This window comes from Theropithecus gelada, chromosome 8, assembly GCF_003255815.1.
Source record: "Theropithecus gelada isolate Dixy chromosome 8, Tgel_1.0, whole genome shotgun sequence".
Taxonomy (NCBI): Eukaryota; Metazoa; Chordata; class Mammalia; order Primates; family Cercopithecidae; genus Theropithecus; species Theropithecus gelada.
In genome coordinates, this window is record NC_037676.1 from 83,741,111 (window position 1) to 83,813,199 (window position 72,089).

The 72,089-nt window shown below is 39.3% G+C and overlaps 1 protein-coding gene across 1 annotated transcript; it reads right to left on the bottom strand.

Moving 5' to 3' along the window:
- Positions 1 to 13,668: 13,668 nt before the first annotated feature.
- Positions 13,669 to 22,980, bottom strand: FABP12 (fatty acid binding protein 12). The gene is made up of 5 exons (XM_025394910.1): positions 22,970 to 22,980; positions 20,416 to 20,563; positions 18,607 to 18,779; positions 15,705 to 15,806; positions 13,669 to 13,811 (listed from the first exon to the last, which is right to left on the bottom strand). The coding sequence occupies exons 2-5, from the start codon at positions 20,486 to 20,488 to the stop codon at positions 13,737 to 13,739; spliced, it is 423 nt and encodes a 140-aa protein (XP_025250695.1). The 5' UTR covers positions 20,489 to 20,563; positions 22,970 to 22,980; the 3' UTR covers positions 13,669 to 13,736.
- Between the last annotated feature and the right edge of the window lie 49,109 nt (positions 22,981 to 72,089).

The following is a 72,089-nucleotide window of genomic DNA, read 5'->3' on the forward strand; positions in this document are numbered from 1 at the left end:
TGACATATTTGTTATGATAACTTTAATTGTTTTATATTTGCATTCACCTGTGCTTAGATTGTTATTTTTTCATGAACAGTGTGAAAGAATGCACATTATCTATGGTAAAACAGAGTATCTGCAGCAATGGAATGGGCATAGCACACTTTTAGCTCCACAGAGCTCAGTCAGGTATTTGCATTTATGAATAGCCTGAAATCTTTAGAGTTTTGTAGGAGGGTAAAGAGGAGAGATACTGCCCTGATGGTGCAGTTACGTCAATAGCCTGTAGACCATAAGGCTACTTGCCCATAAGACCTTACAAAACTTAAACTCATCCAGTGTTAGGTGACAAATGGGCCTTAGGTAGTCCTTTTCCTAGTAGCATTTGGTTTCAAATGGAAACTCTTGAAGATAGAAACATTTTGAAGAGCCAAAGGGAAAATATGTCATTGGAGTTCTCCTGATAGGAGATCTCAGAGGAGAAGGGGAATGAAGAAAAGGTTTCATGATATCTCTCAAATTATTCCTCCTGGATTTGTACTAGTTTCTCCTATATGTGAGGCTAATACTTAATACATGGACCTTATTGTCTCTAGAGTCAATCTTTTTGAGAATAACTCATCATAATTTTACTCCCCCACTTCTTCAAAGACATTTTCTTCATTCATGTATTTCACCTTCATGTCTAATAATTAAAGTCAGTATATACAAGATTTCATAGAATTTATGAAAATCTGAAAATGCATCTATCTAAACACAAACAAATCGATAATAAAAAGAGGACAGTCACTACTATATGTATGTTAGAATAGCTAAAATGAAAAAGACTGACCCAAATGTTGGCAAGGATGTGAAGAAACTGAAACTTTCATACACTGCTGGTGAGAATGTTAAATGGTATAACATTTGGAATATTGTTTGAAAATTTGGAATATTTGGAAAATTTGGAATATTGTTTGAAAATTTCTTTGCAATTAAGCATGCACTTACCATATGATCTAGGCATTCCATCCCTAGGTATTTATCCAAGAGAAATAAGCGTCCAGGGAAAGGTCTATGTATGAGTGGTTATAACTGCTTTATCTGCAATAGCCAGAAACATAAAATAACCCTAAAATATACCAATAAGTGAATAGATAAACAAATTATGGTATATCTATACAAAGAAATACTACACAGAAATAAATGAAGATTGATACACATAATTATGATGAGTTAAAAAACCCAGGAAAAAAAGAGAAAACAGTGTATGATTCCATTTACATGAAACTCTAGAAAATAAAAACTAATCTATAGTGAAAGGGAGGAGATCATCAGTGATTACCTTCAGATGGGGTGGGGCAAAGACAGGGGGAATGGAATGGAGAGCGACACCAAGGGGCAGGAGGGCAGGAGGGCAGGAGGAAACTTTTGGGAGTAATGGATATGCTCATTATCTTAATCGTGGTGATAGTTTCACAGGTGTATGCATAGATCACAATATCAAAGTGTATAATTTAAATATGTGTAGTTTGTTCTATGTCAAGTATATCTCAATAAAGTTATTTAACAAAGAAACTGGTCAATTTAAAATTCAACTGAGAAAAATATGGGACAATAGACATCTAGATAAAAGAAGAGACACAGAAATGAAACCTTGAACATTAAATGTATGAAAGCCTTTAGATAAATCTTTCTATAATAAATGATAGAGATAGTAGGTAGAAATAAAGCAGTAGATGTAGTATCTTTCAGGAAGTGTTCAAAGGCAAGTCTACTTGTACAACTAGGTAGAGATAAACAAGGGGAGGAAAAGGCAAGAAAACCAATGCCTCTGACAATCTAGTAAGCCTCTGCCCACAAAGAACATAAATCTAAAAAATTGGAAAATCAGAGAGATGGGAAGATTTAAAAATTATGTAATAAAAGAAAATTGATCAGATATCAAAGCTATATTAGGAAAAAAGAATCAGTTTTCAAGGTGGCCCTTAAACTGTGCTACACAGCACCACCTTGAGGAAAACAATAGAAAATACTATTTCTTGTTTAACAGAGCCTGTTTGATTCACTGATTTATTCATTCAATATTTATTAAAACTTAGCATTTCTAGGTATAACAGTTCTGGATGCTTGGGACAACAAGAAAGCATAAATGAAAGCAACAACCAAAAATCCCTGCCCTCTTAGAGCTTACTTGTCACGAAAAGCAGCTTTGTTTTTAAATAGTTTATGGTTGTCTGTAAATTCATTTTACAAACTATTTTAAAAAATGCAGTAAGAATTTAAAGGAAGACTTTTGTATCACAAACAAAAAAGACTATTGTGATTTTTCTTTTTAAATGAGTTTTCATAGAAAGGGTTTGCATAAATCAGAGTTTATTTGTAACACTCCGTAGTCAACTCCAAGGTTTCTCAAAAAACAAAAACAAACAAAAACAATGTAGTGGATGCCACCATGTGCTCCTTTATCCCCTGTCCAAGATGAGGCACACATAAGCCCAGCTGCCAGGAGTGCAGTCTTCATAAGGCTGACAGTTGTGCCCACATCCTGGAATGATTATACCCTCATATCACACAGCCACTGGGTCGTGGTTGCCCCTCCCTCTGGGAATGTATTTAAAAAGAGCAAGGGAGCTCTTTTTAGCCAAAGGATTTCTCAGTCTTCATTTCTGTCTGTGCTTCAGCCTGGATAGATACTATTGCTGTCTTTTCAAGTTCACTAATCTTTTCTTCTCTAGTTTCTAATCTGTTCTTAATCCTATCCAGCAAATGTTCATTTCAGTTATAGTATATTTTTATTTCTAGGACTTTTATCTTTCATTTGTCTTTTCATTATGTTCAAATTCATTAAATCCCTCAGCATTTGAGCATATTTATATGTTTTAGTCTGTGTCTGCTAATTTCATCATCTCTGTCATTTCTGGGTCTATTTCTCTTAAGAGATTTTTATTTCTGATTATAGATCTCATTTTCCTGCTTCTTGTCCTGTATAATAATTTTTGACTGGATGCCTGGATATTGTGACTGTAATATTATTGAGTGCCTGAATTTTGTTGTCTTCCTTTAAATAGCATTGGTCTTTGTGCTGACAGGAATCTAAGTTATTTGCAGATAAGCTTATCTTTCCAATGCTTGTTTTAAGCTTTGTTAAGGTGAGTCTAGTGTAGCTTTTACTCAAAGATAGTTCAGTGCTAGTACCAAGACAGTACATTTCTGGGGTCTTTTCTGAATGCCCCAGTTGAGTACTGACCATCTCCATTCTAGCCACAGATTCAACAACTCTCTGCCCTGTATAAGCTCCAGGAATCGCTTAGTTGACAGCCCTCTGGTCATTCTTTCCGTGACTTCATTGAAGTTTTACTCTATGCATGCACAACTAAGGATTTCACCAAGAATAAAGAAGACTCTCCATACTTATTTCTAGAGGTCTTTATTCCACAGATTTTCTCTTCTTCTCCAGAATCTCTTCTTTCAATATCTCTCCTCACCTCAGTGAGGCCACTGTGCTCTTCTTGTGACCCTGCTCCCTGCATGGTCATTGGGAATATGCCCCAAGGCAGAAAGCCGGGAGGATGGTGGAGGTTCACCTCCAATGTTACACTTTCCTAAGGCATCATGATATTCCTGCATTTCCTGTTCTCCAATATCTGAAAATAGCTTCTTCATATATCTTGTTCAGTATTCTAGCCACTTAGGGGATGAGGGTAAGTCGAATCCTTGTGACTGTGTCATGGTTACAATCCAGTCCCAACATTCCTCTTTATCTCATCTCTGCATGCAGTGTAGCATTAATACAAGCTCATTTCAGTAATGCACATCTTCCATTTTAAAACATTGTTCTTTAAGAAAATGTCTTTGAGGTTCTAATGTGGGGAGGTCATAAAGAACAGAGCTTTTTCCCCTGGTCAGTCCTAAAGTAGTGGGAAAGGAAGCAGGTGCTAGAACCTCTAGAGAATTGAAAATGGGTATGGCTATAACCCTCAATGCCACAATATGCCAACTCTCTACATTGCTATATTTGTATAGGATTTGGAAATCTTAGGTCAGTAACTGTCTAGGAGAGAAAACAACAACAAAAACAAAACAAAGAGCAGTATCACAAGGGAAGAAAGTAGCTAGAATTTAGACTCAAAATGATGCAGGCTTGAACTGTTCTAAGTTAGGCAAATGTTTCCAAGTAGTGGCCTTCTAGGACTTTATTATTTTGAAACACATTTTAGACTCCCCTCAAGAGAACAGACAAAGGTTGCCAAGTGTTAGATGTAGTACCTTGCATGTAAGAACTTCTGTGTTCCACATTTTACAAACTTGTGCTTGGTGTTCAAAGGTCACCAAACCACCACTACCAAAAATCAAGCAAAAAAGGAGGCGTAATACTTCATTGTAGGCATTGAAATAATATTTATAGAATTCTTGAGGCCAGCTTATATTTTATCCCCTCCCTAGCCTTCAATATCTGTAAGAGGTAAATGATTAAGAAGTTACCCAAATAGAGTAAATCGTCCAATCATGGAGGAGATTGCTACAAGAGCTTAGCTTTGGAATGCATTTTTATAAGAAGAGTTGCTTTCTAGTTACAAACTCATTCAAATGAAATTTTTAAAGCTAATAGAAATAATCCTGGCTTTAGCCATAATCCTAGAAATAATGCCAAAATATTTCCTTTTTTTTGTTTTTTTCCAAAGCCCTTTGTCCAACTAGTGTTCCTTAGTGACAGGGAGCAAAGCCTTTACAGTGAGACAGACTGCAATCCTGGAAGTACTAGAAGCATCATTATTTAACTTCTCTGAGACATAAATTTCTTAATTATGAAATAACCATGGTTTTTATCTACCAAATTGCGTTTTACTGAAAATTTTAAAAATATCATAGGTGACCTAGTATGCTGTTTGACACATTGTAGGCATTTTATACCAGTCAGAAAAGTAAAAATCACACATCAGAAATTTTAAAACAAGGAAGTGTTGAAGCTGGTATTGGAGAACTAAAAAAATAACACAGAGGTAACACGGAGTAATAGCAGGACTCAACTACTACCCACATGGCAGCAGGAGCAAAAGAAAGGGATGGAGTTTTAGAAGGTAAAAGTTTGGAGGAGGGGTCCCATAAAGCTGGGACTCAGACTTCGGAGGAAAGAGCAGGTGGCTGAGCTGGTGCGGATACTCCTAAAGGTACACCAAGAGCTGATTTCATTCATTTCTCTTCTCTTGGGAATCAATGTTCTTTTTGGGTGATATCCTTTGTCTTGAAAACAATTTTCATATAATTTGTCCATTTTTTTTGTTGTTGTTTCAGGTGGAAGGATAAATCTGGCCCCTTTCACTCCAGGTTGGCTAGAAAGGGAAGTCTCATGTTTTCTAAGCAACCAGGTTAGCCACTTTTTAAGGATGAGTTCAATAGGTTCTGTCTCGTGTTGTTTAGTTTTTCAGTGCACTTATAAAATCAGGCAATTGCTTTGGCATTGTTTAGATATAATGCCCCTTAATGACATGCAGCTTTCTAGGATCTAAGACCAAAAACTTTTAAATCACTCTCAACTCTCTCCTGCTTTCAAATCCAATCCATCAATACGTTCTGTAGCTCTAACTTAGAAAGTCTTACTACTTCTCATTTTCCCCACTCTCATCCCCACTGCAAGGCACCATCAGCACATGCCTAGAATATTGTTAAGAATTCCTAATTGACTTCCTTCTGAGTCTTTGAACCCAACAACCGTGATTCCTTTAAACTGTACATCAAATTGTATCACTCCTCCTTCCAGTAGCTCCCATTTCTCTCAGAGTAAAAGCCAAAGTTCTTGCAGTGGCCTATGAGGCACATCATAATCTGTCTGTACCATTATCTCTCTGCATTCATCTCATGCTACTCTCTCCCTTGCTCTGTCTACTCCTGCCACACTTACTGTCTTGCTTGTCTTCAATCATAGCATGCTGCTACCTTAGGGCATTTATACAGTCTCTTCCCTCTGCCTAGAATGCCCTTCCGTAAGTTATACGCCTAACTCATTTCCTATCTGCCTTCATAGTTTTATTCAAGTGTCATATTTTCTGCTTCCATCAGCATGACCTCAACAATCTTTCTTTAGGCTGCCAGCAGCAGTAGGTTATAGTTGCTGCAATTAATTTCAGTTCACAATTTTTTATTGTCTCTGAGCCAACCTCATGGCACTACCTCAGAGAAACCAGCACAGACCATCTGGAACCTTCTCCCTCTTCTCATACATCTCAGACCCAACCCCATGGGTTCCCTTCAGTACCATAGGAGCAGTGTCAGGTCTGAATTTCAGCTCTCACTGGTCGCAGTGGCTTGTGCCTATAATCCCAGCACTTTGGGAGGCTGAGGTGGGAAGATCATTTGAAAGCCAGGTGATCAAGAACAGCCTGGGCAACATAGAGAGACCCCGTCTCCACACACACACACACACACACACACTCTCTTAAGTGTCACCTGCTTCCTGAAGTTGCTACTTGTGTGAAACCTTAGTGTTCTTTTTATGCCATTTAAGCTTTTTATACCTGTTAACAAATCTTCACATTAAATTCTCCCTGTTATTACATAATATAACTAGTGTGGTTTCTAAGTCCTGACTGAATCTAGAGCGATATAGAAATTAGTACTAGGAGTAAGTTTTTAAAGATAATGTCTGAGTGCATTCTCTGTTGCTTATAACAAAACACCTGAAACTGGGTAATTTATAAGGAAAAGGAATTTTTTGTTTTCAGTTTTTTTAATTGATACATAACTAGACATATTTATGGGGTACATGTGATATTTTGATCCATGCATATATATAATGTGTAATGATCAAATCAAGGCATTTAGGATATCTGTCACCTCAAATACTTACCATGTCTTTGTGTTGAGAACATTCAAAATCTTCTTTTCTAGCTATTTTGAAATACACAATAAATGATTGTTAACTATTGTCACTGTACTGTGCTATCAAACACTAGAAGTTATTTCTTCTATATAACTGCATTTTTATACCCATTAACCAATCTCTCTTCATCACCCCTACCCACTTCTCAGCCTCTAGTAACTATCATTCTACTCTCCACCTCCATGAGATAAACGTTTTTATCTCCCACATATGAGAACATGTGATATTTGTCTTTCTGTGCCTGGCTTATTTCAACCTACATAATGACTTCCAGTTCCATCCATGTTGCTGCAAATGACCAGATTTTATTTTTTTATATAGCTGAACAGTATTCCAATGTGCATCTATGCCGCATTTTCTTTATCCAGTCATCCATTGATGGACACTTAGGCTGATTCCATATCTTGACTATTTTGAATAGTGCTGCAATAAACATGGGCATCCAGATATCTTTTTGATATACTGACTTCTTTTTTATTGAATATATACTCAGCAGTGAGATTGCTGAAATATATAGTAGATCTATTTTTAGATCTAATTTTTAGGAACCTCCATATTATTTTTCACTGTTGCTGTACTAATTTCCATTCCCACCAGCAGTGCGTTAGCATTCCCCTTTCTCTACATCCTCACCAGCACCTGCTATTTTTTGTCTTTATGATAACATACATTTTAACTGGGATAAAATTATATCTCATTGTGGTTTGGATTTGCATTCCATAATAACTAGTGATGCTGAGCATTTTTGCATGTGCCTGTTGGCCATTTGTATGTCTTCTTTTGAGAGATATCTATTCAGATGGTTTGCCCATTTTTAATCAGATTATTTGCTTTTTTCTGTAGAGCTGTTTGAGTTCCATAGATATGTTGTTTCTTAATCCCTTGATGGATGAACAGTTTGCAAATATTTTCTTCTATTCTGTAGGTTGTCTCTTCACTCTGTTGATTGCTTCCTTTGCTACGCAGAAGCTTTTTGGCTTGATGTGATTTCATTTGTCTAATTTTGTATTTGTTGCCTGTGCTTTTATGGTCTTACCCAAAAAATCTTTGCCCAGGCCAATTCATTTCTCTAATACTTTCTTCTAGTAGTTTTGTAGTGTCAGGCCTTACATTTAAGGCTTTAATCCATTTTGATTTGATTTTTGTATTTGGTGAAAGAAAAGGTTCTTGTTTTTGATTTCTACATATGGATATACGGTTTTCTCAGTATCATTTATTGAAAATACTATCCTTTCCCCACTGAATATCCTTGATGCCATTATCAAAAGTCAGTTGACTATAAATACATGGATTTATTTCTGGGTTCTCCATTCTGTTCCATTGGTTTATGTGTCTGTTTTTGAGTTACTATAACCTTGTAGCATGTTTTGAAGTCAAATAGTGTGATGACTCTAGCTTTGTCCTTTTCTTTTTGCTCAAGATTGCTTTGGCTATTCAGGGTCTTCTGTGGTTTTTACAGTTATGGAGTCTGGGAAGTCCAGGGTTATGGGATCACATATGGCAAGAGCCTTCTTGCTGGTAGGTACCCTCTGCAGAGTTCTGAGGCAGTGCAGGACATCACATTGTGAGGGGACTGAGCATGCTAACTCAGGTCTCTCATACTCTTCTTACAAAGCACTGTAATTCAGTCATTCATTAATTCATTGATCCATAAATGGACTAATCTATTCTTTAGGGCAGAACCTTCATGGCCTAATCTCCTCTTAAATGTCTCACCTCTGAATACTGCCACATGGGGGATTAAGTTTTAACATGAGTGTTAGTGGGGACAAACTTTCAAACCATAGCAGATGAGATTTATGGTTTAAGTTGGTTGCATCCTTGGTCTTCAAAGTAGGGTTGAGCTCCTTGCTAATAGAAAATGAAGTGGTAATGGCATCACAGTTAGCCTAATTATTATCTGTATTGATTTTGATTAAGTGTGTATCTTGATGGCTGTAGCACTTGTCCATGAAGGCAAGAATGTAGTGGAATAACTTCTTTTGAATGCTGTGGAGTGTTTATCCAAAGAAAATGACAAACTCATATCATTATACTCTCAGTTTAAGTCACATTCAGAGAACTAAAAAGCATCTGCAAGGGCCTAAAATTAATATTTTTATAATGGCAGAGCTGACTTTGCTGACAATGAGATGCAAAATTTAGTTGTGTGGGGTAGAGTTACAATGTAAGTTGAATTCACGTCTTTACTAAGTTTCTCACTTGAAAACTAGGGCTTTCATTGGGAAAGAATGATGCTTGAAATGGGGACATCTGGGTGATCATAGAAGAAGCTGAAAATTTGGAGCTCTAGAATCACTCTGAGTCTCTCTTGACAGTAGAAGCAAACTACCTTTCAGTGTCTGAAAAGACTGACTCTTTTTGCTTGATGGCGTTATCTGGAGCAGTTGCCTTGCAAGAAGGTGCTTCTCTCCCTAGGACTCACTGCAACCATACATGGTTGCCACTACAACCAAAATTAGATAAGATCTCCCCATGTTCCAGGAGGATAAGGGTGAGGTTTGACCCTGGAGGAAACATTATACTCTAAAAGAATTTAAAGATGTTCATTTATATTGACAGAGACCTGGCATATGGATATACAGTTTTCTCAGCACCATTTATTGAAAAATACTATCCTTTCCGCACTGAATATTCTTGATGCCATTATCAAAAGTCAGTTGACTATAAATACATGGATTTATTTCTGGGTTCTCCATTCTGTTCCATTGGTTTATGTGTCTGTTTTTGAGTTACTATAACCTTGTAGCATGTTTTGAAGTCAAATAGTGTGATGACTCTAGCTTTGTCCTTTTCTGTTTGCTCAAGATTGCTTTGGTTATTCAGGGTCTTCTGTGGTTCTTACAGTTGTGGAGTCTGGGAAGTCCAGGGTTATGGGATCACATATGGCAAGAGCCTTCTTGCTGGTAGGTACTCTCTGAAGAGTTCTGAGGCAGTACAGGGCATCACATTGCGAGGGGACTGAGAGGAGTGGATTCTAAGGATATTAAACCAAGGAGAACGAACTACAACACTTGATCAGTCCAACTTTATTCATATGACTTCATTTAGCAGACACTCTTCATTTAATTGTTAGCTTGTGCAGCTAGCAATTTATTCTAACAATTTATCTCTAACAATTTACTTGGTTAATTGATTTGGTTAATTGAAACTTGGGCTCAACAGCAGACTGATATTTAATGAGACTGAGATTCTAGAATTTCCTTGGTCTGACACAGAGAAGGAATCCAAAATCTTAAGGAAATTAGAATTTGGGAATAGTCTATCATATGCTAGGCCCAGAAGATACTTCCTTCACTAAAGTATGAGAAATAAGTGAGAGGAGCATGAGAGTCTTTAAGGAGTTCTGTGGTAACTGTTATGTAGATGGGATACCATGGTGGGAGGTGCCACCGCAACACAATTATTCAACATTTGGTTGTCTTCTTTTTCTTCTTCTTCTTTTGCGTGTGTGTGTGTGAGAGAGAGAGAGAGAGACAGAGTTCTGCTTTTGTCACCTAGGCTGGAGTGCAATGGCGCAATCTTGGCTCACTGTATCCTCTGCCTCCCAAGTTCAAGCGATTCTCCTGTCTCAACCTCCCAAGTAGCTGGGATTACAGGCGTGTGTCACCATGCCCTGCTAATTTTTGAATTTTCAGCAGAGACAGAGTTTCACCATGTTGGTCAGGCTGGTGTCGAACTCCTGACCTCCAGTGATCTGCCCACCTTGGCCTCCTAAAGTGCTAGGATTACAGGCATGAGCCACTGCACCCAGCCGTTTTCTGCTTCTTAAATCTTCAGCTCCAAAAAGTAATCTTTCTGATCAGTTCAGGGCATGACAGTTCATGTAGGGTGGATTTCTCAGACTTTACAAGTTCAGGTTAGTGGTTTTAACAATGCGTTTATTTATCATATTCATTATTACATAAAAAGACTCTAAAAGAAACTCTAATAATTATTTTCTTGATTTCTGAAGATGTATTCTGGCATGCTTCTCCAGAAATTAAGACCTATTTTGAAGTCTGGCCTTGGTATTAATTAGCTGAGGAACTTTAAGGAAACCATTTAACCTACCTGAGTCTCAGTTTAATCTCAAAGAGAAAATGAAGTTATACCTAGAAAATTTAAACATAATGCCTGGCACTTAGCAAGACTCAACAAACAGCTGTTATCATTGTTATTATTTCATTTTCCATCTCAGGTTGTCAATTGACTTATTCAAATAAAACATTATTTTCCCAAACTTATAGACAGGAAATACTCAACATGAACTCTACTGTTTAAATAAACCTAAATGCCTTCTCTTTCTTTATTCGGTGTTTTTAAAATTTCTGTTCTAGCAATATTTTGGCTACATCTGAATCAAATAATATGATTTTGTTTAAAACTCCAAACTTTTCCCAGCTTAAAAAGAACAGGTTATGCCTCACTAGGAATAACTCCATATTCCTTAAATATCTTGACTGATGATTACTGACTTGAGCTGAATTAATGCAAACTGCATTGAGGCTGTGGCCCAGAAAGAGAGAGGTCATGAAAAGGAGTGATAGGAGTCCATTTGTGCTGATATGTCTGCTGCCCTATTGCTAGTTGTCTTTCATCCTGGGCAAGGCAATTACTCACCAAGAAAGTGGTATTAGATCTTTCTCTCCAAGTAGAAACATCTGTTTTATGGCCGGGTGTATGGCTCATGCCTAATCCCAGCACTTTGGGAGGCCGTGGTGGGTGGATTGCTTGAGGTCAGGAGTTCCAGACCAGCCTGGCCAACATGGCAAAATCCCGTATCTACTAAAAATACAAAAATAGCCAGGCGTGGTGGTGTGTACCTGTAATCCCAGCTACTCGGGAGGCTGAGGCAGGAGAATCGCTTGAACCTGGGAGGCGGAGGTTGCAGAAAGCCAAGATTGCACCACTGCGCTCCAGCCTGGACAACAGAGCAAGATTCCATCTAAAAAAAAAAAAAAAAGAAAAAGAAAAGAAAAGAAACATTTGTTTTATAATCTGTTGCTTATACATTCCTGGAGATTAGTGTGCCCATGTGATATCTTTCCAATATATCACTTCTCTGTGGAGTTGATCAAGTGCAGCAAGTATGACTTAATTCTCCGTCTATCCCCAGCTCTCATGCAGTGCCTGGTGCACAGTAGATGTGCAGCAAACCCTGAATTACAACATCACTTTGGAGCCGTGGTATGTCTTGTTTGATTTGGTTTATTTAGATCAGTTTTCCAACCATCCCTGAGAGACATGCACTTCGATCAACCATAGTGAATGACTTTCTACTTTAATGATTCTCAACTGCAGAAAGGAAATGAGAAGACAGAAGGCATGCTGCTCATCTCTCCTGGGAATGTGCAGTTGCTGTTGTATTTTTGTGGGTTGTTTTTTCAGTTGAGTACTCAAATGTCCCTAGATTTTATCAGATTGTTGACAAATGAAATCATATTAACATCTACATCCAATGTCATGCTCCTATTCATGGAAAAGTCCAGCCCTTGCAAAGTCCATTCTTCTCCCAGCCCCTGGACCCCAGGTGTTCCTGAGAGTCATCAGGGATGTCTTTCCTGGGTTCTCCTGGTATCTCCTAACTATCCCTTCATCACAAGCCTTCTTGCATTGGTTCTTATTGCCTACAAGAGTATCTTCATGACCACAGCAGGTAAGAAACCCTAATGCCAAAGCCAGGAGCACTGTTTTTCAAAGTTCCCATAGCTACTGACTCTGGAGGTATCAGAGCAGTGCTGGGCTCCTTTCCAATAGGGGACTGCTTCTCCTCTGTCTTCGCAGCAAGCTGTTACCTAGGCCTGCAATAGGGCTGCTCACATCCACAGCCATGCACAAGGCCTCAGGAAAACAGCTCCTTCAGCATCTGTCTCAAATCCTCTCTCTGTCCAGTCCTAGTATCTTGGGGTACAGATATCTTTCTATGCCTTCCACTGTCCTCTTTGTCACTTCAGTACACCAAAAAATAAACAAGCACTTCTCCCGCATCTACCAGATGACTGAGATCCCCCATATGTCAATTCGGACAAATAAGCAATGACAGGCCTCACGTTCAAACGGTAAAACTCTATATCCTCATCTAGACTCAGCTATGGCATCCTGCTACACATTTTAAGACAAATGGAAGCTTGTTTATTCATTAGTATAATGTAGTATTACACTTGGTTCATAATTGTACACCATGAACCTCTTTCTACCTAACCGTTGTAATCTAAGGTCACTTTGTTATGGTTGTAAGGTTAATAACTGGGCAACATAGATTCTGGTTCTAATTCTTCCTGAAACCATCTGAGTGATAGTAAAGTGTACAGTTAACTGACTTGGGCCTGTTCCCCCATCCACAAAAAAGGTGTTCAGTCCACACAGTTTCTAAAATCCCTCTTAAGCCTAATAGTACGTGAGATTTTGTGCTAATAAAACAGAATATTATTTGTAGTGGCTTTCAGTGATGTTGGTAGTGGATATGGTGTTCTCTGTCATAACAGTTTGGTATTACATTAGAATGTCAATTACTGCCTTAGTTCTAGATATGTTTCTTATCTTTTCATATATAACTGAGGTGTACCTACGAGGTGTGCTGTATTCTATTTATTAAAAAATATTATTTTCCCAATAAAGTACAGATTATGTTGAATTTAGAGGGTGGACATAAAATGCATAATAAGAAAAAAAATCAACATGAAGTGCCTCTCTGAAAATATTATCCCAGCCTTGAATTGAACAGGATATATCATCCTGGATTCTCATGGCTGTCAATGCCAAAGTACTACATGATACAGGCATGTGCAACTTGGTAAGCAAAATTATTGATGCTTGTGCAAAGAAAGGTTCTCTCATATTAACAGTTTTAATATTTTACTTTGGAGTTTTATTTAAACAACCTCAGTAGTTTGGAGGACAGCTTGAGAAAGCCTTAAGAGTTTGAGACTGAATTTGATGATACTTTCTCATATGTTCGTGTACAGATAACACCGTTCACAGCGCTTTCCTACAAGACAAAAGAAAGATGAGGTATTTCAGCATAGTTGGAGAAACTAACATTTAGAAAAGTGCAAACTAAGTACTATCTACACATACATTCCTTAAAAATATTGAAAGAGAGGCTGGGCGCGGTGGCTCACACCTATAATCCCAGCACTTTGGGAGGCCAAGGTGGGTGCATCACCTGAGGTCAGGAGTTTAAGACTAGCTTGGCCAACATGGTGAAACCCTGTCTCTACTAAAAATACAAAAATTAGCCGGGGATGGTGGCACGCACCTGTAGTCCCAGCTACTCAGAAGGCTGAGGCAGGAGAAGCACCTGAACCCGGGAGGTGGATGTTGCAGTGAGCCAAGATTGCACCACTGTACTCCAGCCGGGGTGACAAAGCAAGACTCTGTCTCAAAAAAAAAAAAAAAAAAATATATATATATATATATATATATAAATATATATGAGATCTATATAGACTATAGATAGGACCTATCTGTTAGCTGGTTTTGCCATGTTCTATATAACCTATATGTAGCAAATCACATATATGTGATATATTTAGAGTATATATAATGTTTATATATGTATAAAGCTAGGTATACAATTTGGAATTTGAAGTTTTTATTTAAATATTTTAAATGCCAACATTGATGCATTTTGCTATTTTACATACTCTACATTTTGTAAATGATAATACTAGCTTACATTGATGTAGTATTTTATGGTTTTAGGGCACTAATATACACATGACAATCCTGAATTCTCTCAGAAAACCTTTGACAAAGACACTGCCTACATCTTGAAGGCAAGGAATCTGAATCTTGAAGAGATTTAATGAATTGTCCAAAGTCACGTAAGTACTGAATGGCAGGGGTGGAAATCCACATCCTTGGATTCTGAGTGTAGTGTTCTTCCTAATGAACTCTAAAAGCTTTCTGTTTATTGGCTTATGTCATTATAAACAGCAATAAAATCAATCATCCTTGGTCTTCCCCTTGTGACTTTATAAGGAATAAAATGTACCCTTCATTGTAGAAAGAAAAAAAATCACTGTATTAAGAAATGAGTTTAGATTTTTGTAACCTACACACGAATCTTGCATATTCCCTTAGAACTATTTTATATTATGTAGAAAGTCACCTTTTTATTCCTTTTGGTAGAGGTGGGGGTTTGGGAGGAGGAAAATCATGAACACACATCCTTCTACTCTGGAGAGTGGGGAAGGTGACCTGGGAAACCATCTGAAAGGGAGCAGGATGGATTCCACAAAATATAGATTGTCCAATGAAAACAACCTGACTGCTCATCCCAGTACCACCACATTTTTCTAGCTGCATATCCTTAGGTAAGTCAATGTCTGAATTTCAGTTTCCTCACTGTTAAATGGGATAATAAGCCTTACCTTACAGGATGATTGTGGAAGTTGGGGAAATAATATTAATATATGAAAACATAGGGACATGGTAGTGACATGTAACTCATTCATACACCAAAAAAACATCACTTCAGCTTCTTATCCCTGGTCTAGATTTCCTTTTCATGTTTTTGTTTGGTGTTGAGATGGAAAAACAGTGAGAAGTTAATCCTGGAGTGGAGTAATGGCAACAACCCTCAACCCCTGCTAATATCTTCATTGCACAAATACATGCTTGCTTTGGTTTACCTGTAGAGTCAAAGGATTAGGCTGCATAGTATTTTCATTCTCTTTAGTTTTTTAGTTCCTCAATCCACACACATTTTATATAATACTTGTGATGATACATTTATCTCATAATTTTTTTCTCATTCTTTTAAACTATGAGAACAAGGAAAATGGCATTCATTTTCATTGTTTTAGAACAAGTTATCTGGGTGATTTTATATTAGTTGTACAGAAGGTGGGAAGATAGAGAGGACCAGCTCACTCACCACCACCATTTTCCCATCCACCAGCTTTCTCGTTATGGTGGTTTCTTTGCCATCCCAGTTCTGAACTTGAATCAGGGACTCCTTATCTAAGGTTACTTTACTCTGAAAAACAGGAAAAACTAAATTCAGATCAGCTTGTCGTATTTCAACCCTAAAATTTTATCAGGTGGCAAATTCTTTTTAGCTGTTGTAATACTCTCAGGTAGTTTTAGAATGGTGTTGACAACCCTATTTATTTATTTATTTATTTTTAATTAATTTATTTTTTTAATTATACTTTAAGTTCTAGGGTACATGTGCATAACGTGCAGGTTTGTTACATATGTATACTTGTGCCATGTTGGTGTGCTGCACCCATCAACTCGTCAGCACCCATCGACTCGTCATTTACATCAGGTATAATTCCCAATGCAATCCCCCCCCCAATAATAGGCCCCGGTGTATGATGTTCCCCTTCCCGAGTCCAAGTGATCTCATTGGTCAGTTTCCACCTATGAGTGAGAACATGCGGTGTTTGGTTTTCTATTCCTGCGATAGTTTGCTGAGAATGATGGTTTCCAGCTGCATCCATGTCCCTACAAAGGACACAAACTCATCCTTTTTTATGGCTGCATAGTATTCCATGGTGTATATGTGCCACATTTTCTTAATCCAGTCTGTCACTGATGGACATTTGGGACAACCCTATTTATTTTAAGACTTTGTCAGCAGTAAATTTGTTGGCTGATTCTGCTGAAGAAAACAGGTTTTACAATAGTAAAACTGTAATATTATCTTGAAGAACAAGTAAAATGTTCTTTCTTTCTTTCGTTTTTTTTTTTTGAGACAGAGTTTCGCTCTCATCACTTAGGCTAGAGTGCAATGGCGAGATCTCGGCTCACTGCAACCTCTGACTCCCTGGTTCGAGCAATTCTCCTGCCTCAGCCTCCCAAATAGCTGGGATTACAGGCACGTACCACCACGCCCAGCTAATTTTTGTATTTTTAGTAAAGATGGTGTTTCACCATGTTGGCCAGGATGGTCTCAATCTCCTGACTTTGTGATCTACCCACATTGGACTCCAAAAGCGCTGGGATCACAGGCATGAGCCACTGCACCTGGCCATGAAATGTTCGTTTTATCTTTGACTGAGTAAGCAGAGTATTATCTTTCTGCATAAAGAATTACAAATACATTTTAACTTTCAAAATAAGTGTGAAACTTCAGCCTGGTCAACACAGTGAGACTCCCATGTCTATAAAAAATAAAAAATTAGCCAGGTGTGGTGCCACATGCCTGTAGTCCCAGCTACTCGTGAGGTTGAAGTGGGAGAATCACTTGAGCCAGGGTAGTTGAGGTTAGAGTGAGCCAAGATTGTACCACAGCACTCCAGCCTGGGCAACAGAGACCCTGTCTCAATAAAAAATAATACTAATAATAATACATGGGAAATGAATTCAAACTCCCATTATATGAGCTTACTTAAAAGAAAGAAGGCCTATTTCCTCTTCTTATCCCAATAATATTTTCCAGTTTTTTGTTGTTGTTGCTGTTGTTATTTTTGGAGATAGGGTATCACTGTGTCATCCAGGGTGGAATGCGGTGGTGCAATCATGGCTAACTGCAGCTTCAACCTCCTGTGCTCCAGCAATCCTCCGACCTTAGCCTCCTGAGTAGCTGGAGCTATAGGCATGCACCACCACAGTAGCTAATCTTTGTGTTTTTTGTAGAGGCGGGATCTCACTATGTTGCTCAGGCTGGTCTCAGACTCCTGGCATCAAGCAGTCCTCCTGCTTTGGCCTCCCAAAGTGCTGGGATTATAGGCATGAGCTACTGCACCCAACCTAGCTTTTTTATTCTAGTAGATTGCTAAGAATTTAGCATAGAAATCCATATTAGGCATTTAAGTCAAAAATTTTCTTCCATTTTATATGGTATAAGAATTTAAACTCTCATATTCATTTAGTAACCGCCTATTACAGTGGCATGATAGTTCCTTTTATCAGGATATTACCCTCCATATAGTTTAACAATCCTCTATTGAGTTAATTCATTCAAATAATAAATATTTATTGAACAACTGTCATGACCAAGCACGGGGTTCTGTGAAACAGACAGGAAATCCTGTTTTGGATGAGCTTACCTTCTGATGTAGGGAAAAAGACTGTAAACGATAAGTATAGAAGTAAATTAAATATTATAAATAAATAATATATTCCTGAGATATGTGCCCCTGAGATATGAATGAAAACTCTGTGTGGCACTTTCAGGGTGAGACAATGAAAAGCCCATGTCTCTCTGTCTACCTTGGTGTTGGAGAAGACCACAATGTCCACAGGTGCAGCTACAAGGTAGTTGAACCTCTTTTGGCCTGGATCCCTGAGAGATTAGGAGGAGCAGATTTCCTGTTTACTCCACTACACACACACAAACTTCCCCAACGCCACCCAACACTATGTATATACTGTAAGTTAGAAATAAATCCCCATTGTGTCAACTCACTCCAGGCTTGTGGTTCGTTGTTATAGTGGCATAACCTTACCTATACCAGCTAATATGAGGTTTATTCACTGCAATTCTATGTGTGGAAAACGGCTACAAAATGGGTAAGGAAAACTTTTGTTTCTGAGAGGACTAAACAGTAATCTAGGGAAATTATTCTCAAAATGTGGTCTGCTAAGCATCTGCATCAGATTCATTAGGAATGCAATTTTCAGGGCCTCTGGGGATGGCAGTGAGCAGGAGGCATTTTTCACAAGCATCCCAGAAGATTTCTATCTTCACATATGACATCCTTAGACCTATGTTTTAGACAAAAGTTTCTCTTAAGGTCTTTAGATATGTTTGCTAGAATTGCTTACTTACCTAGGATGGTATCTAATATTCTTATGAAATGTGTCTGAAAGACTGTTGGAGGCCTCACCTTTGTTTTGTGGCCGCCTGGTGTGATTTCCTCAAACTCTTCTCCCAGCTTAAAGGAGATCTCACTATTTTTAAAGATGCTTTTGGTTTTTATTGTGATGACATCTCCATCTGTACTGATGGTCACAGTGGGTTTTGCCAAACAGCCCAGTTTCCTGCTGGCTCTTCCTATACCTGGAAACCAGATAAAAGGAGTATTATCTTTTCATATAAAGAATTACAAATGCGTTACATTACAATACAATACTTAAATCTGTTGTTGACTCCAAAAACTCAACATTCTCTGTATAATTCTTTGCTAACTAAACTAGGAGATCTGTGAGTTGAACCCATTTAATGCTGCATGAGTTCACATATCCCAAGCTAGCAGCTCCACCATTACATATTAAAATAGACTATTTTTGCAGAAAAAAAAATCTGTCTCTAGTTTTTGTTTAGTGATTATTCTTTTTTCACTAGTCCAGTAGTTATTAATCTTGTTGATTTTGGGACCTCTTTGAAAATCTGATTAAAGCTATCAACCATCTCCCTACTTTTAATTATATCCACTCACATACAAACAAAATACTTTGGTACAGATTTTGCCAGATATTTAGCTCTTCACTTATATTCTTACATGTATACATATATGGGTTTTTTTCCTCAATGATGTATGTTTTTATTGTGGTAAAATATTCATAACATAAATTTACCGTTTGAAGTTACAGTTCAGTGGCATTGAGTACATCACAATGTTGTGCAACCATCACCATTATTTATAGGATTTTAAAAAAGATAAATGTTGTATCTATTGTTTTTCAACTTGCTTTTTCCCCTTATCTGTATGTCTTGAAAATTTTCCATGCCACTACTTATAGATATATACTTTTTCATAGTACATAACATTCCACAGTGTGCAGAGACCAAAACTTATTTTGTCTGTCTCCCTGTTGATGAGAAATTCATTTGTTTCAGTTTTTGTTATTATAAATAACTATGCAGTGAACATCCTTGTATATACAGTTCTGTGCAGCACATGTAGGAGCATTTTCAGTAGAAATAGCATTACATATGCTGCAATACCTAAGTTAAAATTCTAAGGGAAGATATATTGGGAAAATACTACAATGCAGTTCATAGGATTCATATTATAAAACACGATCACAGGATGTGACAGATTGGATGTGGTTCCTGAAGATATTCACATCCTAATCCCTCGAACCTGTGAATGTTACCTTTACATGTTAGGGGACTTTGCAGATGTGGTTAATTTAAGGATCTTGAGATGCGGAGTTTATCCTGGATTATCAGAGCAGACCTCAAACATAATCATAAGTTCCCTTTTAAGAGGGAGGAAGAGGGATGCTAAACTACAGAATAAGAGAGAGCAGAGTGAAAATGGGAGCAAAGTTTGGAGCATTGCAGTCACACACTAAGGAAAGCCAGCAGCCAGCAGAGGCTGAAAAATAAGATCTATTCTGAACTCTATTCTGAAGATCCCTTAAAGCTTAGAGCAAATGTTTACAAAATAATCATTTTTAAAAATAGTTGTATTTTTTTGCTTTAAAATATTTATCAGAATCACTTGCTGTTTAGTATATGATACATGCTTGCTTTGTTTCTGTAAATTCATGGTAACTTATATGAGGGATGATTGTCAACTCCAACGTAGTTTTGCACAGAACTATATCTTGGTACTGAATCAATATTTATTTTTTCCTATGTGAAAAATTAGGGAGTCCAAGATTAATATTATTTTATACAGAGCAAGTTCTGTGCTACCAAAATGCCCATTTTTACTGGATATGATATGCAAGTAAACATAGCTCACCCAGCTCCTTCAAGTATTCTTCGAAATTTTCACAAGAAACGGACTTCCATGTTCCTTGGAGCTGGTCAACCATTCTGTCTGAGATAAGTTGATCTCAGAGAAAAGTAGTTTCAGGTGTATGTTGGTATACCCTGAAGTAGTATGGGAACTTATTTTTAATACAATTCTGGGTAGAGAATGAAATGAGAAAAGTCAGGAAATAAAATAAGGAACTCTAATCCTTGCAATGTTCCTTGAGTATCATCTAAAGCAGAAAAGCGTTCTTAAATGTAAATAAATCAGGATGAAAATGGAAACATGGTAGAGTGTTTAGCAGAACTAGATATACCTTTTCCAACACTAATTTAGAATCAAAACTAAATGTTACTCCCCTTTCCTAGGACCTGCCAGGCACAAAGCAAGGTGTAAGGGCTGGGTCTGGACAGCTGTGTTTATGCCATGGAACTTTTGTGAGCAGGTCTCTCTCTTTCTCTGTCCAAATATGATTCAGAAAAAGCCAATTTATTAGCTGTTTGAAGATCATTCTCATTCTTGATAGTTTGAACTAAACACCAGAGAGACTTCATAGATGGTACTTGACATTTGAAGTAAAAAGTTAAGTTTAGTAAGGGCTAGAACAACCATCTTAAGTCATGTGCACAATGAAAAAAGAGAATGGGACAGAGAAAACAGAGATCATGTTACACACACGCGCACACACACAGCCCTGTTACTGACACTTTTCCAGGTGCCAGCTCAACTTCCCAAAAGCTTAGAGAGCCGTCATTGCCATGAGAACACCAAATATCTTCTAAATCCTCTTTAATTTAGGCTAGTTTCTGTTCCTTTCAACCCTGACTGTAACATCTCAGTGTCCACTGATATCTGTAAGTCAGAAGAGGGGTCAACGAATATAATAGCAAATCCATCAGCTAAAGAAGAGGGGACTCCAAATGCTAAGTAAAGGACAAACATGCCCTTATACATTCCATCAGCCCCTGCGGACATCATTGTTAATTCTAGGCAGAGCTTGATGTCCATCGGTTGACACAAAGTTATTAAGAAATACTGAAGTTATAAAATTATTTTAAGACAGGAATGGGAACATGGCATTTTATAATAATTCCCATTAAAATGTTAAATTTCCAACTTCTAATATATTATCCAGGCCAATAGTCTTATTGATAATTATTCAACATTTGTAAAGCAACTAGCATTGTATGCCTAATATGAGGCTAAAAATTTTTGCTACACTATTGATTTAATGTTCCAGATATGGTTGGTAAAGATACCATTGTTTGGCTGGGTGCGGTGGCTCATGCCTGTAATCCCAGCACTTTGGGAGGCCCAGGCAGGCAGATCACGAGGTCAGTTCGAGACCAGGCTGGCCAATATGGTGAAACCCTGTCTCTACTAAAAATACAAAAATTAGCTGGGCATGGTGGGGTGCACCTGTAGTCCCAGCTACTTGGGAGGCTGAGGCAAAAGAATCGCTTGAACCCAGGAGGCAGAGGTTGCAGTGAGCTGAGATCGTGCCACTGCACTCCACTGCACTCCAGCCTGGGTGACAGAGCAAGACTCTGTGTCAAAAAAGCAAAACAAAACAAAACAAAGAAACCAAGTTCATTGGTTGGTTTTCCTGAGTAATTTGTATGACTATGCTCATTCAACTTAACAGGTATAAGGCTGAAGCCAGGAAATGACCCAACATTGAGGGTAATTTGGGTACTAAGAGTAGGCACTGAAGGCACTAAAATTCCCAGGATTTTTCAAGAAAATGTCAAATGTGCTGCCACATATGTTGGATGCACATTGATTCCCCTCCCACAAGGAAAATTATGATTGAAGATAACCTCCTGGAAGAAGATGTATTGGGAGCGGTGTTTTTCCCTGTTGCTGACAGGTTAGACTTGCAGAGGTGTCAGTACTGAGATGTGAGACAGAACCCATGTATGGCTTCTATCTCTCAACTGTGGCTCCACCATTCATGTGTTCATCACATCAGCTCAAAGACTGCCTAATGTCAACTGGCCCAGTCATTTTGTCTACTCTGTTGTTCAGTGCCTCTTCTATGATTGATGCTTTCTAGTGTTCATTAATATGAGAGCCAAAAATCTTCACATATTTTGCCCACTCCTATAAGTTCACACACATTCCCCTCCACCAAACATTCTTGTCTGCAATTTTTCAGTCCTTCTCCTTCCACATCCCTGACCAGCTTTTCAGACAATTCGCCTCCACCCATAAGTATGTATATATTCCCATCCCAAGCCATTGTGTCCTCCACATGACATAGGGAACAGGTGCACAACTCTGAGCTTTGTCCATTGATATGATTTTCCTTACCAGTTCCTCAAGTCCTCCCCACACCCCAAGTGTCATGAAACCACTGCCCATTTTTAACTTGCCTCCACACCCTGAGCTGACTGGTACATTAAACATGCTCAGGCTTATTCTCCTCCTTTAGTTGGTCACATGGGACCCACATACTGTCTGGAGCATGATCTGAAGGAGGGGTGCTCGTGCTGTGGTGGTGGGTGACATGGGGATCTGCACCACCTGCTCATGCAGTTACCTTAGGACTTCTGGTCTTGTTTAGGCTTTAATCCAGATATGCAGTTTGATCTTATGATGGACTTCTGCTGGACATACCTGACTTGATGACTCTGTGGGTCTGACAGAACCTGGCTCATAATGGATAGTTCCAGATACATTGTTACTTGATATTCTATAGTCAAGAATTCTGTCTCTATGGGGCCCCAGTAACACATTAGGCACTCTGTTTTAATAGGTGTATAAGTCTCTGTTACAGATGGCATGATCTTTCTTCACAACCCCAGACATTGGTGCTATGATGCACACACACACACATACACACACACACACTCTCTCTCTCTCTCACACACACACACCATACACATTATACTGCATATTTTCCTCTCACCAATACCTCCAGCATTGTGGAGTTTACCAATCACATGACCCAAGAATCAGGGCAGCTCATATCAGTGCCCTTCCTTCCTGCAGACCATTTCCTGCTCTAGGCTCCACTCAAAGCAGGGAGCCTTTCATGCCAGCCAGTACATGGACTGCAGCACATTCCTAAATGCGCAGTATGTTGCCACCATAAGCCAAAGAGTCCCACAAGAATTTTGATAGAAGAGGCAAACTGTAGCAATTTATCTTTTGGAAAATATATCCTTACATGCCCTTGGCCAAGCTGGACCCCTAAGAACTTAACAAAAGTAGAAGTTGCCTCAATCATCACCAACTTTAACTCCCATATTCTGTGTCAAATGTGTCTTACCAAGGCCTCCAGTATACTGGCCACTTCTTGTTCATCCTGCCTGATAACATGATATTGTGCCAAATATCCAGACAGCCTAGATCTCATCTGATTATATTACAATAAAGAGTAGGAGTTAACATAGCCACAGGACAAAATCGGTGGCTCACACCTGTAATCCCAGTACTTTGAGAGCCCAAGGTGTGCAGATCACCTGGGGTCAGGAGTTTGAGACCATCTTAGCCAACATGGCGAAACCCCATCTCTACTAAAAATTACAAAAATTAGCTGGGTGTGGTGGTGGGCACCTGTAATCCAAGGTACTCGGGAGGCTGAGGCAGGATAATCACTTGAACCCGGGAGGTGGAGGTTGCAGTGAGCCAAGATCACGCCACTGCACTCCAGCCTGGGCAACAGAGTGGGACTGTAACTCAAAAAAAAAAAAAAAGTGTAAACATATATCATTGTCTGTTCCATGCAAATGCAAATAGTTTCTGATCTTTCCCAATTGAGGTAGGAAAGAATGTGAAATATGGTCTGACTGAACACCATGTACCTGACAGTGTATTAATTAATCTGTACTAACAAAGATAACACATCAAGCACAGTAGCCACCATTGGGGTTATTAGATGATTTTTCACTAGGCTAGAAATACTCTTAAGATTCATTTGGATTTTGCAGTGATCACACTCATGAATCAAATGGTGCTTTGATATGAACCACCACCTTCTGCAGTCTTAAAGTCATTTTGAGTAGCCCTGATTTCTGTGATTCCTTACTCCTCCCCTGCCACCAAATACAGTATTTTTTATTCACCATCTTATCTAGGGCTGGAGAGAGGATAGCAGTGAAGAAGGTAGGAGTGAGGGGGTGCAGTTTCAGAAGCTTCCATTTTTCCTTCCAGACTATGATAATTCTTGTTTGAATTAGAAAATGAGAAAGGGGGAGCTTACTCCAACAGCCAAAGAGTCAATCCCAATTAGCATTCAGGCCCTAGGGAAATTACTTTTGGAGGAATCCAAAGACCTACCGGACCTACTGAGACCTAGACTTTGGCCAGGGTTCTGTTTATTATCTAGCTGCTGTATGCCTTCACTCTAACATAAGGATTTGCAACTTGGTGAATCAACAATAATTCAGACCAAAGTCCATCAGAATATCTGGATATTCCTCTTTCCTCATTGCATATTTTCTCAAGTAAATGATAACAGATCTCCTTTGAGGAAAATGGGGGAGATTAACAGTTTATGATATTTCAGGGTTCTTCCTTCTGTGGGCTTGTCATCTATGGAGACAAAGGTATCCGGGTCTGAAAATTGGCTCAGATCTGGAATCTGGGCAGAGGATCATGACTTTCTACTGGGGTGCCTGTCCTTAGTCTGCTGCCCATCCATTCTTGCCTTCTTTTGATTGTGTATATGAAGCAGCACCCTTGTTGGCTAAACATCTATTTTGCCTCTATGGATTCAGTGTTATTTTAATAATCTCCATAACCCCTTCCAGGTCAAACACCCTTAGCTGTGCCTTCAACCTTGCCCCATTTTATGGTGAAGTGCAATCAATCCTCTGGTTTCTGGCAGTAAAAGTGCTGCCATCTGGCCCAGATTGCATCAAATTCTCTTCATTCCCATCGCTACCAATGAGCTGAACTCTGACAACCCAACAAGAGCAACTACTGAAACTCTTAATGACACTGTGGCCCCTCTCACCAGTGCATTCCTGATGGCCCAGTAAACATGAAAGAATCTTCTGGATTCTCTTACAGAACATAATTATCTGATTGCTTTTCGGACATATGTACACATATATATGCACACACACACTTTTTCTTTCTATAGAAAAGTATTGTGACTATATTTATCCATAACAGAAGTACAGATCTCATAACTTTCCTACAAAGCAGGAGAGGAAAGCCCCACCATGTAAGGTTTTCCAGCCTTTTGGCATATTAAACTTGAATTATTTCAACGAAGCAATTTGAAGTGTCTTGGAGCTGGACAAGACATAGTGGACACTCTGTAGATATTGGCACGCAGGAGAACTCAGGCCTTACTCATTCAATAAACACTTGAGTGCCTACTAAAGGAAAGATCCCTAGGATAGGTCTTTCCTACCACTGAGTATGTAATGGGGATTGAAAGAGACATCCAAAATATTTCCAACTCTGTGAAAGAGAATCTGAAACTATAGTAAATTCCTTAATGTTTCCATGTGGATATCTAGCGATACAGTAGACACCTGGAGAACAAGTTGATATTTTAGGTCAGAGGTTGGCAAACTATGACCCATATACTAAATCCAGCTGCCACATGTAGATAAAGTTTTATTAGAAGACAACCACACTTATGCCTTTACATATTATCTATGGTTGCTTTTGTGCTGCAATAGTGAGGTTGAGTAGTTATAAAAAACGTATGACCAGCAAATATTTTTTCTGTCTCTTCACAGAAAAAATGTTTGTCAACCCCTGTTTTAGAGTCTCAAGTTTGAATTTTTAAAACTGGGGATCATAACTTAACAACTACCATAGGCTTTCTTTTTTTGGGATAGAAGAATGGTCATACCATTTTTCATTTAACAGATTTTTCATCAAAAGACATTTTTATAATTGTGTCATGGATAATGCCAACAGAAAAATTAATATAAGGAGCCAAACTCTGGCATTTTATAATAGTAACATGAGATGGTTATTAGTCAAATATACATGGAATCTTTAAAAAATCACTCTACATGCCGTAGGCAGAACGATACAAGAATCAAACATTAGTTGTGTAAGGAAATTGAGGAAAAAAACCTAGTTTAAAAAGCTGTCCTGCTCTCTGCTTCTTCCTGAGTCTAAACTCAAGTGGTTAATGAGCCTGTTAAATTATAAAGTTTCTTCAGAAATAGCCCTCAGATCCATAAAATTCTACTTTTTTCATCACTTTAGCAATGTTAAGCCTTCAAATTTTCCATGCTGTTCTAATGCACTTGGATTAAAACCATTCTGTAAGGAAAAAAAATTTACAATGGCTTTTTAAAGTAAAATTTATTGAAAATGGAGAAAGTTCACTAGAAAAATTTAAGTGCTGTGGCAAACAAAAAATAGCAACCTAAATATCTGCATGATTCTCTTCTTATATTGGGTGGACTTCGTAGGCAGGGCATTAAGGGAACCAGGTCATCTCTTAGTATTTTCTGGCTAAGAACATCAGGAAACTTAGCCATTCATGAGGCTCAGGGTGTTTCTGCCTTGGTGCTACTACTCAAATGCACACCTGGAGGTGGGCAGCAGATAGGAAGCTGAGCTGAATGGCTGGGATGAGGCACATGGTCTTCCAAGCAACCAGTAACATGGCACTGCTCGATGCCAATGTTCTTCACACACTTAACCAACATTTCTTAATAGGGCTGGGAATTGTGTTAGACCATTTTTGCATTGCTATAAAGGAATACCTGAGACTGGTAACTTATAAAGAAAAGAGGTTTAATTGGTTCATGGTTCTGCAGACTGTTCAGGAAGCATGGTGCCAGCATTTGCTTCTGGTGAGGGCCTCAGGAAGCTTACAATCATGGCAGAAGGCAAATGGGGAGCCGGTGTATCGCATGGCAAGAGCTAGAGCAAGGGACAGAGATGGGGAGGTGCCACATTATTTTAAACAACCAGATCTTGTGTGAGCTCAGAGCGAGAACTTACTCATTATTACAAGGGCAGCACTAAGCCATTCATGAAGGATCTGCCCCCATGACCTATATGCCTCCCACTGGGCCTCACCTCCAACACTGGGGATTATGACATCTCAACATGAGATTTGGAGGGTGTAAGCACCTAAACTATATCTGAAATTGTAGTGGGTTGAACTGTGTCCCCCACAAAAGATATATTCAAGCCTTAACCCCCAGTACACTTGTAAGTGTGACCTTCTTTAGAAATGGGATCTTTGCAGATGTTAATTAAGGATCTCAGGATGAGACTGTATTGGATTTAGGCAAACTCTAAATTCAGTGACATATGTTCTTACAAGAGAAAGGAGAGGGAGATTTAAGACATATGGAGACAAAGTAAAAGGTCACATGAAGATAGCATTTGAAGAGTTACCATAAGCCTAGGGTCACCATGAATTGCCAGCAGTCACCAGAAGCTGGAAGGGAGGCACGAAAAAGATTCTCTCCCAGAGCCTTCTAGAAGCTACCAACACCTTAGTTTCCATCTCTGGCCTCCAAATCTGTAGGAGAACACATTTCTGTTGTTTTAAGCCTCTCAGTTTGTGGCAATTTGTTGTGGCAGCCCCAGGAAAGTAATACAGAGAAAAACCTCATTTTAAAGAATCTTAGGGACCTTTATGTTTTATTTTAACTTTTAATTTTTTTATTGTTTTTGAGATGGGGTCTCTCTCTGTCACTCAGGTAGGAGTGCAGTGTGCAATATCGGCTCACTACAACCTCCACCTCCTGGGTTCAAGAGATTCTCATACCTCAGCCTCCCGAGTAGCTGGGATTACAGGTGTGCACCACCACACCCAGCTAATTTTTATATTTTTGATAGAGACGGGATTTTGCCATGTTTGCCAGGCTGGTCTTGAACTTCTGACCTCAAGTTATCTGCCCACCTCAGCCTCCCAAAGTGCTGAGATTACAGGGGTGAGCCACCAAGCCTGGCCACCTTTATGTTTTAAATAAAAAGTTTATTTATTAGTAAAATACCATTTAAACTTTTTTGAAATTGTCTTTATTACACGGAATTGTTTTTTGTCATTTAAAAATGATAATACTTTTCATCATATTCACCAAGGATAAAGGTAATTTTTATAAGTAATAGTAAGTTATTATGATGAAGGCTGAATAATAATGACTAAACATATGATAAAATTATATAAATTAAATTTTTTCTGAAGTTTATGTAAGCAAAACATTTTCCTTACTTCTTTAGTGTTTTTTTTTGTTGTTGTTGTTGTTGTTTTTTAAATCTCTCCCTCCTTTATCACCCCCTCCTGCCAATTTTCTTTTGGAATCTTTGTAATCATACAACATCTTTTGCGTGAATATTGAAGAACTTAAGATTTAGGCAATAAAATAAACTAGTTGATGCTGGTAAACAGTACCATGCTAACGCCTTACTCTGTTTTAGAATTTCAGCAGACTGCTCACTGAAGGCTGGTCTTAGGGTTGAGTGCTGGCTTGCTGGTGCTGTCTGCTTCTGAGCAATCATGTGATTCAGACAAATCAAAACAATAGAGAGACTTCCTGGAGCGATGAATAAAGACAGCAAGGTCAAACCCAGGCAGCCTGAAGGCCTATGATTCAGACCCTGCTGGGTTCCCAGGCTCTCCCACCCTTTGTTTCCTACAGCTGGAGCTGTTGGGACCCCACCTGCTGCCTGAGCACTTGCCCCCAGGCTCTCGGCCAATTACACTTTAATCAGATTATTGCAGAGTAGCAGTAACCTCATGGTTCTCAAGCCTGACTTGCATTTGTAAAAATGCCAACTCCTATAAGCCGGCATAGGTCAGAACTGCCAAGGACAAAGCCTGGGAATATATATTTCTAAAATTATTCCCAGGCAATTCTGACTCAAGTCTAAAGCTCAGCAACTAAGGACAAATGTTCTAGACCAGTAGTTCTCCAAGTGTGGCCTTTGGACTAGGCAGCATCACCATCACCAAATAACTTTTTAGAAATGCACGTTCTGGGCCCCAGCCCCAGGCCTGCTGAATCAGAAATGAAAAAAGAGCCTAGTTTTAATAAGTCCTCCAAGTGATTCTGATGCAGGCTTAAATTTGAGAACCATAGACCACACTTAGACTCACTTCCAAAGAACAGAGTATGAAAAGGGAAAAATAATAACTTTAGCAACCTGGTAAATATCACATTAACCACGGGATCAAGTTAATATCCCCAGTGTAAAGTCATGCTGACATCACGTACCCTCTGCTAGGATGCAGTGAGAAGGCATTTCACTTCTGTGGTCTTCCTAAACACTCATAACCCAAATTTAATCTTCATGTAATCTCAAATATGTGCAGACAAAATTGAGGGATAGTCTACAAAATACTCTTCAAACTGTCAAGGTCGTGAGTAACAAGGAAAACCTGGGAAATTGTGACAGATCTGTGGAAACTAAGGAAACATAATGAGCAAATGCAATGTGGGATCCTGTCAGGCCAAAACCCAGCCACATCTCCGGCACACAACTCCAAAAGCCTGAACCGCAGCTACCAGGGGTTCCTCCAGAACCTCCTCTCCCAAGAGCTTGCTACAAGTGCTGGAAATCTGGCCACTGGGAGAAGGAATGCCCACAGCCCAGGATTCCTCCTAAGCCGTGTCCCATCTGTGAGGGACCCCACTGGAAATCGGACTGTCCAACTTGCCCAGCAGCCACTCCCAAAGCCCGTGGAGCTCTGGCCCAAGGCTCTCTGACTGACTCCTTCCCACACCTTCTCCGCTTAGCGGCTGAAGATTGACGCTGCCCCATTGCCTTGGAAGCCTCCTGGACCATCACAGACGCTTTGGGTAACTCTTACAGTGGAGGGTAAGTCCGTCCCCTTCTTAATTAATACGGAGGCTACCCACTCCACATTACCTTCTTTTCAAGAGCCTGTTTCCCTTGCCTCCATAACTGTTGTGGGTATTGACGGCCAGGCTTCTAAACCTCTTAAAACTCCCCAACTCTGGTGCCAACTTGGACAACATTCTTTCATGCACTCTTTTTTAGTTATTCCCACCTGCCCAGTTCCCTTATTAGGCCAAGACATTTTAACCAAATTATCTGCTTCCCTGACTATTCCTAGGCTACAGTCACACCTCATTGCTGCCTTTTCCCCCAGTTCAAAACCTCCTTCACATCCTCCCCTTGTATCCCCCCACCTTAACCCACAAGTATAGGATACCTCTGCTCCCTCCTTGGCGACTGATCATGCACCCCTTACCATCTCATTAAAACCTAATCACTCTTACCCCACTCAACACCAATATCCCATCCTGCAGTACGCTTTAAAAGGATTAAAGCCTGTTATCACTCGCCTGCTACAGCATGGCCTTTTAAAGCCTGTAAACTCCCCTTACAATTCCCCCATTTTACCTGTCCTAAAATCAGACAAGGCTTACAAGTTAGTTCAGGATCTGCGCCTAATCAACCATGTTGTTTTGCCTATTCACCCCGTGGTGCCAAAGCCATATACTCTCCTATCCTCAATACCTCCCTCCACAACCCATTATTCTGTTCTAGATCTCAAACATACTCTTTACTGTTCCTTTGCACCCTTCGTCCCAGCCTCTCTTTGCTTTCACTTGGACTGACCCTGACACCCATCAGGCTCAGCAAATTACCTAGGCTGTACTGCTGCAAGGCCTCACGGACAACCCCCATTACTTCAGTCAAGCCCAAATTTCTTCCTCATCTGTTACCTATCTCGGCATAATTCTCATAGATACACACTTACTCTCCCTGCTGATCATGTCCGGCTAATCTCCCAAACCCCATCCCTTCTACAAAACAACAACTCCTTTCCTTCCTAGGCATGGTTAGTGCGGACAGAATTCTTACACAAGAGCTGGGACCCCGTCCCGTAGCCTTTCTGTGCGAACAACTTAACCTTACTGTTTTAGCCTCGCCCTCATGTCTGCACGCAGCAGCTGTCGCTGCTTTAATACTGTTAGAGGCCCTAAAAATCACAAACTATGCTCAACTCTCTACAGTTCTCATAACTTCCCAAATCTATTTTCTTCCCCCAACCATTGCTCAGGACAATGCTTAAGCTGATAAATTAGCTAAAAAAGCAACTAGTGTTCCAACTTCTGTCCCTCATGGCAGTTTTCCTCCTTCACATTGGCCACTCCCACCTACTCCCCCACTGAAACTTCCAATCAATCTCTTCCCACACAAGGAAAATAGTTCTTAGACCAAGGAAAATATCTCCTTCCAGCCTCACAGGCCCATTCTATTCTGTTGTCATTTCATAACCTCTTCCATGTAGGTTACAAGCTGCTAGTCTACCTCTTAGAACTTCTCATTTCCTTTCCATCATGGAAATCTATCCTCAAGGAGATCACTTCTCAGTGTTCATCTGCTATTCCACTACCCCTCAGGGATTGTTCAGGCCCGCTCCCTTTCCTACACATCAAGCTCGGGGATTTGCCCCTGCCCAGGACTGGCAAATTGACTTTACTCACATGCCCCGAGTCAGAAAACTAAAATACCTCTTGGTCCGGGTAGACACTTTCACTGGATAGGTAGAGGCCTTTCCCACAGGGTCTGAGAAGGCCACCGTGGTCATATCTTCCCTTCTGTCAGACATAATTCCTCAGTTGGGCCTTCACACCTCTATACAATCTGATAATGGACTAGGCTTTACTAGTCAAATCACCCAAGCAGTTTCTTAGGCTCTTGGTATTCAGTGAAACCTTTATATCCTTTACCATCCTCAATCTTCAGGAAAGGCAGAACGGACTAATGGTCTTTTAAAAACACACCTCACCAAGCTCAGTCATCAACTTAAAAAGGACTAGACAATGCTTTTACCACTTTCCCCTCTCAGAATTCAGACCTGTCCTCAGAATGCTACCGGTTACAGCCCATTTGAGCTCCTGTGTGGACACTCCTTTTTTTAGGTCCCAGTCTCATTCCAGACACCAGCCCAACTTAGACTGCACCCCAAAAACTTAAAGCCTAAAAACCACCAACCAAGCAAGTAATTATGCTGAACCCCCTTAAGCTCTCTCTGATTAGATGTCCTAGGTCCTCCCAATTCTTAGTCCTTTAATACCTGTTTTTTCTCCTTTTCTTATACAGATCTTGTGTCTTCCGTCTAGATTTTCAATTCATACAAAACCGCATCCAGGCCATCACCAATCATTCCATGCAACAAATGCTCCTTCTAACAACCCCACAATATCGCCTCTTAAAACAAGATCTCCCTTCAGCTTAACCTCTCCCACTCTAGGTTCCCACGCCGCCCCAATCCCACTTTAAGCAGCCCTGAGAAACATCGCCCATTCTCTCTCCATACCATCCCCCCAAAATTTTCGCCACCCCAACATTTCAACACTATTTTGTTGTATTTTTCTTATTAATATAAGAAGGCAGGAATATCAGGCCTCTGAGCCCAAGCCAAGCCATCACATCCCCTGTGACTTGCACATATACACCCAGATGGCCTGAAGTAACTGAAGAATCACAAAAGAAGTGAAAATGCCCTGCCCTGCCTTAACTGATGATATTCCACCACAAAAGGAGTGAAAATGGCCGGTCCTTGCCTTAAGTGATGACATTACCTTGCGAAAGTCCTTTTCCTGGCTCATCCTGGCTCAAAAACCTCCCCGACTGAGCACCTTGTGACCCCCACTCCTGCCCACCAGAGAACAACCCCCCTTTGACTGTAATTTTCCTTTACCTACCCAAATCCTATAAAATGGCCCCACCCTTATCTCCCTTTGCTGACTCTCTTTTCGGACTCAGCCCACCTGCACCCAGGTGATTAAAAAGCTTTATTGCTCACACAAAGCCTGTTTGGTGGTCTCTTCACATGGACGCGCATGACAGATCCCAAATTGGATCCTGGAACAGAAAGAAACACTAGTAGAACAAATGGAGAAATCCAAATAAAGTCTATAGTTTAGTTGCTAGTATTGTAGCAATGTTCATTTATTGGTTTTGACAAATGTACACATTAGATGTTAACATTAGGGGAAGCAGGATGAAGGGTGTGTAGGAGCTCTGTACTGTATTTGCAACTTCTCCATAAAGCTAAAATTATTTCAACATTTAAAAACAAATCAAGGCCAGGCATGGTGGCTCACACCTGTAATCCCAGCACTTTGGGAGGCCCAGGTGGGTGGATCACGAGGTCAGAAGTTCAAGACCAGCCTGGCCAAGATAGTGAAACCCTATCTCTACTAAAAATACAAAAAATTAGCCAGGTTTGATAGTGGATGCCTGGATGCCTGTAATCCCAGCTACTCGGGAGGCTGAGATAGAGAATTGCTTGAACCCGGTAGGTGGAGGTGGCAGTGAGCCGAGATCATGCCACTGCACTCCAGCTTGGGTGACAGAGAGAGACTCTGTCTCAAAAAAAAAAAAAAAAATCAACAAATATAAAAAGACACACACAAAGTGTGTATCACAGATCTGCAGTATCTGCATCACCTGGAAGCTTGTTAGCATTGCAGATGATCAGAACCAACTCCAGATTTACTGAATCAAAAATGTGCATTTTTCAAAAGATTTCTTTGGTGAATTGTTTAAACATACAATAAAAATTTGAGAAGTTCTGCTGTTTACCATCACCCTGGGAATTAACATTAGCTCAATCTTGTCTGGACCTAAAATACATATCAGTTTTGATTGTTGAGCATCTGTGTACTTTTGAGACCCTCACGCTCAGTTTGCAAACTAACTCTGACTGCTAAGTTGCTGAGCAATTCCCTTGGCCTCAGTCCTTGAATGGTAACACCCCTGATGAGGCTCAGATCATATCTTGTGTTTGCGAGGCTTTTTCTTTTTTAACAGAATGGAGTTTTGCCTTTGAGCCCTTACTCTGTACCTGTGGACCTGCTATCTGCCACAGACTTCCCTTGCTGACAGTCAATCTGCCTGGTATTTTAAGTACTGCCTTCTAGAAGTCTCCATGTATCTCCCATGCTGACTAGTATTGGGATTTCTATCTACTGTTACTATAACTCAGATGTTGTGCTTTACTTGCCACATCCAACCATGACTTGGAAGTATCCAGAGATAGGACAGCGTGTAGAAAACACTTCCCAATCAACATCTCAACAAATAGGACTGGACTTCCGGGAGCCCCAGTGTTTCAAAAAAAAAAAAAAAAAAAAAAAAAAAAAAAGAAAAGAAAAGAAAATATTTCAACAGGATCTGAGCCTAGAAGTAATGTCTAGGAGACACTAGAGGCCTGGGAATAAAACTAGAAAGGCAAACGATTTCCTCTAGGGCCAGACTTTCTTTACTTTTGTGTCAATGAAGTCTCAAAAACAAGAACCCACTGACTCTGTAAAGACAATTTGCTGACGGAGTGTTATAAAATCCCAGCCAGAATGGAGAAAATGGAAATTTCCCGGGAGCTGCTGGCCTTGACCTTCTTCTCTTGGGGAAAGGGAATGAAGTGAAATGCTGACAGTTAAACATCAGGAGAACTTACTCTTAAAAATCAGGAGAACTTACTCCTTAAACATGTTCCTGGCCCAATCTGTTGTAAGGGAGCCTGGGGGTTCTTGCTTTATATAGGGTAACATTGGACACTCACCTTGGGGCATCTTGGCAACTATCATCTTTGGGAAACATTGTCTGAATGGGACCATGGCACAGGGATTTTTCAGGGAACAGGAAGACCAGCACTCAAGTGAGTTGGAGGTAATTGAGGCAACCCTACAATGACCTGAAAGCTAGAACCAACCTGGTGAGAGGACATAGGGAGAAGCTTATGGGATTCCACATCTCTCTGAGTCATGAATGAGCTCTGAATGGGGCTGGATACTCCCACAAGTCTACAGGTGGGGGATAGGTCATGGATAACCAATACGCAACTCTCTGGGAGTGCAGAGTGTACTCAAGTGGCAGTGATCTGCAGACAAGCCATTGGGTCACTAATCCATATTTATGCATGCACCCATTTCTAACTTTTATGTGTCTGATTTTTAATGTCCTCTTTTGAAAACGTCTAATCTTGTTGCTGATGAACTGAGAAAAGATTTTCCCACATTTTGAGCAGAATAGAGATGAGATTAATATCTTTCACAACATCAGTGATTAAAACAGTTGCAAAATTTGGTGAGTCATGACAGCTGACAGGAGTGGGAGGTGATGAGGACAAAGGCTACCTGAGAGCATTGACCCCTTGCTGCTGTGGAAAAGGCAACCTGTGCTCTAAAGGTTGACTTCAGTGAAAACTGTAGGAAGAAAATCCATTGTTCTATCAAAAGCCTTATTAAATATTCTGATATAATATCCAATTTAGGACCTTTAAGCTTAACATTTTGACACTTCAGAGTCTAAAAATTACAATGAAATATCCAGTAGTAAAAGACATTGTCATTGAAGGCAGAGCACTTCCATCTCTGGCTTTGTGATCATACATGTGCTTACAAAACTAATTAGCTTCAGGCTAGGCAGTATGTGAGTAATTTATCCCTCCCATATTAACATCAACTGTGAAATCTAAACTGAATGATGACATTCCAGCAACAATTGCATATGATAATTCTTCAGCAGGTTTGGGCAGTGTAGAGTAGCTTTCATAAGAGACTATGTCATCTCACGCTATTTTAATGATTATGGCTCTACTGGAAAGGAACACAAGGTGGAAAACTAGTTTAGTGCCTGGGCTCTGGTTCAAGTCAAAGTGAAGATGATGAGCAAGCACTATTTTAAAATTAATTTAGGAGATCATTGGTAACAGATGAGAAGTTATGTTTCAGAGATGCCTAAAACAAACACAATTCTGAAAACAAGTGAGATGTTCTCATTAGTCTGTAGGTATATAAATATACCCTGATCGCAAATATGAAAAAAATTGTATAACAAAATGACTGGAATGAAGTGTACTCAGTGGTTAATGGTGATTGTCTTAGAAGGTGAGGTTATGAGTAAGTTGTGTTTGTTTCTATTTTTCAATAATTTCAGTTTATCTAAAATTATTCTATAGTTAGAGGAATAAATTCTATCTTAAAAAATATGTTCAACAAGGACTTTTGATGCTGATAGGATTAAGAGTTCATATCAGAAATTGTTGTAAAGTGCCCTCCCAATGGTACCAGGCAGAAAATAGGCCATCCAAAAGGAGTTTTATAGGAAAGAGAGAGAAAGAGACAGAGACAGAGACAGAGAGATGGGTGTATTTTGAATAACCTACAGGTTAGTACATTTACAGTGTCTAATAGGAAGTTGGTTAAACAGATATAGAGCACAGAAAATAAAGATCTGGATCAGAAAAATATGTGGTGGTCTGGAGTAGGTAAGTTCACTCTAGGTTACAGTGTAAAGTAAGAGGAGCAGATACAGAGCTATGGGGGAAACTACCATATAAGGAGGCATCAGAATAACAAATAATGGGGGCAACTGAAAAAGGGAGAAGTTTATTAGATTCCTAGAGCTGTTGTAATGAATTACCATTAACTGGGTGGCTTACGACAATGGAAATATGTTCTCTAGAAGTTCTGGAGGGTACTCTAGATGTTCTGGAGGGTAGAAGTCTGAAAACAAGATGTTGGTAGGGACAACATCTTGAAGTTTCTAGTGGAAAATTTGTCATTGCCTCTTCCAGATTCTGGTTGTTCCAGGTTCCCCTACTTATGACTGTATCACTCCAATCTCTGCTTCCATCTTTAAAGTTGCTTCTCCTCTTTTATTTCTTATAAGGAAACTTGTCATTAGATTTAGGGCTTAAATCACACTCCTAGGTTCCTCCCATTAGAATGTGGACATATTTTTTTGAGGGTGACCATTCAATCTATTACTGAGGGAAAGTGATCAGACAATTTGTGAGAACTATGAGGAACAAGGTCTCTTAATATCTTTGTGTGAGTCAGGCAATGAGAAGGTCTGCAGTTAAAAAGAAAAAGAAAAAAAAAAAACCTGCTTAATTGTGGGTAACATACCTTTCTCCAAATGCACTTGGCACTCTTTTCTCCCAGAGTAAATACAAAGATGAATAAGACCCAATCCCAGATCTCATGGGATCCGTCCGGTGGGAGAGAGAAGTATGTAATCAAAATAACTTCAATGACCTGTTGAAGTGCTAAAATAGAAAAATACCTTAAGTATAATGGAAGCCCAGTGAGAGGTAAACGTGATTTTCTTCAGGATCAAAGAAGAGTTTACTGAGTGGAAACCCTGATTTTAAAATGACATTGTGTAATTCCAGGAAGAGATTTTATGGCCAATGGCTTAGAGGCCAGGAAGTACATACAGAGTGTTTAGGAGACTGAGAGATTGGATAACTCTTATTTTTTTGAGACAGAGTTTCATTCTTGTTGCCCAGGCTGGAGCACAATGGCGCAGTCTTGGCTCACTGCAACCTCCGCCTCCCAGGTTCAAGCGATTCTCTTGCCTCAGCCTCCCAAGTAGCTGGGATTACAGGCACCTGCCACCATGCCCGGCTAGAGGTTGGGTAACTCTTGGGCATATGTGAACAAGAAGTTGTGGCAGAGACTAGGACTGTCAGCGGAACATAAAGGGCCTCATGCTCCATTCTAATCTAGATCTGGAAAACTAAAGGGAATCACTGGGAAGCAAAGGGATTTTTTCAAATAGAGAGGGACATGATTGGACTTCTGTTTCAGAAAGATTACATTATGTGGATGACTGATTAAAATGACAACTAAAGTCTGAAAGACTAATCAGTTTAAATTAATGAGTGTTTTTAAAATAAATTCATTAAAAACTAGTCCAGTGAAAGAGCTGGAATTAGTCTAGCTTTTTGAAAAGATTTGTGTTCAAATACATTGAAAATGGATAAAGGCTATAAATAATCCTGCCATTTTGTTTTTTATTTCAATAAGGGCTTGCTTAATTTTATGCACTTTTCTCCAAATGCATTCAACAGTCACCTCTCACAATGTAAAAAGATGACCCAGATTATTTCTCTTTTCTTTTTGAATTGTTAGAAAGTTGTTTCTAATTACTTCAAAAACTGGTCTTCTATTTTACAAGATTCCAAATAGTGTTTTAAAAGATTTTTGGACTTAAAGGACTATATTGTAGGGATGTTGTCAATCCAGAGATTCATTCAGGGTCACTCATTCTCCCCACATATTCCTTATCTCTAGCTTCAAGTTCATGGGCTGCTGAATCAATCCACTTGGGAATCTTCTTTAGAAAGAAAGTCATAGGCCCACTCTCTACCTGAATGCAGCCCACTCTCATCCCTGGAGTTTTTCCTTTAGTCTGGATACACAATTAGTAAGATACCAAGATCTCACAGTTTAGTGGAAGACTGAAATGTCATGAGTATCCTAGGGCTCTTGCTTTGCACCTTCATCAGTTAATGACTTCATCATACACTGTCCCCTGCAAAAAGTTACTGTACTTAGTGGGGGTATATATAGATAATTTATTGGAATGACAGTGGTTCTTAGAAGTAGCCTAATGCTTTTGCTTATGTCTCTGTTATCAAGCCAGTCACAACACGATCTGTTTCCTGTCAATCAATTTCAGAAAAGAGATGAAAACCTGAACGTTTTGTTTATGACAAGTGATTTCTATTTTCTTTACCAAACTAGTACAGTAAATGCAGCACCGGAGTTTAGTTTCTGCCTTGACATTATAGGAATCTTAACTGTTGTGTTATAAATTTCAAAATGGCCAGGTGTGGTGGCTCACACCTGTAATCCCAGCACTTTGGGAGGCCAAGGTGGGTGGATCATGAGATCAGGAGATTGAGACCATCCTGGCTAACATGGTGAAACCCTGTCTCCACTAAAAATACAAAAAAAAAATTAGCCAGGCGTGATGGTGGGTGCCTGTAGTTCCAGCTACTCTGGAGGCTGAGGTAGGAGAATGGTGTCAACCTGGGAGGTGGAGTGAGCCAAGATTGCATCACTGCACTCCAGCCTGGGTGACAGAACAATGCTCCATCTCAAAATAAAATAAAATAATAAATTTCAAAATATAATTTAAGGTTTAATGTATATAGTAGCCCCACATACACATTTTCTTGTGTCATTTTTTTCACCCAAGCAATCTTCTGTGAGAAAATGTCAACCAGTAACCCTTGCATACTTTGTTTCAATGTCTTCACTGTTACTGAATCAAATTAGCCCAACATGGAGAGCCTCTTGTCTTCACATGCTCACCTTAAGTCACAGAACACCCAGGTTTCATTTGAAGCTAGACCCTTGGCATATAGCGTTTTTCCTCAGGCTGTTATTACTTGCTCAAGCAGGTTCCTGAGAGTTCTTTGCAAAAACTCACTTGTTACTTTTATGTTTATTTTCTGAGTAACATGAGGAAGAAAGAAAGAGAAAAAAGTCAGAAGTTCCCACGCTTACAGCTAGAGAGAAGAAGAAAAGTGGAAGTTGAATAGCTAGTGACAATTTAGAAATAAAAGTAGCCCTTCACCAGCTCACAGAGTCCTGACACACAGACCAAGTTTAATTCAACATTGTGTATTGCAAAGTGCATTTCACCAAACTACGTGTGTTTGTGTGAACACAGGCACACCATCAGCAAATGTGGAGTTCACACATACACACCACAGACAAATGAAGGGACAATTGAAAAGTGTGCTTCTCTCTTCATTTCCCTATGTAGTCCTAGCATTACACAATGACCTTTAAGGTCTCTGAGAGTCAATGAAAATTAAGCATGTTATTGCAAGTAAGGTTTGGGACCAAATGAGTTCATTTGATCACATTCCAGTTCCTTAATTACTATGCCTTCATTTTAATAAGAGAAATTTCACATAAACTATAACTGCTCTTCTTTTTAGCAGGTACTGGCAGAAATATAGCATAAATAATTGCAACATATCCTGTGATTAATATTTACTGTCTTATCTCTTCCCTGGAGTGGGACGGTGGAATCCACAAAGCCAACAATTAAAAGGAGACATTATCACATTTTAGTCCCACATAATGTATCTATCATTTAATTTTTCATAACTCATTCATTCAATACACATTTCATATGTATGTAAGTTTTGTGCCCACAGAATTCCTGCCAGTGTCAGAAATAGGATGAGAACACCAACTTTTGAAGGAAAGGGAGTTCACTTTTGATGAGCATCTGCTATGTGACAAATAACTTGTCATCTCATTTAGTCTTCAAAACCATCATTATTGATATAGGTATTGTTATTCCCATTTTATAAATACGGTGAACTGAGGCTTAGAGAAGTGAAAGAACTTTTACAGAATTCATACAGAAAAGAAAATGGTCAAATATTTGACCCATTCAATCAAATATTTGACCTACCACACATCTGGCACTGCCCTGGGTACCAGGGATATACCATGATACCAAAAGGACAAAGATTCCTTCCTCTCATCTCTTTTCACAGTAACTGTGATTCTCAGTCCTGGTTGAGAATACACTGGAATTACTTGGAGAAGTTCTAAAACATACCGGTGCCCAATGTCCACCTCTGGTAATTAAATCAGAATCTCTGGAAATGAAACCTGAGCATAAGGATTTTCAAAAATCCACCAAGTGATTCTAAAGTGAATTCAGGATTTAGAATCTTTTCATGTATTAGATTACACTGTATGCTGTATACACTTTGAGGTCACTACCCTCAAAACACACTGTACAGAAATGCATACAAATAGAACACATTAGAAAACTATTTTAAGGGTACATAAAAGGAAATTTGAAATTGTGTGAGATACATTCAAAGTGTTGGAGTTTACAAAAGGAAAAAATTACTTTTGGATTGGGATGAGATCATGCAAATATAACTTTTTAATAAAGGGAATGTCGAGGGGCTACTTGAATATAGGATTTACTTTTGACTAAAGAAATGTTTCTCAAACTTTGGTATGTATCAGAATCATTCATGAAACTTGGCAAAATGCAGATACCCAGGCCCTGTGTTACTCCCACAAGGTTGGGCCTCTCTATTCTTTGCTAGCTCTGAGGATTACAACACGCACTACAGTCTGGTAATCATCAGGAAAGAATTTTGAAGACATTCTTGGCAGATAAGAAAGTGGTTGTTACTGGGAGACAAAGAAAGGCTAGAATGAGCATAGCAGGTAGTGGGGGTGGGGCTGATAATGTTAAGGAAATCTACATAATTTAGATAGAAGATGTGATGATTAATTTTATGTGTTATTGTAGCTGGGCCACAGTGCCTTGATATTTGGTCAAATATTGTTCTGAATGTTTCTGTGAAAATACTTTTTGCATGAGATTAACACTTAGACAGATTTTGACTAAAGCAGATTACCCTTCAAAATGAGGATGAGCCTCATCCAATCAGTTGAGGATCTTAATAGAACAAACACTGACCTCTCCCAAACAAGAAGGAATTGTCAGCAAACTGCCTATAGGACTCAGACTACAATACTTTCCTGGGTCTCTACTGCCAGCTTCACCTGAAGATTTTGACTTGACCCTCCATGATCGTGTGAGCCAGTTCATCTCTTTCAGTCTCTCTCTCTTTCCCCTCTACACACACACACACACACACACGCACACACACACACCCTGGTTGGTTCTGTTTCTCTGGAAATCCCTAATAGAAAAGGAGAAATTAGAATAATCACAGAATACATTGACAGAAGGTCTTGATGAACACAGTAAAGAGCTTGGTCTTTATCTGATTGGAACTCTGGAAGTTTTCAAATAAACCAGGGGAGCCTTCAGAGTCCAGGTGTTGCCTTTGGCACTCACAAAAAGAGCAAACACCAGTTTATAGCATCAGTCAATCCCGGTTGTTGTTTTCTTGTTAAAACTGGCACCACAGAAAGAGAAGCAGCTACGTAGAAACATGTAATTTACAGAGCAAGATTAAAAAGTTCGCCAAACTGTGAGTTTTCTTAATTGGTGTACTAAGGAACCAGTAAGACATTCACAGGGATAAAGTGCAATGGAAGTGAAATAGGGTGCTGAAGAATGAGGCTGTAGATTTCAAATCCTTCACACAGGTACCAACCTCACGTTCTGCTGTCATTTTGTGAGATGTTAAATCTGTACTTTTTGATGCAGTAACCATGAAAAATTGCCTAGTGTTTTTAAAAAATAAATCAGGTTAGACTTCAAATGATTTAAACAACACTAGAAATTTTATAACTACATTCCTAACTTTATTTTCAAAACTTTTTGCTCACTTGTGTCCCCAGTGCCACTAGAAAGATAGGAAGAGCTGCTGAATATGAATTTGTTTTAAAATGTTGCTGAAATTATCTATGCTTATTATACTCTGTTACAGCTATGTAGTTAAGCACATTTTCTCGTTCTAAACCTGTAAAGATTTTCTTCTGAATTTGTCTAAAATCTGTCCATTTTCTTTCCAGTATATACTAGGCTGTGTTGAAATGCTACTTCATTCATTCATATACCCACTTATCCTATTCAGCATTTATTAAAGAAATATGTATTGAGTACCTACCTTAAATACCACACAGTGCCAGCTACTGGGGATACAATATTGATCAAGGCAAAAGATACAACCTTGTTCTCATTATAGTCTTATAATACTTTTAAATGATGTCTCAAAATGAAAAGGTAAATAAGGTGAAATGTTCCAAATGATGCTGACCCAGTGACCTGATGAAACTGCATTGGCTTTGCAAACATGTTGAGGTTTTCTTTGTTGGTGCATGATTTCTAGAAACTTCATGGAGCAGAACTTTCATGAGTGGAGATTCTAATAGACAGAAAATACTTTTCCCCAGGAGACATGTGATGTGAAGTAGTTTAAAGCTTTCTTCCTTCCTCACTTCTCCAACCTCTCCTCTCTTTCATTTAATGAGTATGTTCGAATCTCTACTAAGAACAAGGTTGGGTAAGGATACGGTGAGTGAAAACACAGTCTTTCCACTCCTAGAGTTTACAGTAAAGTAGGGGAATAGGTAGGAATTTTTGTTTATTTAAATCATACAAATCAATGTAAGCTCTATTAAAAGTATGATTATTGAAAGGCACATATAGAAATGACAGAGGGAGCTCACTTAGTCTGGAGAATCAGAAAAATTACCAAACATAGGTACCTTTATTTCTATTTACAGAAAATTATCAAGTACTACTCATGCAATTGCTCAGTTCACTTAGTCTCGATCAGTGCCAGGAATAACATGATTCTTTTCTCTGAAATGCTTTATAAAATGTCTGCTATTAAATATCCCAGAAGAGGTTACTTTTCTTATTTGTATGGCCAGACAAGTCTATTATGTAATTGTGAGGATGGTTAATTTTCCTTCTGAGTGGGTAAATAGTATCTGAGCTGAAAATGGATTCCCCCATAGGGCAAAAATAGAGACAACCAGACTCTCTGCTATAATAACATTAAACTTCCCTTCTGGATGTACAAGTCCAAGCGGCTGTTATTTCATCATTATATATATATTTGTCTTATGGGGTACAGAAATGGTTCTCTTTAGGATCACCTGGAGAGCTGAAATACTGACTCCTGAGGTCCATCCCTAGACATGTTGATGGGTTTGATTTAACTGTGCTTTTAGAAGCTAAGTTATTCTAATGTGAAGCTATGATTTAAAACCATCAGGCAACAGTGATCTCAAACCTCAGGTCACTGTTATTCTAAATATGACCTATATTCTCTGGTGTTTGGAACAGTCTTGCCTATTATTCTCAAAGTTTTGCACTCTACCCGTGTTTTGACTCCAGGAAGAGAGGTCCCAGCATTCTCAGAATTGAAGAAGTATTCTGTGCCAATCACATGTTATTGATCATTATTGCTTAATACATTTCAGAGATGAAATACTTATTTTACACAAAGTCTTAAGGCAGGGAATGTTTGGGGTACAATATGAAAAACTATGTGTGGGTTTGGAAATCCATCTAAAGACTGAACCTTGTGACACAAAGTCTAGTGGGGATGTACATTGAAGTATATTTAGCTCAAGAGACACTTAAACCAAAACAAAAATGTGCAGTTATAGTAACCATAAATTACAGTAACTGGAATGCTGAGAAAAATTTCTATCCAAATTCAACTAGACTTAAACTATAGTAATGATTCTTAAGGCTAGACAGTGATGTGTGTGTCATGCTGGACCCCTAGTGACTTCAATAGGGATGACACTATGTTAGAGAGGCCTAATAGTTCTGGGTGTCTGCTGCTCCAAGTGTTCATCTCATTCATTCATTCATGTATTAATCATTCATTCATGTAATAAATATTTAAGTGTCTAGTCTGGGTCACATACTGTGCTAGCTTCTAGGATGTAGCAGAGAACAAGGCAAACGAGGTCCTTGTAATACAATGCTTGTCATCTAATTTGGACCACAGACTAGCAAACAAGCAACAACAGGAATCTGTGACTAATGCAAGCAGAGGTCTGACATTGGGTGCAAGGGAAACTCAACACAGGGGCAGCTCACCAAACTACGGGAAGCAGAAAGGGCTTCCCTGAGAAAGTGACATTTAGGCAATAGCTTGAAGAATGAACAGGAACAGTAAGAAAAAATAGAAAGTGGGGAAGCACATTCCAAGCAGAGATAACAACAATTACAAATGCACAGGGTGTGAGAAAGACAGCAAGGTCCTTTAGGGCAGTTGGAAGAAGTTCAGTATAGTAGGAGCAGGTAGTGCCAAAATGGGAAGTGTTACAACAGGAAACCAGAAGGGAAGAAGGGTCAGGTCACAAATACTTAAAAGAGATTAAATGATACCCTAGGGTGTTGGAAGCTGTTGAAGAGATTTACACTGGGGAGTGATTTGATCAGATTTGGATTTTAACATGTTCACTCAGGCTACTGTATGGCAAGAGAGTTAGAGGCGAGATGAAAGGAGACTTGTTTGACTGTCAGAGGAAGTAGGAGTGGAAAATGCTTGGAAGTAGGGTAATGACAGTGAGGTAAATAACACTGGATGAATTTGTGAGGAATTTAAGAAGAATCGGGGGCACAAACCACAGAGGAAAGTAACTTTTTTTTTGGTCTATTTTGTTCACTGATAAATCTCAAAAGCTTTGACCAGGCCCTGGCACACAGCAGAAGATGATGAATATTTGAAGAATTAATTGGATATAGTAGGTAATTTAGAAGAATGGATTATGAATATTATCCAGGTTTTGGGCTTGGGAAACTGAGAAGCTAGTAGTTCCATTTACTGAGCGAGGAAGGAAAAAAGGGGATGTCCAGGGGGAACAATGGGACCAGTCATGTTTTAGATATGTTTTGTTTGACAAAACTTGGAAACATGGAAATGTGAAGTAGGGAGTGAGAACTCAGGAGAAAGTTCTGGGCTGGGGATTTGTGAATCTTTAATGCAATTTTTATTTCATCAATGGAACATTTAATGTGACCATGGTGGAGATGGCTATGTAAGGTATGCAGAGGAAAAACAGAGGAGTATCTAAGATGCACCCCAAGGAACTCTAACATTAAAGTGACCTAGAGAAGAACAGATTTCCTCTCTTTCTCCATATACCTATTTTCCACCTTCTTCATAATATGCCACTAGACCTATCTCTTCCAGAAGCTCTTATTTTATTAACCTTGACTCAAGAAGAGAGAACATTAATATCTACAATTTCTCAAAATCCCTTGGTGTTCTAAAATTTATGGCTAGGTGATCACTTCTTCATTTTCTACCTTAAATCTTGTTTTCAACCTAACAAAGATTTTGGAGATAGTGCTATTGTATTAATTTACACTATATTTTCACAGTGCTATTGTACCAATTTATACTATATTTTCACTTGATTTGGTAAAGTCATAGTCACAGACATCCAATTTAATTGTAGTTATTATCATTTTTTTTTTTCTGCAGAGCAGAATTATCAAATTCAGAAATGGGAGAACCTAGAGAAAGCATCTAGTGTCAGGCTTTTATTTTACACAGGAATTTGTACTTACTCAAGATTATTTGGCAGCAAAATGGAGATTCGAACACAGATTTTCTAGCTCACAGTTCAGGTTTATTCCACTATTCCACCTTGTGTCTCATACTTTCATAAGTTTTAGTTTCTGTGCTTATTTAGGTTAAAATCCCTTGAAGGCAAAGACCATGTTACTTTTGTAGTGTTTCTTCATCCTCGACATACGTAGTACAGTGCTCAGATGTAGGGAAGGGGAAAAGGAGCCCTGGGGCTGATGTTCTGGATGCTACAGGGTCACTGTTCAAAATGATCAGACAATTTCCTTGCAACGTAGCAAGAGTTTCTTTCACTCATGTAACCTTGGTGTCAAAGATGCAGCATGCAGAGAATCTAAGTACTTCATTAAGGTGTCCCATTCCTTCTGCTCCAGAAGACTTCTTAACTGACCTATCCTGTAGGCTAAATCCACCTGCTTCCACCTGCAACCACACAGTGTATCAAAATCAAGTATTATTTTAAAAATCAGTAATATATGCATGTAGTGCCAGTTTATGATGCAGCTATCGTGAGGGTGTCATTCTCTTTGCTCAGTTGTGCAAGGCACCTAAATTTATCAAGGACACCAAAGATAATGGCAAGGGAGTGTTGGGTTATATTAACAATACCGACTGTATTTTCCGACTGGATATTAAAATAACAATAGAAGCCACATTGGAAGGCCTACTATGCAAAGCTCTGTACTAGATACCTTGCATACATAAACTTATTTCAATCCCCTCAAAAACTGTAAGGTGCAGAAACCAAGAATCAGAGATTGTGGGGGATTTTCCCAAGGATATATAGTCCCTAAATGGCAAAGTCAGGATTTGAACTCAGATCTGATTCCAAAACCCATTCCCTTCTCATTATGATACATTGAAATAACTGAAATTCAACCTTCTGTTTATCTCTCAATCATAGTGAATAATATTATTTTTATTCTATAGGAACCACATCTTACTCGTGTGGGAACCGCAAGAGTAACCAACTCATCCTGCCCTACTCACAGTAGAGCATCTTTAGGCATTGACTACAATCAGCCTAGTCACTGGCTGAGGGGAAGATCAAGAACCAACCTTGAACTATGATCTAAGACAGGGAACATTCTTTTGGCTTCCCTGGGCCACATTGAAAGAATTGTCTTGGGCTACACATAAAATACACCAACACTAATGATAACTGATGAGCTTTAAAAAAAATCACAAACACACAAATCTCATAAGGTTCTAAGAAAGTTTACAAATTTGTGTTGGGCGGCATTCAAAGCCACGCTAGGTCGCGTGTGGCCCCCAGGCCACAGGTTGAACAAACATGATCTAAGATAAAGTGGTTCTGACCTTCAGCCTAAATTCCTCTCACTAGTGTTTGAGATGGAATGAGGTCAGGGCACACACTTTCATGTTTTCTTGCTACAAATTACTTGGATGAGAAATTTCCCTCTCAAAATACTAAAAAAGTGAAGAGGAAAACAGCTACTTCACCCTTAATTCTGACCAAGAAGGGAAAATTGTGAGCTAAAGGCAGTCACATGTTCCTTGGGAAAGAAACAAACATATGATCTTCGTTTAATTAGCCAGATAATAAAACCATGGATTAGTTAGTCAAAATGTATTTGACTATTCTGTGCCAAACATTGTTCTAAGCACAGGAGAGAAAAAGACAAAGGCCCAGAGCCTCAGACTGCTGACATTTCTATGTACAGAGAAAAATAGACAAATAAACATTAAGATTTCAACATTTATCCTAGAGTTTAGAAAATCTAACTTTAATTATTTTTAGAAATTTTTAAACTCCAAAGTCCTAATACCAGAAAAATGGTTCCAATTTTTCTTTTTGATTTTTAAAAAATTTACAATAAGATACTTTGAAAATGGAAACCTGGTTTTAAAGTGAAAATGTATTCAGTGACTAATGAAATTTCCATGGGAACAGTGGAAAGAATACTATCACAAAGGATAGTTGCCATCTTTTGATGGTTATTTAAAGTCTTAGATATGTTAGAAAATGTACTGCAATTTTAAAATCAGTATTCTTTGTTACTTTGTATCAATTCAGTTAAGGCAATATCCTATTCCATAGTGAAAATATAGCTATTCTGTTAAGCTCCAGCTTGGAATACATTTTAAAGTGCATTCTTAATAAAAAATTTTAAAGAAGAGAACATGGAACAAAATTAAAAGTATTCAGGAAAATAATTTTATACCTAGAGACATAGAGAAGAGGGTTAACTCAAGAGTGACCAAAGACTTTAGATGTTCCAGTATTTTTTTTTTCTTTTTAGAAATTAGACAAATTTAATTTGTGGAAAACTGCTAGGATGAATTCTTGAATATAGTTTGTGAGCATGTAGGAAATGAAATGGTGATTTTTAGGGGATCGTGGGTATCTTGGTAACAAATCGTGCTTTCTTAATAAGCGGAACAAAATGTGCCACAAACACAGTACCTTGGTATTTGTAAATCATTTTTGAAAATTTTTCACAATATCTATATAAACAGGATTTTTTAAATTGTATGTATAACACTATAGTTGGCAAGTTTCATTCCTGGTTCCACAATAACACTGATTAGTGGTTGGATGGAAAGCCAGCAGGAATGCGTTGTGTCTGTTCCTGTTTAGCATTTCTACAAGTGATTTGGTGAAGATATGGAAGGCATGTTATTGAATGTGTAGATGCACAAAGTGTAAGGTAAAAGTTAATGCGTTTGAAAACAGACGTTATATTAAAAATATCTTCATTGACTGGAACGATTGGAAGGACATACTTGTCTGGCTACAGGGACAGAAAACTCATTACCATGGTGGCCTTTTCATTGGGTTTGCTAGGGCCAGAATCCAGAACTCATTGAGTGCCTGTTTTTATAGCATATATTGCAATTCATTAACATTGGGGAATAATAATAATACAATAGTCATTGTCCAGAAAGGACTAACTTTAACGGTAAAAGATAGGCCTTTTTTGTCATCATTTTCTTCCAACGAATAAAAATATAAAATATTAAAGTAGGGAAATATCCCATAGAAATAATGTAATTTAACTTTTGTCTTTCAATACAAAGATCTTTTATAACATCACACATATGTGGCTATCAAATCTTATTTATATAGATATAAATATCTATATAAATATATTTTTATATATTTACATATAAATTATTGTTTTATTTTAAATATATTTATATATAAATTATATATATATATAAATTATTTTATATATATAATGCTTAAAACTGTGCCTAGAACTTAATTACTCTAAAAATATTTGTTGATTGAATGATTTTATGGAAGGGAAGTACACATCTTTTTTTTTTTTTTTTTTTTTTGAGATGGAGTCTTGCTCTGTCGCCCAGGCTGGAGTGCAGTGCTCCGATCTTGGCTCACTGCAACCTCTGCCTCCCAGGTTCAAGCTCCTGCCTCAGCCTCCTGGGTAGCTGGGATTATAGGCATTTACCACCATTTCCAGCTAATTTTTGTATTTTCAGTAGAGATGGAGTTTCACCATGTTGGTCAGGCTGGTCTCAAATTCCTGACCTCAGGTGATCCACCCACCTCGGCCTCCCAAAGTGCTGGGATTACAGGTGTGAGCCACCACACCTGGTCAAGCTCACACCTCTCTTAGGTACCACATTTGATTTCTAGAAGCTACTAATTTTTGAAATAGTCTTCCTCATACTGAGTCAAACCCATTTTTCTGTAACTCTTTACTTATAAGACACAATTATGCTTTCCTGATATGGACAAAGTAAATCCAGCTGTCTTCCAAATATTTTAAGACAGTTGACATTTTCCCTTTAAGTATTTGTTATTTTTTCCAGGTAGAAGTTAACTAACTCCTGAGCCTTCTTCATATAATATGGTTTCCTATCCCTTCATCATTCTTGTCATTTTCCTCTGAATGTGTGTCAGATTTTCAAGGATTTTCTTAAAATGTGGTGCCCTGAACTAAAGAACTTTTCAGATGAAAGTTGATCTGAACACCACAGCACATTATTGTTAAGATATTAGCTGTCATAGACAGCTATATAAGCAGTAATTATTTCAGTCTGAAATCAATCAAAATCTTTAAGTGTTTTCTTAAACTACAGGGAACTCCTAGCTGACATCTGAGTTAAACATGTTAACTTTTTTCCAAAGTAAAATTATACTTTAGTTTTGTTTCTTATAGCAAGTCTTTTAGTTTCTTATTTTCTTAGTAGTAGGATAAAAATGAAGCATTTATTATAAGAAAAAGCTTTTTTTTTTCTGTAAAATCATTTAAATTTGGTTTTAACATCTCATACAGGCCTATCAGATAACACTCATTTTTCTCTGTGTTCAGTCCTGAGCTTCGAAAGCAACACCCTCGTACTCATGGCCTTGGCTCTCCCTAGGCAGGAAGCCTGCAGAGGCCCTAGGTCGGCATGGCCACTCGGTGAGGGAGATGCAGGAGGCCAGCTAGGGAAGAGGCCACTGGAGCATAGCAGAGGCAGATTGCCCAAGTTTCCCTCTAGGTCAAACAGACATGAAGATTGCATGAGCATTATGATTGGCAAATTGGGAACCTTGCTTCTCTACTGCGTGCTCTGAAAGGAGGAAGAATGCTAAAGTTTTTCCCTGGGAGGGAGAAAAGAGTAAACAGACAAAAAGCACATCAGGACACATTCCTCCCAGTCCTCCTCACATACTGAGGCTGGAATGAATATGAGTCAGAGGGGAGTCTCTTCCGTATGGACCTAAGAGGGTGCATTGCAATTAGAGTAAGAATTCTGTTCATTCATCCTTAGGTAATGGATTTTGAGCAATTTGCAGGTCTAGGAAAGGTAACAGTAGATGTGAGGAAGACCCAGTCTGTACTTGCAGGAGCCCCTCCTCCACCTTTCCTGCACCACAGTTAGCCAGCCCTGCCTACCCACTCTCTCTTCCGGGCTGCTGCAGGCCCTGAGCCTGCTCCATGTGAAGGCAGCCATGGCCAAGCAAAACCTGTCTGCCCTCAGGGGTCACATAGCCGAGATACTCTTGGCATTTTAGTGCATAGAAGTTGGATGAGGGCAGAGCACAATGGCTCATGCCTGTAATTCCAGCACTTTGGGAGGCCGAGGGGGGCGGATTGCGAGGTCAGAAGTTCGAGACCAGCCTGGCCACCATAGTGAAACCCCATCTCTACTAAAAATACAAAAATTATCTGGGCATGGTGGCACGCGCCTGTAATCCCAGCTACTTAGGAGACTGAGGCAGGAGAATCGCTTGAACCCGGGAAGCGGCAGTTGTAGTGAGCCAAGATCACGTCATTGCACTCCAGCCTGGGGGACAAAGTGAGGCTCTGTCAAAAAGAAAAGAAAAAGAAGTTGGATGAGTACTTCCAGGGGAAGGACAGAGAAGGAGGACCTACTAGTGACAGGGGAATCTTTCTAAGGTCCTGACAATTCCACTCCACCTCCAAACTTCCACACTATACTCAGCCAAACACAAACTTGATCTGAGAAGACTCTTTCTCCTTAGAAGAGAGGTTAGCTACCATATCTTGTTCTCTGAGCATTCCCCTTTGGAGTCTTATCCCAAATTTCACCCATTTCAAGCCACTTATCAATGTATTCCTTTAAACCCCTAATAGTTCTCTCCCTGAGGGGAGTTCTAGTGATAAAATTTTCTCCATTCCAAAGAGGGACGTGACTTGGCAAGTCTAGACCAACATGCAGTTGGCTGCAGAGTAGCATTCCCAGTGACGTTTTACGCTCCCCCTAGAGTTGTTAGGATGTAAAACAGCTTTTCTGAGGCAAATAATACAAGGCTATTTAAGAGTGGTACCTTGGAAAATGCCCTGCTGGCCAACTGCTCAAATATGGGATTGTCCAAGGCTAGATCTTATGCTCTTTTTATTTAGGGGTCTAGGCCCCACTTCCTTTTCTAGGCCAGGATGATCGGGGGCTGGTCCAAATGGAGCCAACAGTGATGTGATAGGAATGAGCTCTTTCTGCCTTGCCATGTAGCTTCTTTTCCTTGCCATGAGTCTGGTTGTCTACAACTATAATAAATCTGGAATGGCAGATCCTTGATCTACACTTTTCTAAGACCTCAAAGGATTAGTCTTCCCCAGTAACACTGACTATCTCTTTGCAGAAATTTCGGTGTCTGAGGCTCTGTTCCTAAGAGTTTAAGAAAGACCTGGGTGAGCATTGCAACACTACTGCTCCCTAGACTGGGGAGAGGTTCAAGCCATTGGATACAATAAGAGCTTATAATTTGTCTGTAGGATGAAGTGATCAACCTCTAGAGTCTAGTTCAGGAGGAAGCAATTTCATTTCTGAACTACTGAACCATAATTCACAAGTGGAAAAGATTCCCACATAGTTCAAACCATTCTTTGTAGGAAAGCAATGTTCAGATAGCACTATATGGGAAAATAATGTGTTCCGTTTATTTATTTGTTCTTTCTGTCCTTCCATCCTCATCCCCAGCCAAACCACAATCTTTTATTATAAATTCATTTTGAGAAAAAAATAATTAAAAATATTTTCCCAACAAAATAGTTTCTCACCATTCCCTCAGCTATATTTACATATGGCTGCTGCAATGGTCTCCAGGTACAATGAGACAGAGACTTACAATAAAGAATGTCAGCTGAAGGAAATGAAGAAGTAGCTAATCAGGCATAATTGCTCCCCACTGTCCTCCCCCTTGGCAGATAATCACTTCTATTCTCTAATGTCCTCAGACCTTTTTATGCTGAGGTGACAGGATTTGGAGAGACTTACCCTACCTCTAAACTCAAGAGAAGATGCTGGAACAAAGCTCTAATTTACAAATTGAAGGAAAAATTTAAATGCAACACCATCTTTAAATTATAGTCAAGGCATTTCTCATCTTATTTTCCTTTCTTTTTTTTTCTTTTTTTCTGCTTTTTGTGAACAAATAGCCTTGCTTTATTGGCCTCAAAAAAGTTGTTTTACATTCTAAATACTGGAAAGGCCATCCTTCTGTCAGCCAGACAAAACACATTAGTGGATTGTAGTCAGTCAGAGGAACACAACTTTGACAGTCTAGACCATACATGCAATTTACTGCAGATTTTTAAAAATCTCATCTTTCATTTCTTCCAAGTTCCTCAAGAATGCTGTAGGAGATCCTGAACTAGGTTTCATTAGCATCATTATCCTATTTAGTCTCCTCAGCAACAAATAAGAGAAATAGTATCTCCATTTTACAGGAGCACAGACTGCAGAAAGATTGAGTTCCCCCAAGAGCATACAAGCTGGTAGGTGGTAGAGCTAGGCAAGGACTCTGTGACATTAAAGTCTGTGCTCTTAATCCTTAGGCTGTGCTGTTTCTAGGTAGTAAGTGAGGAAAGCAAAAGTAACCTCCTTGTTGAACTGACATTTGGCTGCTGTATCTTCAGGGTGTTACTGTGGCCTGAGGAGCCACAATGCTATGGGGCAAAGGAAGGAAGGGGACCTGGCTACCCTTCCGTGCACACAACTTCTCTTCCCACTCTATGTTTGTATCACTTGTCTTTTCTAAGAACCTCTCACTCTCTTTTTCCAGCCCCTAGAAGCAACAGGATTTGGTGGAAAACTGGCAGAATTTTTTCTTCCTAGTCTAGTCTATTTTTGATCATTGTGAGAGCTCAGACAAGTCCTAATTGTTCTCAGTTCCAAATCTCTAAAACAGAGTAATTCCTTTCTACTCATTCTGAAAGAATAAAATGATAACAGTATATATGAAAGTATTTCAGAAATGGGAAAATAATCTATATAATAGATTGGTCCAAGCTTAACTTTGAAAAGTTGAGAACCCACTAGCAAAAAATAAAGTGGCATAAACTCATTTTTTTCTCTTCTAGTACTATACCTAAGGTCCTAAAACATGTTGGTGATATGGAAGGTAGAGCAAAATGGCCAAATAGAAGCCTTCACCCATTGTTCTCCCTGCAGAAACACTAAATTAAACAACTATCCACACATAAATCACCTTTATAAGAAGCAAAAATCAGGTGAGTGATTACAGTACCTGGTTTTAACTTCATATCACTGAGAGAGGCACTGAAGAGGGTAGGGAAGACAGTCTTGAATTACCAATGACACAGAGATAGAATCTGTGTGCATGGGGGAGGGAGAGCACAGTGATTGTGGGACTTCACATTGGAACTCAGTGCTGCCCTGTCAAAACAGAAAGCAACACTGGAAGAACTCAGCCGGTGCCCACAGAGGGAGAGTTGAGGCCAGCCCTAGACAGAGGTGAATTATCCATCCCAGTGTTTGGAACCTGAGTTCCAGCTAGCCCCATCACTGTGGGGCAAAGTGCTCTGGGGTCCTAAATAAACTTAGAGGCCAGTCTAGGCCACAAAGACTGCAATTCCCAGGAAAGTCCTGGTGCAGTGCTAGGATTGGAGCCAGTGAACTTGGGATACACAGTACCTAGTGAGATACTAGCCAGGGCACCCAGAGAAGTGCTTGTGTCATGCTTCTTCCAACACTAGGCAGTACAGCTCCTAGCCCCAAAAGAGATTCTTTCCACTTGAGGAGAGGGGAGAATAAAGAAAACTCTTTCTTGCAGCTTGGATACCGGCTCAGTCACAGTAGGATAGGGTATGAGGCAAAGTCCTGAGGCCCCTATCCCAGGTGCTAGCTCCCAGATACACCCTGGGCTAGAAGGGAACCTGCTTTCTTGAAGGGAAGGACCCAGTTCTGGCAGGATTCATCACCTGCTGACTAAAGAGCCCTGAATAATCAGCAGTGGTACCCAGGCAGTATCACCATTGCCCTTTGGGTGAGACTCAGAGATGTGTTGGCTTCACGGGTGACCCAGTCTTTTCCCACCTTGGGTGGCTGTGGGGAGGGACCCCTTCTGCTTGAGAAAAAGAGAGGGAAAAGTAAAGGGACTTTGTCTTGGAGCTTACTTACCAGCTTGGCCACAGTAGGGTAGAACACCAAGTGTCATCTTGGGGTTCCCAATTCTAGGCCTTGGCTCTTGGATGTCATTTCTGGACCTGCCCTGGACCAGTCAGGAGCTCACTGCCCTGAAGGGAGAGTTCCACATCTGGCATTTACCACAGCCTGCCTGAAGAGCCCTTGGGCCTTGAATGAACATTGGTGGTAGCCAGACAGTACTCACTGTGGGCCTGGGGCAGTGGTGGCCACAAGAAGAGACTCCCCTGCTTGTGGAAAGGGAAAGAGTGAGAAGAACTTCATCTTGTGGCTTGGGTGCCAGCTTAGCTGCAGTAGAATAGAGCACCAGGTAGATTCCTAAGGTTTCTGACTCTAGGCCCTGGATTCTAGATGGCATCTCTGGACCTGTACAGGATCCAGGGGAACTTACTTACCTGAGGAGAGGATGCAAGCTTGGTTGGCTTCACAACCTCTGATCATAGAGCCCTGGGGCCTTGAGCCTTGAGCAAATGTAAGTGGTAGCCAGGCAATGATTATAGCAGGACTTGCGTGGGACCCAGTGCTTTGCAAGCTTTAGGTCAGACCCAGCATAGACCCAGTGGAGGTGGCCACAGGGGTGCTTGTGCCACCCCTCCCCCAGCTCCAGGCAACTCAGCACACAAAGAGATACTTTGAGAGAAATTAAGGAGAGAAGACCAGTCTCTGCCTGTTAATCCAGATAATTCTTCTGTATCTTATCCAAGTCCACCAAGGTGGTACCTCTGTGAGTCTGCAATAACCACAGCATTACTGGGCTTGTGATGCTCCTAAACAGATACAGCTACAGTGACCAAACACTTAGATCACAGCATGCAAGTCCCTTCAAATACCTAGAAAGCCTTCCCAAGAAGGTTGGGTACAAACAAGCCCAGATTGCAAAGACTATAATAAATACCTAATTCTCCAATGCCCAGACGCTGACAAACATCCACAAACATGAAGACCATCCAGGAAAATATGACTCACCAAATGAACTAAATAAGGCACCAGTGACCAGTCCTGGAGAGACAGAAATACATAACCTTTCAGACAGAAAATAAGTAATTTTGAGGAAACAATGAAATTCAAGATAACACAGAGAAGAAATTCAGAATCCGATCAGATAAATTTAATAAGGAGATTGAAATCATTAAAAAAAATCAAGCAGAAATTCTGAAGTTGAAAAATGCAACTGACATACTGAAGAATGCATAAAAGTCTCATAAAGCAGAAGAATTAGTGGTCTTGAAGATAGACTATTTGAAAACACACAGTCAGCAGAGAAAAAAGAAAGAATAATAATAAAGAAAGAAATACACACACAAGGTCTAGTAAATACCCTCAAAATGGCAAATCTAAGAGTTATTGGCCTTAAAGAGTAGAGGGTTTAAAAAGTAGAGGGTAGAAAGTTTATTCAAAAGGATAATGACAGAGAACTTCCCAAACTTAGAGAAAGATATCAATATTTAAGTACAAGAAGGTTATAGGACACTAAGCAGATTTAACCCAAATATGACTACCTCAAAACATTTAATAATCAAACTCCAAAAGGTCAAGGATAAATACAGGATCTTAAAAGCAGAAAGAGAAAAGAAACAAATAACATATAATGGAACTCCAATATGTCTGGCAGAAGAGTTCTCAGTAGAAACCTTGCAAGGCCAAGAGAGAGTGGCATGAAATATGTAAAGTACTGAAAGAAAAAAGAAAAAAAAAAAAAACAACTTTTATCCAAGAATAGTACATCTAGCAAAAATATCCTTCAAACATGAAGGAGAAATAAAGACTTTGCTAGACAAACAAAGGCTAAGGGAATTCATCGACCATACCTGCTCTACAAGAAATACTGAAGGGAGTTCTTTAATCTGAAAGAAAAGGAAATTAATGAGCAATAAGAAATCATCTGAAGGTACAAAACTCACTGGTAATAGAAAGTATACAGAAAAACACAGAATATTATAAAATATAATTGTGGAGTGTAAACTCCTCATATCTTGAGTAGAAAAACTGAAAGATAAACCAACAAAAATAACTACAACAGCATTTCAAGACACAGACAATACAATAAGATACAAATAAAAGCAACAAAAAGTTCAAAAGTACAAAGACAAATGTATCAGTTTTCTCTCTGTTTGTCACTTTGTTTATGCAATCAGTGCTAAGTTGTCATCAGTTTAAAATAATGGGTTATAAGGTGTTATTTGCAAGCCTAACTGTACCCTCAAATAAAAAAATGTAACAACAGATGCACAAAAAATAAAAAGCAATTAAAACATACAACCATAGAAAATCACCTTCACTGAAAGGAAGACAGAAAGAAAAGGAAAGACAAAACTGCAAAATAACCAGAAAACAAATAACAAACTGGCAGGAGTAAGTCTTCACTTATGAATAATAGCGTTGAATGTAAATGGACTAAGCTCTCCAGTCAAAAGAAATAGACTGACTGACTGGATTAAAAAACAGGACCCGGCTGGGCGCGGTGGCTCACGCCTGTAATCCCAACACTTTGGGATGCTGAGGTGGGCGGATCATGAGGTCAGGAGATCAAGACCATCCTGGCTAACATGGTGAAACCCTGTCTCTACTGAAACACAAAAAAAATTAGCTGGGCATGGTGGTGGCTGCCTATAGTCCCAGCTACTTGGGAGGCTGAGGCAGGAGAATGGCGAGAACTCGGGAGGAGGAGCTTGCAGTGAGCCGACATCGCACCACTGCACTCCAGCCTGCGCGACAGAGCGAGACTGTGTCTCAAAAAAAACAAAACAAAACAAAACAAAAAAACAGGGCCCAATGATCTGTTGCCTATAAGAGACACATTTCACCCATAATGACACATACAAGGTGAAAATAAAGGGATGTTAAAAAAAAAAAATTCGTACCAATGGAAACCAAAACAGAGCAGGAAAAGCTATAATCATATCAGACAAAATAGATTTCAAGAAAAAAAACTATAACAAGAGACAAAGAAGATCACTGTATAATGATGAAGGGGCCATGCAAGAAGATATAACATTTTAAATATATATGCACCCCACACTGAAACACCCAGATATATAGAGCAAATATGTTTAGAGTTAAAGAGAGAAATACAGTCCAATACAATAATAGCTGGAGAATTCAATGCCCCATATTCAGCACTAGACAGACCATCCAGACAGAAAAATCAGCAAAGAAACACTGGACTTAATCTGCATTATAGACCAAATGCACCTAGTAGTTATTTGCAGGACTTTTCATCCAATGGCTGCAGAATACACATTATTCCTCAGCATGGATCATTCTCAAGAATAGACCATAAGTTAGATCATAAAACAAGGCCCTAAAAATTCAAAAAAAAATTGAAATTGTATCATGTATCTTCTCTGACCACAATGGAGTAACAGGAGGAATTTGGAGAACTATACAAACATGTAGAAATTAAACAACGTGTTGTTGAATGACCAGTGGGTCAATGAAGAAATTAAGAAAAAAATTCAAAAATTTCTTCAAACAGGCTCACGCCTATAATCCCAGCACTTTGGGAGGCTGAGGCGGGTGGATCACAAGGTCAGGAGATCGAGACCATCCTGGGGAACATGGTGAAACCCCGTTTCTACTAAAAATACAAAAAATTAGCTGGGCATGGTGGCGGGTGCCTGTAGTCCCAGCTACTCGAGAGGCTGAGGCAGGAGAATGGTGTGAACCCGGGAGGCGGAGGTTGCAGTGAGCCGAGATCATGCCACTGCACTCCAGTCTGGGCAACAGAGCCAGACTTTGTCTCCAAAAAAAAAAAAAAAAAAAAAATTCTTTAAACAAATGATAATGGAAGCACAAGATACCAAAACCTTTGGGATACAGCAAAAGCATTACTAAGAGGAAAGTTTATCAGTATAAGCACCTTCATCAAAACAGAAGAAAAACTTTAAATATACAACCCAATGTTGCATCTTAACTAGAAAATCAAGAGCAAACCAACTCTAAAATTAGTAGAAGAAAATAATAAAGATCAGAGCACAAATAAATGACATTGAAACAAAGAAAATAATACAAAAGATCAATAAAAGGAAAATTGGTTTTTGAAAACATTAATAAAATCAACAAACCTTTAGTCAGACTAAGAAAAAATGGGAGAAGACCCAATAAATAAAATCAGAGATAAAAAGGAAACATTACAACCAATACCATAAAAACTCAAAGGATCATTAATGGCTACTATAAGCAATTATGTGCCAATAAATTGGAAAATCTAGAGGATATGAATACATTCCTAGACACATACAACCTACCAAGATGGAACCATAAGGAAATCCAAAACCCGAATAGACCAATAACAGTCTAACCAGGTAACAAGATAGTAGCCATAATAAAAAGTCTTCCATCAGAATGCCACTGATGGCGTCACTGTGATTTCTACCAAACATTTAAAGAAGAACTAATACCAATTCTACTCGAACTATTCCAAAAAATAGAGAAGGGAATACTTTCAAACTCGTTCTACAAGGCCAGTATTACCCTGATACCAAAATCACACAAAGACATACCAAAAAAAGAAAACTACAAGCCAATATCTGTAAAGAATATTCATGCAAAAGTTCTCAACAAAATACTATCAAACCAAATTTAACAATACATTAAAAAGATCATTCATCATAACCAAGTGAGATTTATCCTAGGGATCCAAAAATGGCTCAACATATGCAAATCAATCAATGTGGCACATCCTATCAATAGAATGAAGGACAAAAACCATATGAACATTTCAATTGATGCTAAAAAACCATTTAATAAAAATCAAAGTTCCATCATGACCAAAAAAGCCCTCAAAATGACCATATGGAGAAGGAAAATATCTCAACACACTAAAAGCCGTATAAGACAGACCCACGCTAGTATCATACTGTATGGGAAAAAACTGAAAGCTTCTACTCTAAGATTTGGAAAGTGACAAGGATGCCCACTGTTCCCAATATTATTCAGCATAGTACTGGAAGTCCTAGCTACCGCAGTCAGACAAGAGAAAGAAATGAAGGGCATCCAGCTGGGCACAGTGGCTCAAGCCTGTAATCCCAGCACTTTGGGAGGCCGAGATGGGCGGATTACGAGGTCACGAGATCGAGACCATCCTGGCTAACCCGTCTCTACTAAAAAATACAAAAAACGAGCCGGGTGAGGTGGCGGGCGCCTGTAGTCCCAGCTACTCGGGAAGCTGAGGCAGAAGAATGGTGTGAACCCGGGAGGCGGAGCTTGCAGTGAGCTGAGATCCGGCCACTGCACTCCAGCCTGGGCGACAGAGTGAGACTCTGTCTCAAAAAAAAAAAAAAAAAAAAAAAAAAAAAAAAAAAAAAAAAAAAAAGAAATAAAGGGCATCCAAATTGGAAAGGAAGAAGTCAAATTATCCTTGTTTGCAGATGATGTAATCTTATATTTAGATAAACCTAAAGACTCTATCAAAAAACTATTAGAGTCAATAAACAAATTTAGAAAAGTCACAGTATATAAAATTAACATCCAAAAACCAGTAGCATTTCTACATGCCAATAACAAACAATCTGAAAAAGAAATAAATAAAGTAATCCCATTTATAATAGCTACAAATAAAATTAAATACCAAGAAATTTATTTAACCAAAGAAGTAAAAGATCTTCAATGAACACTATAAAACATTGATGAAAGAAATTGAAGAGGACATACCAAATAAATGGAAAGATATTCCATGTTCATGGTTTGGGAGGATCAAGATTGTTAAAATGTCCATACTACTCAAAGTAATCAAAACATTGGTAGGGATTCAATGCAATCCCTGTCAAAATACCAATGATCTTCACAGAAATAGAAAAAATAATCCTAAAATTTATATATAACCATAAAAGACTCAGAATAGGCAGAGCAATCCTGAGCAAAAAGAACGAAACTGAAGGAATGATATTACTTCACTTCAAATTACACTGCAGAGCTATGGTAACCAAAACAGGATGGCACTGGCATAAAAACAGACACATAGACCGATGGAACACAAGAGAACCCAGAAATAAATCCATAAATCTAGAGTAAACTCATATTTGACAAAGGTCCCAAGAATATACATTGGAGAAAAGACAGTCTCTTCAATAAATGCTGCTGGAGAAACTGGATATCCATATGCAGAAGAATGAAACTAGACCCCTTTCTCTTGCCATATACGAAATTCAAATCAAAATGGATTAAAGATTTAAATCTAAGTCCACAAACTATGAAACTATTAAAATAAAATATTGGGGAAACTCTTTAGGACGTTGGACTAAGCAAAGATCTCTTGAGTAATACTCCACAAGGACAGGCAATAAAAGCAAAAGTGGACAAATGGGATCACATCGAGTTAAAAAGTTTCCACACAGCAGAGAAAACAATCAACAAAATGAAGAGACAACCCACAGAACGGGAGAATATATTTGCAAACTATCCATCTGACAAGAGATTAATAACCAGAATATAAAAGAAGCTCAAACAACTCAATAGGAAAAAAAACTAATAATCTTATTTAAAAATGGGCAAAAGATCTGAATAGATATTTCTCAAAAGAAGACACACAAATGGAAAACAGACATATAAAAAAGGTGCTCAACATCATTGATCATCAGAGAATTAGAAATCAAACTACAATGAGATATCATCTCACCTCAGTTAAAGATGGATTTTATCCAAAAGACAAGCAATAACAAATGCTGGTGAGGAAGTGGAGAAAAGAGAACCCTTGAACACTACTGATGGGAATGTAAATTAGTACGGTCACTATGGAGAAAAATATGGAGATTCCTCAGAAAAACGAAAAATAGAACTACCATATGATGTAGCAACACCACTGCTAGGTAAATGCCCAAAACAGAGGAAATCAGTATATCAGACATATCTACACTCACATGTTTATTGCAGCATTATCCACAATTGCAAAATTTAGAAGCAACCTAAGTGTCCATCGATGCACAAATGGATAAAGAAAATGTGGTACACATACACAATGGAATACTATTCGGCCATATAAAAGAATAAGATCCTGTCATTTGTAGCAACATGGATAGAAGTGGAGTACATTATGTTAAGTGAAATAAGTCAGGCACAGAAAGACAAATTTTGTATTTTCTCACTTATTCTTAGGAGCTAAAAATTAAAGCAACTTAACTCACGGAGATTGAGAGTAGTATGATGGTTCCCAAAGGCTAGGAAGGGTGGTGGTGGATGGGTGGGGGAGTGGGGATGGTTATGGGTACAAAAATACAGTTAGATAGAATAAATAAGATCTAGTATTTGATAGTACAACAGGGTGACTACAGTGAACAATAATTTATTGTAAATTTTAAAATAATAAAAAGAATATAATTGGATTGTTTATAACACACACAAAAATAAATGTTTCAGGTGATGGATACCCCATTAACCCTGATGTAATAATTATACATTGTACACCTGAATCAAAAATCTCATGTACCTCATAAATATATACACTTGATATATACCCACAAAAAAAGTTTCAAAAAGTATTGGTGTTTAAAATGTTGACTTAATCAGATAGGTTTGTCTTAGAAACCAAGATTGCCATCAAACCGGTTTTTCACATTGTGGTTTACTGTATGGTTCTGTATTGTAGCCAGATTAAACAATGATGAGGTCAAATGGAAACATACAGGCTTTCAACAGTGGCTCCAAGGGCTAGCATCTAGAAGAAACAGACTGATTCTACAGAGTTCTGAAAGGAGCCGGTGACTTAGCAGTTCTGTCTTCAGTTTCTCTGTGGTGAGCTGAGCACAAAAAGAGAACAAAGCCTGAGGTTGTTTCCTTTAATCTGTATCTCTCATCAAAATAAAAAGAACAAACTGAAGAGACTGAAAACATAGTATATGGTCACTCCAAGATTGAGTAAGCAGTTTTAAACTATGAGCAGCCCACTGAGAGGGCCCAATTTACTCCAAAAAGTTTTGGGAATGAAATGCGTTCTTTACCCTTGTTTTTAAACAAACCAGCAGCCTCTTAGTCGTAAAAACATTCCCTCCAGGTAATAACTATCATTTTCTTTAATATTATTGTTACAGGATCTTTGGGGTGTTGCTTTTCTGGCCAGAAACCTGTGGCTGGTGGCACCTTTGCCCAAGTTTTGCTCAGGCCTACTGGGCTCATTCTGCCTGCTCAGCCTGGCAGGCTGCGCTCAGTTCACGCTACTGGCCTGAATCCCAAGCCTCCAAGGTAGACTGGAGTCAGGCATGGAACTGCAAGGAACATGGGGTCTGGCCACTGCGCAGTAAGGCACGCCAGCTGCTGCCACGTGGTGGGCAGCTCCCCGTGCCAGCATTGGTGCCAGCTTTCTGCAAGGCTGCAACTGGACCAGGTGCATTGCAAACAGCTTCCCCAGGTGGCACCAGGGAATGTGGTGGTGCCCGGAAGCTTGGAGATGCCAAGACCCACAGGGACCCAAAGAGGGAATCACAGCCCTGGCTGAGGGAGCTCCCAGGTCTGGGATTCCCAAAGGGCCGCAGCTCTTCTATCCTTCTCTTTGCTCAAAACATGGCAAGCGAGGGGCATGTTTCAGCTCCGTTTGTGTGATAGCAGCTCTTTTAGCCTCACCATTCCACAGGTCCCAAGTTCTTGTTCTGCTACCAGGAAGCATGAGGCATGCAGACACTTGAAGGGTGAGCAAGACAAAGAGGAGTTTTATTGAGTAATAAAACAGTTTAGAGGAGACCTCAGTGGGCAGCTCCTCTTCGTAGCCAGGGTGCCCTGACGAGTGTTCAACTCCTAGCAGAGAGGGCAGCTCCTCTCTGCAGGCAGGTCGTCCTGACAGGTTTTCAGTTCTCAGCAGAGAGGGAGCCTCCTCTCTGCAGCTGGCAGTCCCGTTGTCTCTAGCTCTCAGCTGAGAGGAGGCTCCAGAGTGGGCGGCTCCTTTCTGCAGGCAGCTTGTCCCATCGTCTGCTGCTCTCAGCAGAGACGGTAGTTTCTCTCTGCAGCTAGTCGTCCCGTCATCTCTCACTCCTCTGCTCTCCTCTGGCTAAACCCGGGGCTTTTATGGGCCTTAAAGGGGAGGAAGTGCACACCAATTGGTTTATGGGTGGCTATGAGTGGGCCTAGAAAAGGGACCACAGGTCCCCACTCTGGTCCGCAGGACTGAAAGCCCTGCCCCCAGCCTTCAGGTCCTCCCTGGCCGGAAGGTGGGACCTAATAGGGACCCACCCCTTTTTTCCCAGGAGCCCGTATGCCTCCTGCCACCGTCCATGGCGCCCAGACTGCTCCCTCCAAGGGGCAACTGCAGGCCAGCGCCGAGCCACCCTCAGGTCCCCACTCAGTCCCCCAACCCCACCCACACTTGTGGGTGGTCAAGGTCTGGAGGAGGCCAAAGTGGCAGGATCCCAGCGTGAACACACTAGGCCAGGCTGTGATAGTATTGGGCTCGGCCTCAACCCAGCTCTGAGATCAAAGCTGGTGCTGGGAGCTGGGGAGAGGCCAGGCAGCCAGAGCAGGCACCTTTGAGCCTGCAAGGGCAAGTGGGGGACCTTCTCAGGCCCCCAGGAGTGCAGAGAGACCCAGGTCCATAGCCCCAACTTGGGCCTTGAGTAGCTGCAGCTGCACCTGGTCGTCCCAATGTGGAGTGGACCCTGGGGATGCAGCCCAGGCAGCCCCAGACAGAGTCTCTTCCTGAGGCGCAGAAACCCGGAGCCTTCGGTGGGGTGGGCACGGCAACTGCACCGCTGGTCAGTCCCGAAGCGGGTGCCGCTCTCACTTTCCACCCTAGGCCCTCGAAATGCGGCTCCAATTCCACCTTCTCCCCAAGCCCTCCCTGCAGCACCAGTGGGCGAGAGTGGGAATGCAGGGCCACGGTTGGGAGCCATGAAGGCTCTGGGCTTGGGACTGGGTTCGCCTGGCCATACGAGGATGGGGGCGGCGCAGTCGGCTGCCTTAAGGACTTGGGGCACAGGGGATGCACTGCTGCTACTGCTGCTCCCTCAGCCTCTCCTGCTGCCACCGCCCACACCTCCCCCACTGTGGATGGCCTGCTGCTGCTATTATTAGCAAGTACTTTCAAATGCCCTAACTTATTTTATGTGACGAAGGATTATTCCCTTTTTATAGATGAAGAAACTAAATTTCATGGAGACTAAGTCACATGGCCAGTAACTGACAGAGTTAAACCTGAACCCAAACCAACTTTTTCAAAACATCATCAATGTTTTCCTGTGCTCCAGTTTTCAAACTTCATCGGCGAAATGTTGGGGTCATTTAAACCTGCTGCTTTGCATTCAGGGAAACAACTAACAACCACAAGGAAACATGGTACATTTACAGAAATCATTTATTCTTGATTTTGTGAAATAACCCAAATTGAAACTTGACTTCCTCCAACTCTTGAACCTATTATAACATACTTCCAGAAATATGCTTACTATTATGATTTTTAAAATATTCTATATGATTATAACATGTTTTTCTTTTTATTATTTTTCCATAAGTTATTGAGGTACAAGTGGTATTTGGTTACATGAGTAAATTCCTTAGTGGTGATTTGTGAGATTTTGGCGCACCCATCACCCGAGCAGTATACACTGCACCATATTTGCAGTCTTTTATCCCTTGCTCCCTCCCACTCTTCCCCCCATGTCCCCAAAGTCCATTGTATCATTCTTATGCCTTTGCATCCTCATAGCTTAGCTCCCACGTATCAATGAGAATATACCATGTTTGTTTTTCCATTCCTGAGTTACTTCACTTAGAATAATAGTTTCCAGTCTCATCCAGGTCACTGCAAATGCTGTTAATTCATTCCTTTTTATGGCTGAGTAGTATTCCATTATATAAATATGCCATAGTTTCTTTATCCACTCGTTGATTGATGGGCATTTGGGTTTGTTCCACGATTTTGCAATTGTGAATTGTGCTGCTATAAACATGCATGTGCAAGTACCTTTTGCGAATAATGACTTTTTTCTGTATAGGTAGATATCCAGTAATAGGATTGCTGGATCAAATGGTAGTTTTACTTTTAGTTCTTTAAGAAATCTCCACACTGTTTTCCATAGCGGCTGTACTAGTTTACATTCCCACCAGCAGTGTAGTAGTGTTCTCTGATCACTGCATCCACGCCAACATCTACTGTTTTTTGATTTTTTGATTATGGCTATTCTTGCAGGTTGAGGTGGTATTGTGTTGTGATATTGATTTGCATTTCCCTTATTAGTGATGTTGAGCATTTTTTCATATGATTGTTGGCCATTTGTATATCTTCTTTTGAGGATTGTCTATTCATGTCCTTAGCCCACTTTTTGATGTGATTGTTTTTTTCTTACTGATTTTTTGAGTTCATTGTAGATTCTGGATATTAGTCCTTTGTCAGATGTATAGATTGTGAAGATTTTCTCCCGCTCTGTGGGTTGTATGTTTACTGCTAAATGTTCCTTTTGCTCTGCAAAAGCTCCTTAGTTTAATTAGGTCCCAACTATTTATCTTTTTTATTTATTGCATTTGTTTTTGGGTTCTTGGTCACGAAATCATTGCCTAAGCCAATGTCTAGAGGATTTCTCCCAATGTTATGTTCTAGAATTTTTATAGTTTCAGGTCCTTAATCCATCTTGAATTTGTTTTTGTATAAGGTGAGAGATGAGGATCCAGTTTCATTCTCGTACATGTGGCTTGGCAATTATCCCAGCACCATTTGTTGAATAGGGTGTCCTTTCCCCACTTTATGCTTTTATTTGCTTTGTTGAAGATTAGTTGGCTGTAAGTATTTGGGTTTGTTTCTGGGGTCTCTATTCTGTTCTATTGGTCTTTGTGCCTATTTTTGTACTAGTACCATGCCATTTTGGTGACTATGGCCTTATAGTATAGTTTGAAATCAGGCAGTGTGATGCCTCCAGATTTGTTATTTTTGCTTAGTCTTGCTTTTGGCTATGCAGGCTCTTTTTTGATTCTATATGAAGTTTAGAATTGTTTCTTCTAATTCTGTGAAGAATGATGGTAGTATTTTGATGGGGATTGCATTGAATTTGTAGATTGCTTTTGGCAGTATGGTCATTTTCACAATATTGATTCTACCCATCCATGAGTATGGGATGTGTTTCCATTTGTTTGTGTCGGCTATGAATTCTTTCAGTAGTGTTTTATAGTTTTCCTTGTAGAGGTCTTTTGATTCCTTGGGTATATTCCTAAGTTTTTTCTTTTTTTTTTTTTCTTTTTTTTTGCAGCTATTGTAAAAGGGGTCGACTTCTTGATTTGATTCTCTGCTTGGTTGCTGTTGGTGTAATAGAACAGCTACTGACTTGTGTACATTAATCTTGTATCTGGAAACTTTGCTGAATTCTTTTATATTGGTTTATAGTACTAAAATCATAATTTGACAAGTAGCAATTGAGCATGAACTATATTTTGGTCCTACGTAATCATTCTGCGATTACATAAAAGTAGGCCAAAGTCCTTGTTTCAAGTAGTCTGCAGGCTTATGGGAAATAATACAAAAAATACAAGTCAGTGCTATGTATACATAATATAAATGAGAATTTGCCCGAGGCAAAAGAATTATTTAACTTTCTTTTCTTTTTTTTTTTTTTTTTTGAGACGTAGTCTTGCTCTGTCACACAGGCTGGAAGGCTGGAGAGAAATGGCATAATCTCAGCTCATCGCAACCTCCATCTCCCAGGTTCAAGTTAATTCTCCTGCCTCAGTCTCTAGAGTAGCTGGGACTATAGGCACATGCCACCATGCCCAGCTAATTTTTGTAGTTTTAGTAGACACGGGGTTTCACCATGTTGGCCAGGATAGTCTTGATCTCTTGACCTTGTGATCCGCCTACCTCTAAGCCATAACATCCTTGCTTTGAATATTTTGTCAACAAAATGAGTTCATTAAATAAAACTCTTCTATTAATTAAAAAGGCCAGTGGTCTGCTCAAGTAACTGCTTTATCATTCTCTACACAGGATAAACAGACATTCAATATGTTGGTTAAAATATAGACTTATCACCAAAAAAATAAATAAAAGAAGAACTAGCATCTAGTCTTCTTTAGTTGTTTAAAGACACATTCTATGGACAAAGCATGTACTTTCTGCATGAGAATCCAGATGTTGATGACAATCTAGTCCCTTGGAGTTTTCCATTGTCTTCCCAAAGGCAAAGTTCTGTCAACGCCTCTCAGCTGCACCCTAGGCACAAGTCTAGCTTATGCCCACCCACCCTGCCCTTAAAACAGTCTCCTTAAAACAGGCCTTTCTGCCCATATTTTTGTTCATCCAGAAAGGGAAGCTATGGTGAGGTAAGAGTCTTGAGTAAAATATACAACAGAATACTTTATAAATATAGTAAATTCAATTTTATTCTTCCTATTGTTTAAGATTCGGGATAGTCTGAGAACTTTTCCTGCTTCTCTAATATTTTTGATCCAAGCTGTTTTATCCTGGAGGTTTCTCTTACTCTCAGGGGAGAAACAGTAGGACTTTGGTTTTGACTGCATAGCCTAAAAGCATGGCCTGGAGCAAGTCTCTAGGACAGGGCAAGAGAAAATCAACAGGATGGGGAAAGGATTGAGAAGAGTCTGTTGCTGGGTAGAAATGCTGAACTCTAATCAGAGTGCCAACAAGGATACAATGAAAGCTGGAATGAAGGCAGAGCCCACTCTTAAAGGCTCTTATGCCTTTGCTCAACCCATAGGGGTCAATGCTACCTGATCACAAGGCTTGAAAAGGGAGGACTTTGTGATAATAAATGTCTCTTCCCTAATATTTTTACCCGTGGAAACACTCTCCTGCTCCAAAAGTCTGGTTTGACCCTGAGGAAGGGGAAGGAATTCCCTACCACATGGCTAAGATTGAATTTCTTAGCATCCTTGGGGGATAAATCTCAGAACCAGATTTAACTTGATTTTGAACAAATGAGGAATGTAACATTTCTACATCCCTAAACAGATGCAGTGCCAAAAAGGTCTTCTCCATATAACATTATAGTCAAATTTTTGAACGTCAAAGACAGAGAGAATTCTAAAAACAGCAAGAGAAGAAGAGCATCTAGTCACTTATAAAAGAACCCCCATCAGATTAACAGTGGGTTTCTGAGCAGAAACTTTACAAGACTGGAGAGAATGAGATAATATATTCAAAGTTCTGAAAGAAAAAGAGCCACAGATTCCATACCCAGCAAAGTTATTTTTCATAAATAAAGGAGAAATAAAGTCTTTCCTAAGCAAGCAAAAACTGAGAGAATTCATCACAATTAGACTGACTCTACAAGAAATGCTCATGGGGTCCTACACTTAGAAGTGAAACAGCAATATCTACCATCATGAAAATTCACAAAAACATAAAAACAACTGGTAGAGCGAACATACAAACAAGGAAGAGGAAAAGCTCAAATGTTACCAATACAGAAAACCACAAAATGACACTGATAAACAAGAAGAGAGAGACAGAAAAAATAAACCATAAATCAATTAATAGAATGAAATAGCACTAATGTATCAATAATAACCTTGAATGTTAACAGATTAAATTTCCACTTAAAAGAAATACATTGGCTAACTGGATTTTTTTTTTTTTTTTTTTTTTCCAGCTGGAGTCTCGCTCTGTGGCCCAGGCTGGAGTGCAGTGGCATAATCTTGGCTCACTTCAACCTCTACCTCCCAGGTTCAAGTGATTATCTTGCCTCAGCCTCCTGAGTAGCTGGGACTACAGGTATGCACCACCACGCCTGGCTAATTTTTGTATTTTTAGTAGAGACAAGGTTTCACTATGTTGGCCAGGCTGGTCTTGAATTCCTGACCTTGTGATCCACCCACCTTGGCCTTCCAAAGTGCTGGGATTATAGGCGTAAGCCACTGCGCCCAGCCCTGGATTTTTTTAATGATCCAACTATAAGCTACCTACAAGAAACTCATCTCACATATAAAGACACATGTAGACTAAAAGTAAACAACTTAAAAAGATATTCTATTGAAACAAACCACAAGCAAGCAGAAATAGCTATAATTATATCAAATAAAATAGACTTTAAGTCAAAAATAGTAAAAAGAGACAAAGAAGGTCATGATGTAATAATAAATATATCAATTCAGCAAGAGATTATGACAATTCTAAACATAAATGCACCATGCACTGAGGATCCAGATATATATAGCAAATATTACTAGATTTAAAGGGAGAGAGAGACTGTAATACAATAATAGTTGGGGACTTTGATACTCCATTCTCAGCATTAAACAGATTATCTAGAAAGAAACTTAACAAAGAAATATTGGATTTAAACTGAATATTAGATCAAATTAACCTAACAGACATTGACAGAACATTTCATTCAGCAATTACAGAATACATATTCTTCTCAGTACATGAAAGATTCTCCAAGATAGAGCACATGTTAGGACACAAAATAAGTCTCAGCAAATTTTTAAAAATCAAAATTATATCAAGTACCTTCTCAGACCACAATGGAATAAAACTAGAAATCCATAAAAAGAGAAACATTGAAACTATACAAATATATGAAAATTAAACAGCAGACTCCTGAAAGACCACTGGGTCAAGGAAGAAGTTAATGAAGAAATCAAAAGTCTCTTGAATCAAATGAAAATCACAACACAACACGTCAGAACCTATGAGATACAACAAAAGCAGTGACAAGAGGAAAGTTTATAAAAGCGATAAGCACCTACATAAAAAAAGTAGAAATATTTTAAATAAACAATCTAACAATGCACCTCAAGGAACTAGAAAAGCAAGAAGAAACCAAACTCAAAATTCATAGAAGGAAAGAAATAACAAAGATCAGAGCAGAACTGAACAAAGTAGAGACAAAGAATCAACAAAACAAAAGTTTGTTTATTTAAAAAGATAAACAAAATTGATAAAACATTTGTTAGACCAATCAAGAATAAAAGAAAGAATGCCCAAATAAACATAATCAAAAATGAAAAAGGAGACATTACAACCGATATCACAGAAATACAAAAGAGCATCAGAGATTATTATGAATGACTACACACTAAAAAACTGGAAAGCCTGGGGGAAATGAATAAATTCCTGGACACATACAACCTACCATGATTGCGTCAGGAATAAATAGAAACTTGAACAGACCAACAAGTAATAATATCAAGGTAATAATAAAAAGTCTCTCAAAAACAAAACAGCCAGGAATTGATAGCTTCACAGCTGAATTCTACCAAATATTTAAATAATATTTAAAGAAAAACCAATTTTCTTCAAACTCTTCCAAAATTAAATAGGAGGAAATTCTCCCTGATTCATTATATAAGCCCAGCATTACCCTGACACCATAAGCAGACAAGGACACAACAAAAACAAAAAACCTGCAGGCCAATATCACTGATGAATGTACTTGCAAAAATCCTCCACAAAATATTATCAAACTGTGTGCAAAACCCCATCAAAAAATAATACACCATAATCAAGCGGACTTATTCCAGGGATGCAAAGATGGTTCAGCTACACAAATCAGTCAATGTGATACATCATATCAATAGGCTGAAGGACAAAAACCATATGATCATCTCAATGGACAAAGAAAAAGCATTTGATAAAATTCAACATCCTGGAAAGTGACACCAGCAAGTTGGCTGACTAAAGAATCCTAGAATTCCTCCCCCAACAAGAAAGGAACAAGTCAATGAATAAACAGCTAAGATTTGACTAGAGTGTCAAAGACATGGCGTTAAAGTGTTAGTGTGCAGGAGGTGAGTGGAGATGTACCTGTGGTGACTGGAAGTCCAGGAGAGAAGCATGGAGGCACCGGCCTCTGCAGCTCCATCTTCCCCACCCAGATCAGATTGGCCTGGACTCAGAAGGGACTTCCCATTGTAGGTAAAAGGCAAGTAAGCAAAAGATTCTTACCAGCCCCCATTGCCACTGCAGATACCTACAGTTTTTCCAACAGGCAAAGCCCACAGTCCTCACAATTTCTGAGCCCAATTTGAAGAGCTACTAGGAATTCATACAGCTGCATTGCCCTAGATTAGGAACACAAGGTGTGACTTCCCACCCTGATTAATCCCCTGTGAGCCAAGATGCTGCAGATATCTCTTTGATGTATTGATTTCCTTTCTTTTGGATATGTAC

What these genes read in the sequence shown, in the direction of transcription:
- FABP12 (XM_025394910.1), bottom strand. Translation starts at nt 20,488, where the DNA reads ATGGTTGACCAGCTCCAAGGAACATGGAAGTCCGTTTCTTGTGAAAAT. An exon ending in AGAATACTTGAAGGAGCTGG is followed by an intron (nt 18,780 to 20,415) that starts GTGAGCTATGTT and finishes TCTGGTTTCCAG; the next exon opens with GTATAGGAAGAGCCAGCAGG. An exon ending in CAGGCGGCCACAAAACAAAG is followed by an intron (nt 15,807 to 18,606) that starts GTGAGGCCTCCA and finishes CCTGTTTTTCAG; the next exon opens with AGTAAAGTAACCTTAGATAA.